Source organism: Sus scrofa, chromosome 4 (assembly GCF_000003025.6).
Source record: "Sus scrofa isolate TJ Tabasco breed Duroc chromosome 4, Sscrofa11.1, whole genome shotgun sequence".
Lineage (NCBI taxonomy): Eukaryota > Metazoa > Chordata > Mammalia > Artiodactyla > Suidae > Sus > Sus scrofa.
In genome coordinates this window covers 108,895,834-108,949,376 of record NC_010446.5, presented here as the reverse complement: position 1 = coordinate 108,949,376, position 53,543 = coordinate 108,895,834, and the positions used below count along the sequence as shown (strand labels likewise).

Sequence of the window (53,543 nt, the reverse complement as noted above, 5' to 3'; positions counted from 1 at the left end):
AAAATATTTTTATTTTTACACAATTTTAAAAATTTAATTTCCACTTACAGTTATTACCAAATATTGGCTATATTTCCCATGTTGCACAATACATCCTTGAGCCAATAGTTCGTTATCTCCACCCTTCTACCCTTATATTGCCCCCCACCCACACCACCGGTAACTGCTAGTTGTTCTCTGTATCTGCGAGTCTGCTTCTTGTTTGTTATATTCACTAGTTTGTTGTAATTTTTAGATTCCACAAGTCATATTATACAATATTTGTCCTTGTCTGACTTATTCCACTTAGCATAAAGCCCTCCAAGTCCACCCATGTTGCTGCAAATGGCAAAATTTTATCTGAGTAGTATTCCATTATGTACACGCACCACATCTTTTTTATCCATGCATCTGTTCATGGACACTTAGGTTGCTTCCCTATTTTGGCTACTGTAATCAATGCTCCTATGAACACTGGGGTGCCTGTATCTTTTCAAATTAATGTTTTTGTTTTCTTTGGCTATATATCTAGGAGTGGAATAGCTGGGTCCTATGGCAGTTCTGGTTTTAGACATTTGAAAAACTCCATACAGTTTTCCACGGTGGCTGCACCAATTTACATTCCCACCAACAGTTTTCTCCATATCTTCTTGTGGATATTTGTCATTTGCATTCTTTTAGGTGAGTCATTCTGACACCTGTGAGGTGATATCTCACTGCGGGTTTGATTTGCATTCCCCTGATGATTAGCCATGTTGAGCACCTTTTCATGTGCCTGCTGGCCATCTGCATTTCCTCTTTGGTATAATGTCTATTCAGTTCTGCTCATTTTTTAATCAGGGTGTTTGCTGTTCTGATGTTGAGTTACATGAACTGTTTAAATATGTTGGAAATTAACCCCTTATCTGTCATATCGTTTGCAAATATTTTCTCCCATTCAGGAGGCTTTCTTTTCATTTGTCAATGATTTCCTTTGCAGTGCAAGTCTTTAAGTTTAATTAGGTGCTATTTGTTTATCTTGCTTTTATTTTCTTTACTTTAGGAAACAGATCCAAAAAGATATTGCTGTGATGTATGTCAAAGAGTGTTTTGCCTATGTTTCCTCTAGGAGTTTTATTGTATCTGGTCCTATATTTAGGTCTTTAATCTCTTTTAGTTTATTTTTTTATATGGTAGTGAAGAATGTTCTAATTTCATTCTTTTACAGGTAGTTATCCTGTTTTTCTAGCCCCATTTACTGAAGAGACTACCTTTTCTCCATTGTATGTTCTTCCTCCTTTGTCATAGATTCATTGACCATAGTGCCTGGGTGTATTTCTGGGCTCTCTATCCTGTTCCATTAATCTATGTATTTTTGTACCAGAACCATACTGTTTTGATTACTGTATCTTTATAGTAGAGTCTTATAACCATGCAGAACCCTATGGAGGCTACCTGGGGCAGACCCTTTCCCCATATCCTCTGCTTTAACTTCTCTCTGAAGAACTAAGATAATAGTATCAGATACACATTTCCTGAGCTGTTTTATAAATGTGAAGATCCACCCCTCCACCATCACCAAATGAAAGATGTTAACTTCTTGATGACCATAAGCATATATCCCCAGGCCACCTGGAGCCTAAACATTGATAGTGATAATCCCCCAAACACTGTAAACCAGCTATAATGGAAAAAAATAAAAATCATTGAAAATAAAACTTTTTAAAAAAAGAGATAATGATAATCCCTGTGACATTGCCATGCTTGTGGCCCCTCCTTAACCCACTGAATGAAGCCAGGGGATTGAACCTACACCCTCATGGATACCAGTCAGGTTCTTAACCTGCTTAGCCACAATGGGAACTCCAGGAGACCGTACCTTTCTAAGAATTTGTCCTTTTCTTCTAGCTTGTCCATTTTATTGCTGTATAGTTGCTTGCAGTAGTCTCTTGTGATCCTTTGCACTTCTGTGGTGGCAGTCATAATTTCCCCTTTTTCATTTCTGATTTTATTGATTTGGGCTCACTCCCTCTTTTATGCTTGATGAGTCTGGCTAAAGGTTTATCAATTTTGTTTATCTTTTCAAAGAACCAATTCTTAGCTTCTTTGATCTTTTCTATTATTGTTTAGTCTCTATTTCATTTATTTCTGCTCTGATCTTTAATTTTTTATTAAAGTTTAGTTGATTTACAATGTTGTGCCAATTTCTGCTGTATAGCAAAGTGACCTAGTCAGCCACTTCGTCAAAATTATTGACCAAGCAATAATATATCAAGGACATTATAACTGGAAAATGTTAATATATGCACTATTCAGCATATTTTTTTGCTTTACACATTTTCCATCTTCATATACCTTGGTCCTGAATTTGAAATAGTTTTTTTTTCCTTTTAAAAAATGCCTATATGCCATGCTAAACCATTCTGGCTTTATTCCATACATGAAAAGGGGCCACTAAAATTTTTTTAATCTAGAGAATGACACACTTAATACTTTCTCCATATCATTTACATATAGTTTTTTAGATTGTAGTCTTTTAGAAGCATTTAGTAAAATACCAAAATACCAAAATGATTCCTTGGGAAAGTTGTAGCTTACAGAGGGAAGTTGCTGGAACTCTGTCATGAATCTACCCTGAAGCTTTTGACCTGTGCACAAACCCAAAGAGAATTCCAATTGCACTTAAATGATTTAATTTTTTATACAAGTAAATTCTTCAAGGGACACTCACGAGCTGCAGAAGATATGTTTATAGCAACAACTCCCACTTATTGAACACTGACTTTGCATCAGGCACCTATTTCCCTTAACCACTGTAACAATTTTATGTGGTCAATTTACCTTATCCATTATCACATAGTCAATAAAAGGCAGAGCTGGAATTTCAAGTCTGCTTTGTCTGAACTCAACCTCCATCTAACCACGGCCTTCTTCTCCTTGAAGCCTTCTGTGCATGAGCTCTCTTTGCTTCAGTGTGCATGGAAGTATCTAAAGATCATGACCTTATTTGATTTTTTTTTTCTTTTTACACCCCCACCATATGCATATGGAAGTTCCTGGGCTAGGGGTCAAATTGGAGCTGCAGCTGCAGCCTATACTACAGCCACGACAATATCTGTGACCTACATCACAGCTTGCAGCATCAACAGATCCTTAACAAACTAAGCAAGGCCAGGGATTAAACCTGCATCCTCACAGAATCAGGTCCTTAACCCCCTAAGCCACAGTGAGAACTCCTTGATTTGATTTGATTTTATAGAAAACTATTCTTTCTTTCTTTGTCATTTTAGGGATGCACCCTCAGCATATGGTGGTTCTCAGGCTAGGGGTCAAATCGGAGCTGTAGCTGCTTGCCTACACCACCACAGCCATGGCCAATGTCAGATCTGACCTACACCACAACTCATGGCAACTCATGGCGACTTACACCACAACTAATGGCGATGCCAGATCCTTAACCCACTGAGTGAGGGAAGGGATTAAGCCTGCATCCTCATGGATACTAGTCAGATTTGTTTTTCCTGAGCCACAACAGGAACTCTTAGAAAGGTATTCTAATTGCTTTTCTCATCTTTCCCATTTTTTACCTGCTGCTGTGAACACAACCCTGTGTGCTGCTGCCACCTGGTGGCACTGTTTCTAACTTACAAAGGAAGCTTTTTGAAATGTAGAAAGGAACTTTTTATGTGACTCTTCGAAATTTAAATTAGAAGATGACATTAGGCATGAAGGCCTTGGTGTACTGCCTATCTAAGTATTTGCTACCACTGAGTCCTTTAGTCTTTATACTGGTGCCATTTTTGAGGGACTGCAAACTGAACTATGCAAGGAAGATGCAAGGGAGAAGCTTTCATTTTGCCAACAATGAACTGACTGGATGATGATGAAACTTAGTCCCCTCAGAGTGGATAATTCAAGGATGATTCTAGGAGTTTGTGTACAATATAACTTTTTAGTTTTTAACTCATAAGCATCTACAATGACTATGGTCCAGTTATAAGTACGGAAGTTAATGAAGTACTTGCCAGCCGCTGATACTGGGCAGTGGGAAGTAAGGTCCAGATGGGCTGTAACCTTAGTACTCACTGCTAATCTGGCCACTTTTGATGTATTCTCTCATCCTGCCTGCAGAGATCAGTACAATCTCTTCTCCAAAGTCATAATCGCCATTCTCTAGAGATCAGAGTTTTCCTTCTAAAGATGTTAGCGAAAGAATCAGGAGTAGGTAGAAGCTATACTGCGGTGAAAATTTAAATGTGAGCATCAGAGGAAATCAGAATATAGTCCTCCCTATTTCCCACAAAGGGATCCCCAGTTGATGGTACTTAAGTCTAGGGACAAGAGAGTGCCACCTGCTGTCATTTTCAATAAACTCCCAGCTAAAGTCATGAATAAAAGTGTCCCAAGTTGAAGACCTGCTCTAAATTCAGGAGCCAAACTTACTGAGTTCAAATGGATGCTTGCTACACCCCAGGGGAAAATCTTCTGTTGGTCTGTGTTGTTGTAGGCACTGAGCCAGACCCCAGGGACGGGTGGGCAGAATTACGCTCTGGAGGATAGCATGCTTCCTCAGGATTCTAGAGATGGGGTCTGAATTCAGATACAACATTCTAATTATTCCTTCTCCCTGTTACCCTTTATTCTCAAGAAATGGCCCCCCCAAAAAAATCCATATTGCCAGCTGATTTTTTCTTTTCCTTTTTTTTTTTTTTTTTTTTTTTGTCCTTTTGCTATTTCTTTGGGCCACTCCTGCGGCACATGGAGGTTCCCAGGCTAGGGGTCGAATCGGAGCTGTAGCCCCCGGCCTAAGCCAGAGCCACAGCAATGCAGGATCTGAGCCGTGTCTGCAACCTACACCACAGCTCACGGCAACGCCGGATCATCAACCCACTGAGCAAGGGCAGGGACCGAACCCGCAGCCTCATGGTTCCTAGTCAGATTCGTTAACCGCTGCGCCATGACGGGAATTCCCCAGCTGATCTTAATAAGTCAGAAAGAGCAAAATACTGGGAGCTTTATAAACTATATTTCAACAAGGATTCACAACAATGCCATGAGTTATATTCGATTTTGCCAGCCCCAGTTCTTCCTTAGGTATTCACCATTCTCCCACTTTGCTTCTAGAGAGGCCAATCGTGTCGGTGCTCCCTCTCTCACTTCCAGCCTCAGTGATGGGTACATTATCTAAGGCCCAGAAAAATCTTGGATCCTCATTCCCTGGAAACAATGAATGGTACCAGGATTAGCACATGAGCCTCATGAGGCCACCAGAGTCTTTCTTGAGACTGACATAGAATTACGATGTGAGATAAGCATTCTTTCCACCAGGAAGATATTATCTGGGGGATTTCAGCAGCAGTTGGCTTGATCAGATGAAGAAGACTGTAGAATTAAAAGCAAGCAGAAATGTGTGTGTGTGTGTGTAAGAGAAAGAAAGGGATCCAGCCCAACTGACCACCCAGAGCAGGCACAGTGGGAAAAAAATAGAAAATGAAAATATTCTTGGGCTCTACTAATGCTCAGTCTGACAGTTACTAGCATCTTATATTAAATCTGGATTCTGTTTTTCTATCCCTGCCATGCTTGGTGAATTTGTATTTACAAAGCTGTCTAGCTTAGCCTGAAAAGTCTGTCATTGTTCAAACCCCAGATAACTCCCTGCCCTAAAAACATGTACCATCAAGAAACAAACTACAGGATTTCCCACTGTGGCTCAGTGGGATTGGTGGCAGGACACAGGTTCAATCCCCAGCCCAGCACAATGGGTTAAGGATGCAGTGTTACCTTAGCTGCAGCATAGGTCAAAAGTGTGGCTTGGATCTGATCCCTGGCTCGGGAACTCCATAGGCTGCAGGGTGGCCAAAAAAAAAAAAAAGGAAAAAGAAATAAAGACACAAGCTACATGATGATGGATGGAAACTAACATTTGGGGTGGTAAGCACACTGTAGTATATACAGAAGTAGAAATATAACGCTGTTCACATTTTTAAAAAAACAAGCTACAAAAACTACACAGCCCATTGAAAGTGCAGACTCTCCAATGCCTACATCAGATGTGGTTATGAAGGAAATGGGTAAGAGAAGGCTCTGAGAAAGCAGTTAGGAGTATGGGGTGCGTACCATGTGCCAAGCTCTCTCCTAAGTGTTTCAAGTATATTAACCAATACCTTTAGTCCTCCAATTTAGCCATAAGGAAACCGAAGCATAAAGAAGATAAGGAACCTGCCCAAGATCACACAAGATCCAAGAACAAATACAGTCTAGCTCTGGATACACATTAACCACATACTCTGCTTCCTCTCTAAAAGGGACAAGAGATGCCTCTCAGAGAGAACTAGGGGCTGGCAGGTGGACTAACCAAGAACTCACACCACTGCCAACCAGGCAGTCATTGGAATTCATAGCCAACAGGATATGATCATTGCACTCTTTCCCATTCTTTCATTTTTGCAAAGGGAATTTTTATTGGGAGAGATAAAAACAATTTGCCTTGTGTAGCTTATAGGTTATCCGGCCATGGGAAGGGTCGTATCCAGACCTAATGGTGAAGACTGTGAACCACCCAAAAACCCTGGTCTTTGAGCTGATGCAGTAACTGAACAGACTTTGGAGACGCTGTCCAGGAGGATAATAAGGGGGGGTCCAAAGATAACAGAAGGGTTTGCACAGGTATTTGAATGGTTAAAAGGGCAGATGTATGCAAAGAAAGCTATTTGCCTCCGATATCAGTCCTTGTTTTGTATTTCATGGTATAAGAATCCTAATACTTTCCTGGGTCCATGGCCCACCAGAATAAAACCTGTATTTCTTAGGTTTCATTGCACAATGAGCTCACTTTTGGAATAAGTTCACAAGAGTATGTGCCACCTCCACACCGAACTCTCCTCTTCCCCTTTTCTTGTGACAAATACAGGGTAGACCCTTGACTGCCCATTGATCTATGTTTTGTGATAGATGATGAAGTTACAAGTCCCAACCAATTTATAGCTAAAAGACAAGTTCTGGGAATCTTATGAGTTATGTATTTAAAATACAGAGATACAGAGAAACTGACAGGCACATTATCCTTGAATAAAGCACATGCAGAAAGGGGAGGAAAAAAAATCACAAAGTTTCATCAGAAATATTTATCATTCATATACAAGCTAGTGGGAAAAACTTCACCTCTAGTTCTTTTCAATACTCTAAAATGACCAATTAAATATATAATCCCAAACCTTAAAGGAGATGAAACCTTAAAGGTTTATATAACAAGTAGGCGAAGAAACCTAAGATAATCCAGAGTCCAGTGGAATGTCAACTCATCTCTATTCTACCAGAGCTTAATGCAAACATCAAAGGCATTGATCCAACTGCCTTAACAAAGCACCAACACACACATACACACACCTAATTCTGTCTTCTCTTAAACAGAGGAGCATTGAGCTTGGGTGGTACATTATTGCAATAATATCCTCCCCTTTTGTATGCCTCCCTGTCTCCACTTGGCTAATTTCCCTACCATCCTAACTCAAGGCTTGGTCATTTGACTTGCTTTGGCCAATGGAACAATAGTAAATATGATTCAGGCAGAGATTTTAAAATTAATTGCCTACTGGAGCTCTACTGCTTTCTAGTGACAATGTGACCAAATCTTGTGAACTAGCCAGTTTCTCATGAAAAAGAGACCTAAGCTAGCCCAGCTTGATGCCATGATAAACCAGCCACCCCAACCCAACCTACTAGCTAACTGTAGACACAAGCTATTCCAGCCCAAATCAGCCAAGACCAGTCTAGACCATAAAAACCAACTAGTTGAATACAACGTAAATGACTAAACTTTAGAATTATGGGCTAAAAAAATATCTGTTGTGTAATCAACTAAGTTTTGGAGTTGGTTTGTTTTGCAGGCTGAGTTGTGATTTATGCTGTGACAACCTGGTCCCAGGGCCATGTGCCCACAAGAGTGGATACACCCCTCACCTGCTTTAGTCATTTATGATAGATATGCAAGCTCCCACAAGTATTTTAATAGGAGACCCTTATCTTGAAGTCTTGGAGGCTGCACTTCTAAAAGAAAGGTAACCTTGGTGATAAATCTGACATCCACTAGTATCATTGTTTCCTAGAAGGGGAGGGCTAGAGATTGGTCCTGTGTCCTTATTGACTTGTGAGGGTCAACCAGGCCCAGGAAAATCCTCTGTATGTGGACTGCAGTGTGTTGTATGTGGGAATTGGTGTTTCTGGAGGAGGACTAAGAGAAGCACGCAGATAAGACACAGACACAAACCCTCTCTTTCCAAAAATAGTGGGAGGGGAAAGTGACCTTGAGAGGGAGAAGCTGACAATTGGCTCCCACAGTTCATTTCAAGAAAAGAACCTCATAGAACTCAGATGAATTGTTGTGCTTCCAGTTTATTCAACAGAAAAGAGATTAACTCACAGTGGCCTGGGGCCTGCTTTGCCCAAGAAAGATTTATGAAGGGCTGGGCAGAGGCAGCTTCTGTCAGGGAAGCCAGAAGAAAAGACCAGGACTTTCCCCAGCTTCTGCCACCCACGGAGCTCAGGATCCGGGATGCACAGTAGACTTCTCTGCGTTTTCACTGTTTAGGGGACTCATTGGAAGGGTTATCAAGTCGTCAGAGGGATGATTCCATTAACAGGAACAAAGAGGTGTCAAAAGCAAGAGGACTGTGTCTGGGGGAGATGACAGGACCAGAGGGCAGCGTCTAGTTTTCAGCTTCTGTCTGACGATGAAGTAACTCACCAGGGCGTCAGTGTCGACCTCAGAGGTCAAATTCTCCTCTTAGACTCAGTCTGACCTCTTCCCAGAGGGGAGAGTCATCTTCTCAGGGGCTACAGCCTGGCGTCTTGGGGGCGTGATCCTGTCCCCAGTCTGAATAGGCACAGGAGGCACAGACATATCACCAGGGGTCACAGACGGATGGCCCACAGGGGTCATGGCCTTCTCTCCAGGGCTCTCAGTCTTCCCTTCTGGAGCGACAGTGAGCTTCCCAAAGGACAGCGTTGGCCTTGTAGGGGCCACAAGCCCACCTCCAGGGGTCACGGTCATATTGTCAGACCTCCCATGGGTCTCAGTGGCCACAGCCTCTCCTCCTAGGGGCAAAATCCCCAAATCAGTGGTCAAATCCTTGGTCACAGCCAGGCTTTCAGGGCAAGTTCTTGAAGAATTCACAGTGGTTGAGAGCCCAAATCCCGGTGAAGGAGTTGAGCTAACCTCTAGAGAAAATCAGGAGAAAAGGATAAGATTCCCACCTCTTCCTTCCCATCCTATCACTTCCTGGAGGACTAGACCCGCTCCAGGGCTGAAGTGCCTGCTCCCAAAGCAGAATTGGAGGGTTTCCCTATGCACCCACGTGAGGACATATGTAAAACCCCACCACAGAGCAGCCCTGCTCCCTCACCTCATCATAGTAACATGATCCCAGGCACCCACAGGCCCTCAGTGACTCCTCTGCACGTCAGCTGAGTGACCGCGAGGAGAAGTCTGCTGGTCCTCCAGGCCCCACCTTCACTTGGACCTTTGCATCTTCAGCAAGACCTTGCCCCCAAGGCCCGTTCCTTACTTGGTGAATCCTCGAGGAGAACCCTTTGTGTCCCCCATTGTGGGGGGTGCCAGGAACAAGGCTGAGGGCAAGGAGGCTGCTCTAGGGCATGTTGTAAAGAACTGCGTTGGAGTCCCCTTTCCACCTCTGACCAGCTGTATTGTCTTTCCGAGCCCTAGTTTTCTCGCACAATGAAGATTGTCAATCATCTCCAAGAATATTTTAACTCTGGCATGCTGGATTCCATCTCCTAACTGCCAGGGCAGTCTCTGCTATCAAAGACATATTGAAAAGAAAACTAGGAGTTCCTGTCACGGCGCAGTGGAAACCCATCTGGCTAGGATCCATGAGGATGCAGGTTTGATCCCTGGCCTGGCCCAGTGGGTTAAGGATCCAGCATTGCTGTGAGCTGTGGTGTAGGTTGCAGATGTGGCTTGGATCCTACGTTGCTGTGGCTGTGGTGTAGACCAGCAGCTGTAGCTCCTATTTGCCCCCTAGCCTGGAAACATCCATATGCCACAGGTGCAGCCCTAAAAAGACAGAAAAAAAGAAAAAAGAAAAGAAAACTAATTTCCTTTTCTGGCTCTTGTCCCATGAAAGCAGGAAAAAGAAACAGAGAAATAAACTAACATATATTGAGCCAGCATATTTTTATTCCATAACTCATTTTGTTTGCATAATAACATGGTAAGTATAAGGATTATCCCCATTTCTTAGATGGGAAAACAAAGCTCAGAGAAATCTAGTGGAGCATGCGTCCAAACCAAGATTAGAAAGCAGGCCGGTCTGGCCTCAAAGCGCATCCTCTTCCTTCAGTGTCATGTTCCCTCACCAAAGCCTTTAGATCTAACAGAAGGGACCCAGCCAGTGTCTGGTGATGCAACTTCCAGCCCCAGCTTCCAGGTCAGAGCTACTCACCAGCCTTGAGCAAGAGATCATTCAGCATGTAGACAAGGGGGAAAGGGCCAGTGCCACAGAAAGTGCCCCTGACATCATCCAGGTCCAAAGTCCACACCATGGCTCCCCCAAAATGCTCCTTCTTTATGAAAAACGCCTGCAAAGCAGGAGTCAGTCAAAGTGCTGTCCTGGGCATCCTCCAGACTGGGTACAGTGGTAAAATCGGATGGACTCTCAGAAGGCAATATGGCAGGACAGTTAGGAATACAGCCTGGATTTGAATCGAGCCTCGACTGCTTATTAGCTATGGCATCTTAAAAGAGTTACAGAAACCCTAATATGTCTGTTACCTGGGGATGGAACTAAGAATGTCTACATTTATCAAGTCTCTTAGGTGATTCCAAGAGAAGGCAGGTAGGGAACCACTAGAACAAGTCATTCTGTTCTAATTTACTGTAAAAACCTGCCAGATTCACCTTCATAGGTGCCTGCTAAACTGGGGAGAGTAGCTGGTCACAATCAGAGCCTAAAGGCTTCAAACTCATAGGTCACAGACTTGTTCAGAAACCTGATTTTGCCTGAAAATGCACACGGGATAAAGCCAAACACCTTCACCGGCCTTCAAGTCCCTCCATAAACTCACCTGCATTTTACCGCCCTCTCTCACACTTTGCCCAAAATACTTGTCTTATCCTAAATTCTTCTTGAACAGGCTTTGAATGCGTTTTCTGTACACACTGAGCCTTTCCGCATGTCATCATCTCCTCCCGCTGCTCACCTCCCTCAGGAAGCCCTCCCTGACTTCCACACTCCCGCCACACAGCAGTGATATTCATGGCCTACTTAGCATGATCGACCTCACATGGGTATTTACCTGGTTGGAACTGAACAGATACAAACAGAAAAGAAGAGACTGTTGCCAAAAATCTGTGTACTGAGAAAAGATGCTTCTCCTCTCAAAACCAAGATTCCTTGCCTTCAAAATAAGAGGGTTGGGCCAGATGGGACTGGGAAACTCCAGTTATTCAGATCTGCCTGACACTCACCTGATGTGGTCATCCTCCCCGTTGCACCCTCCACCCAACACACACACACACACACACCACGCACGCGCACACACACATTTGTACAGAGCCCATAATCCAGAAGGAAACCCTATGCTGGAACAAGACAGGACCCAGGTCTCACCTTGTAACTGAAGCTGATGTCATCATCATAGCCGACCCACTCCTTCCCCCGGTAGGCGTATGGCACATACTGATGATCAATCCAGCGCTTCTTCGCTCTCTGGACAAAGGAGCAAACCTGCCAGGTGGATCAGAACAGAGGAGGGTTCTGCACGTGCCATGGAGAGAAGCACCAGCAGAAGCACCACTGTTCCTGGTCCAGGGGTAAAAAATCCAAGAATCCCTCACCGGGAGTGAGAAGAAGGGAGACCAGAGAGGGGGTGGAAAGGCACTCACAAAGGCCCCCATCTCTAGATTGGATAAGTTCCTACTATTGCACACTCCTGCCTCTAATGTCCCTGATGCATAAACAGGGAGGGGACCAAGGAGTGAGGAGACACCTTTAAGAAAGAAACCAGCGTTTGTTACATAATGTCAATACCAAATACTAAAGTAACAAATCTGACCTTGGACTAAGCCTGCATCTTTTTTCAAAGTGTTTACATGAACAAGTCTCTCCTCTGTTCATTAAAACCAACGTAAACCACACCACCTAGGTTGTTACCAAACTAACTTTTGAATCCATAATAAATTTTGAAAGTCTGGAAGGCAGGGAGAATCAGATTCTTACAATCAAGGATGCGCTGAGTGTAGACTGGGTGCCCAGCACTGTGCGCCCAGCACTGTGCTGGAGACCACATGCTGCCAAGACAGAGATGAGTTCATGTTGGGCTGCAGAAGTTAACATGTAAGTTGGGGTGTTTTTTTGGTTTTGTTTTGGTTGGTTGGTTGGTTGGTTGGTTTGTTAAAGGCTCAGTCTTTCAAAATCTCTTTGACCCACAGTGTCCTTCAGGAACACTATTTCAGAGTTCCCTTGTGGCACAGCAGGTTAAGGAGCCAGCCTTGTCACTGCAGTGGCTTGAGTCGCCACTATGGCACAAGTTGGATCCCTGACCCTAAAACCTCCCTATGCCAAAGGTGGGGCTAAAAAAAAAAAAAAAAAACAAACAAACAGCAAAAAAAAAAAAAAAAGCAAACCATTACTTCAGCTTTGTCATCACTCCTAACCACCCTTCATCGGATTAGCAGGAAAACAGCTCCAGGATCCAGCGCAGGGCAGAGACTGGAGAGACACGGCCACCTCCACGACTACAAAGGCTGTCCCTCTGCGCCCCTACACACCTGGTGTCGGTGGACCTGCTCTCCACTACCTGGGAGGTCCTTCCCAGCTTGTCATTCCTGGCCAGCAGGATTCGACCTGTGCTTCCGAGTTCTGCTCAAAATCCACCTGCTCCATAAGACCCTTCCAGGTCCCACAGCCACACACGCGGTGCCTCTTACTGTTTTCCCTTCTGTTTCACGTTCCTGTGGCTCCAAGCCTTTCCTCACCAATACCAAGCTTTGCTGAGATGGGAATTAAGGGGGTGGAACTGGTGTAGAGGAGGAAGAATCTGGGATGGAGGATGTTTTGGAATTGCTTCAAAATAAAATAATAATAATAATAATAATCTAGTATCAGAGGGAGTTAGTCCAGGAGCAGAGAAGAAACCAGCATGGCCATGAGCAGTCAACAACTGAAGCTGGGTGAAGGCTAAGCGGGAGCCAAGGAGAGTGAGAGGAGGTTATCCTATCCTTTTACTTTTACAAAAGTTTAAAGTTACATATATTGCAAATAATAATTATGTTTATTTAGGCTGTATAGTAAGTCAGGATTGACTTAAATATCATTTAATATTCTCCAGGGGTTGAAATATCTATCCCCCTCCATTCAGACTCCACCCAGCCCCTCATCCCTTACAAAGGACTGAAATAACTTCCCCTGAAGAAAAAGAGCCTACCCCAGAGAGTGGACCTCCCTCGGCTCAGCAAACCACCTCCTGTCCCTCGTCCTCGCCTTTGGCCCTGGTCCTTGCTCTGGCCCGGGCTAGGGTGAGGAAGGCCTAATAGACAGAGGTCCCATTCCTGTCACCTCATAATAAGCCAGGAAGCCAGCTTGCTTGGTGTACTTCCCTGGGGATGCTGGTCCCACAGCTTCTGCCCCCAGCTCATTCTTAGAGGCTTTGAGGAGGCGAAAAGTCCGTCCATATGTGGGAAAACCCATAAGGAGCTTCTCCGGGGGCGCCCCAAGCTTTCGCCAGTAATTCATGGTGTACGCCTGCAGGTGGGAACAAACCCTTCTTGTTACCAGGAGCCAACGGTCTGACCCGGGCAGATTTCTGGGCTGTCTGAGAACTTTCCTTTTCTTACCGAAGATTTGGGGTCATCAGACAGAGAGAATAGGGGGCTGTTGTGTCCCGTGACCTTCTCCCAGCTTCCATGTAAGTCATAAGACAAGACATTGATGAAATCCAGGAGTCTGCAGGGTGCAGGAAGAGGACATATGATGACTGTGCTAGCTAGATCTGCAAGTCAGATCAGCCCAGCACTAACTAGCCAACTAGCTGCTCACTGAGCAACGAACTCCTTGGCCATTTCTGCCTGAGGGAATGCCCGAGCCGTGCCTCCATGTGGGAGCAGGACGCACAGCTGGTTAGAGACAGCAGTGCCTTAGGATCCCCAGGGAGGGGCAGTACAGAGCAGAAAATAAATGCACTCAGGCCAGATCCAAGTGCAGCAGAGGCCTGCATAAACCGCCAGGCATAAGGGCTCTGACCTACAGCGTAAGGGAGATTGAGGAACCATGGAAACCCATCTTCCAGAAAGCTTTCCTTTTTTTTTTTTTTTTTTTTTCTTTTTACAGCACCCACAGCATATGGAAATTTCCAGGCTAGGGGTTGAATCAAGCCGCAGCTGCTGGCCTACACCACGGCCACAGCAATGCCATCCTAGCTGCATCTGCGCCACCTCTGCCACAGCTCATGGCAACACTGGATCCTTAACCCACTGAATGCAGCCAGGGATCAAACCCAAATCCTCAGGGACACTATGTCGGGTCTTTAACTGCTGAGCCACAGCAGGAACTCCAGAAAGCTTTCCTAATGATAAAGTGTGACTGAGTCTTACCAGCTTATAGGTGTAGAGGTTTACACAGATTATCTGGACTAAGTACCATCATTGTCTGCATTTTAAAAATGAAGAAATTGGAGTTACCGTCATGGCTCAGTGGAAAGAATCTGACTAGCATCCATGAGGATGTGGGTTTGATCCCTGGCCTTGCTCAGTGGGTTAAGGATCCGGCATTGCCGTGACTGTGGTGTAGGTCACAGACGCAGCTTGGATCCTGAGTTGCTGTGGCTGTGGTGTAGGCTGGCAGCTACAGCTCCGATTCGACCCCTAGCCTGGGAACTTCCATATCCGCAGGTGCGGCCCTAAAAAGACAACAAAAAAAAAAAAAAAAAAAAGAAGAAGAAGAAACTGAAACTCAGACAGCTGTCTAATTTGTCTAAGGTGACCAGCTCTGGGAAGGTGGATTCACTCAACCCTGCCTGGTTATAAGGCAACACTGGCAAACTCTGCCCAACTGGGTCTCTCACCGTTCCTGCCGCATTGAAACCACCCCTGAGTGTAATCCCCTCAGTGAAACACCCCATCACCTCTTGTGCTCTGCATCTGCCCCAGTTTTCCCATCTGTAAATACTTGATTCTTGACTTTTGAGAAAATGAGTCTAGAGCTGGCATGTCCAGACAGAGTTTGTGCTCTCTTTGGCTCTGTAACATTTGCATGAAGATCTGTGCCCTGAAAACTGAGCATGGCTGGGCCTTCCTACTGTTGTTTCCATGGCAGTAGTTGGTTATTCATCTGCTCTCTGATGCCAGCCATCCAGCACCCAGGGTGTGTCTACAGGGAACTCTGGGATGGCAGAGGGCAAGCCCATGGATTCTCTCCTTGAGACCCAGCAACAGGCTGTTCAGATCTCTACCCAAGAGGCTGCTGTAGAGCCACCTGCAGCTACATCACCTCCCTCTGGGCTTCTAAAGAAAGCCTGTATAATGGGATAAGCCTTGTCCCCACCTGATCAGCCCAGCTCCCAAACCTGCACTTCCGCAGGGGCGACCTCAGAAAGCTCAGGGCGTTGCTTGGGCACCTCTGGCTCCAAGCTTGACACGCCTCCTTCTTCCCAACGTTTATGGCACCAAGGCAGCCCCCACTCACCTTCCCAGAAGGCGCACATCATAGGCTTTTTGGATGACATGCGGATCCGCAGAGACAGCAGCAGAGAGCAGCAGCCTCGGACGCATGGTGAGCTGTGCCTCCCTCCTGAAGGCAAGCAGGAGCTCCTGCGGAGAGAGAGGCAGACACAGACATCCAGACAAAACAGAGTTGGGAAAAGAAAGAATCGTTCAGAAAACCTTTATTTAAGGAGATTTAAGGAGCCCCTGAGCCAGGAGAGTCAGACACAGGTCCTGCCCACAGGCTGGTGAGAAAGGTAGGCGTGAGCCAACGTGCTAAGTCACTGCATAGACAGCTGGCAGGCCGGCTCAGAGCACAGGGCTCAGACCGCTCACCCAAGGGAGCCCAGAGCGCTGCACAGAGATGCATTGCTCAGGCTGGAGGGCTGGAGCAAGACCCCAATGTGACAGCAAAAAAGAGCCACCCCAGGGAGCCTGCTCAGCAGTTTCACGTCCAAACCTGCAGGCGGATGGCAGTAGAGGCCCTTCTGTTACTGCTCTCCTGCCCTCGCCCTGGGCCTTAGGCCCCTCCTCGGCCACAGGCCCAGATATGGTAGGATCATGTCTGGATTCAGAAGCTGCCAGGCTGGCCTTACTTCAAGTAAGAAGAGAAAGTTCCAGCGGTCACGCCTGGGGCTGCCTCTGAGTCCAGGGTACAAGAAGAAGAGGTCCAGCCCGTCGAAGCCATGTGTCCTCAGGAGGCCTATGGCAGACCTGATGAACTTTTCCCGGTTGGTGAAGGTGGACAGCATCGTGGTGAACCTGCAGGGAGGCATAGGTGAGCCCAGGAATGCCTCTGCAGAGCCACGGCCTCCCACGAGGCCCCTTGGTCCACTGTGGAGGGCACAGAGGATAGGACTGGGGATCCGAAGGCAGGCCTTTGAAACCTTCAACCCAGCCTAAATGCCCCTCTCTGCAGTGGGATTTTAAGACTGAGATTTCAAGGGGGGAAAAAAAAAAAACGGATTCACAAACAACCGCCAGCCCCTGCCCCATGGAAACTGGCACACAGCCTGGGTGGAGAGACAGGGTTCGGGCAGCCTTGCCTCTGGAAACATACTCTGCCACCAGCCAGCCACTGTCCCGCTGCTGTCTCCTCATGGGTAACTGCTCAGTCTTGGCACCCTGTCTTGGCACTGACTTTTCCTGCCTACCTGGATGGAGGGGAAGGAACACGAGCCGAGGGCCAGCCTTTCCAGAAAGATCCCTCATCCAGTAGGCTCCTAACTTGGCACAGGAGGCCAGTAATCAACTGAGGGTTCCCGACCCTGCTCTTTTGTTCATTGGCTGTTTGTTTTCTAGGCTTTCTAGTGTTTTCTCTTCCATACAGAAGACACATTGCAAAGCTTCTAACCTACTGGAGTTGAATTTTAAACAATCCAGGGCTAGTCTTGGGTGCAATAATTAGAAAATTAACCAGATGCAGACTTAGGCAGAACTGAGGCCATTATCCAGCTGCCACCTCCTAGAGCGGTGATCTCTGGGGGAAACCGGGGGAGTCATGGCAAGTTCCTAACCTCTCCCTTTTGCATTTTGTCTACAAATTTCAAAACAAACAATCTCTTTGTCAGCCTCTCCTGAGTAATCCTGATAACACGTTAAAGTCCACGGCCGGGTCTGGACGCAGAGAATGATCCAGTGGTGGAAGTGGGGGGTGAGGCCTGGGGTCAGGTAGAGCCAGCCTGTCCCCAGCACCCCACACCCCCGCATTGCTCCCAGGTCCTGGGCTGGGCTCCTCCTCACACCCTGGGGACTCCAGGCATCCCTGTCCTGCAGCTCCCTCCTCTGAGGCCAGAAGGGAGCACGGCTCTAGCCTGGGCCTCAGCCATGAAATGGGGGAGATGTTTCTTCAGCAGCGTGAAGGCCATGTGTCACCTCCTGGTGCCTGGCAGAGCGTGTAAAACAGAGGGGAGCCCCAGGTACCGGCCGCGTGCTCTGCGCCGGGGCGCTCCGCTCACATCGCTTACCTCTTTCCTCCCATCCTCTGCAGCTGACACCACGGGCTCCGTTTATAAAGCAAGGAAACCCAGGCCCTTTGCGGTGTGGGGTTTATTCTTGTCACAAACAAGTCTCCTCCCCTCTCTCAGATAAACCCCCGCCTTTTAGGAAGGGTTGAGGGAACTCCTGTGAGCGCCCCACTTTGTTCCTCATCTCCCGAGCCCCTCTTTCACCCCCTGCTAGACGTGCGCTGCCTCCCCTCGCTTACCAGGGAGGAGAGGTCGGGGCCGTGGGCTCCAGGGGGGGTCAGGACTTGGAGGGGTGGTCTCCCTGCGCCCCGCTGGCTCCCCCACCCCCATCCTCGCCCTCGCCTCTGGCCTGTTCCCCCTCCCATCACATCACCCCCACCCCAGTGAGAGGTGGTGACAGCGCCGGCTCACCTGGATGTGCCAAAGTTCCACCCTCCGATGGATAGCAGTGTTTTCAGCTTCCCGTTCCTGTGACGCAGGACAGAGTCAGAATCACTCATTTGGGGACCAGGGACAAGTGGAGCCTGGTAGGAGGGGGAGTAAAAGGGGAGGCAGGTGGAGGAACCAAGGGAAGAGCCTGAGGGAGAAAGGAGCAGAGCCATGCCCAGGAAGGGGAGGAAGGAAAAGAGGGCCAACAACCAGCCCACACGGTCATCACAACCCAGGGACCCCAGACCATCAGCAAACTCCCCCATCCTTACAATGCGCCCACAAAAAAGGAAAAGAAAAAGCAGCCTGAAACATTTTCTCTCTCACTTTCTCAGTCAACAAACATTTATTGAGCAACTCCTCTGTGCTCCCGACTGGTGTGGGTGCTTGAGATACAGCAGTGACCAGATGCACAAGCTCCCTGCTCTCCTCTACAGGGCTTGTCATCTGGGGACGTGGATCTCCCCACCCTTCCACAGCCATCCATGCAGTGACAGATGCCCCTTGGACAGGAGGGACCCCAGGAGTGAGGGGCAGAGGGGCATCCAGCAGCTCTTACTGAGCTCAGCACTGTGCTGACCAGGTGCTGGCCTACGGAGGGCGCTCTGTCCCTTCCCCGAGGGACTCACAGCTCAGGGGATGCAGGTGACAAATGGTAACAGAAACACTCGCATTTGAGGAGCATCCGTGATGTGTGCCCCCCTCTGAAGCACCAGAGCAGCATGCAAACATGACTCGTCACCACTGGGCTGGAGGGGTGACTTGGGTGACACCAGAGAGAAGAGAGGGGAGGGCGTTCCAAGCAGGGGCGACAGCGAGCCCAAGGGTGAGGAGGCAGGAGGAGCTCAGACTGCTTATCACTGGGACCTCTCAAGGCAGGGACACTCTGAGCCCCCCTGCTCGGGAGGCTGGGGCACAGCAATCAGGGTAAAGGTGACAACTAACAGAAGATAAGGCTTCATTCTCTTCCATCTGTTAAAAACAAAACTAGAACCAAACAAGCAACAACAAAAAAACATATCCATAGTGAGCACACCTCTCCTTGAGCTGGTTGAACTCTGGGTAGAAGATGCTCTCATCCCGGGCATCCTTGGCCACAATCTGACTGTCGTTCATTGAGGCAAGGCGAAGACCAGATGGGTGCAGAGAAAGGGGTCCAGGTCCCGGGGCAGGATCGAAGCAGGGCCTGGCCGACTGAATGCCCAGTTGGCAAAATAACACACCAGCTTGTGGGCAGCACCTGGCAGGGGAGAGCAGGCATTTGCTGGCAGAGACCAAGGTGAGGATGGGGCTCAGAGCAGCATGTCACAGCCCAAGAGGCCAGGCCACTGTAACCCCCATACACGCCCTCCCCCGCCCCCGCCAAGCTACGCGGAGTCCTGTCCCTCCCCCATAGCTGGGGCCCCCGGGGCGGGTAGAAAGAATTTCGCCTTGTGAAACCCTGGTCAGACTGGATCCTCAAGTCAGGATCGTGGCCCAGAGTGACCCAAAGAGCAGGTGACGGACAGTCCTCTGCTGAACTGCCTCAGATCAGTGCTCCCCAACATGGGAGCCCGGGCCAGTGGGCTGCAGGGGACACTGCACATGGAGCACTTCTCAGCTGGAGACTCCCTGGCTCTGGCGAGGATGACCGGTTCCTTACCATTGTGGTGTTTCAGCACAAGAACCAGCCCTGCAGAGACAAAGAAGGAAGCACAGGGAGATCCCCTCACACACCCGGAGTGACAGCCCAGCACAGCCTGCGGCACCTACCAACCAGGGCCTGCGGCCAGAAGTGTGTAGACACAGCACGGACACACACACACCCTCCACCTGTCCCCTCTTCTCCACGTTGGGCGAGTGAAGCCAGATCTATCTAAGCTCCTTTCCACTCTAATAAACTCGTATACACACACATGCTTTGCACAGGGACAACCATGGCTTTTAGGAGCCCCAGCAAAAGCTCTAGGCTACTGGTTCTCAAGCCCAGCCGCAAATTTTAGGGTAGTGATATCCTCCCCGCAGAAACTGTGATGGAAGGGCGAAGCCAGGGCTAAAGTGTTTAATGTGCAACCAGGGTTAAAAACCACTGCTCTGATCATTCCTCCCTGGGCCCCCAGCCTGTCACCATGACCTGCCCCACCTCTACTAACCCAGGCCCCGGAGTTCCCAGAGATTCTGGGCACCAGAGACATAACAAGTTTATGAAGCCTTATACCACTGGACCCAGTGACACTGGGGGGCTAGGACCCACCACACTCACCGACCCACAGCAACAGCTTCCCCATCGCCATGGTCTGAGCACTGCAAGACTGGGGCAGGAGCCCCTTTATATGAGCTTCCCCAGGTACAAGCCTGGGACAGCACGGGGACTGCCCAGCTACACACACACAAAACCAGGGACACTGATTAATGGGCGGCTGCCCCAGAGTCACAGTGACCCCAGCACCTCCTGTCTGCCAGCCAGGAGAGCCGGAGCTCGGATCCAGCAGAGCAACAGCTCCCTCTGGCTCTGGCACGGAGTGGGAGGCCACCACGGCCACAGAGCGGGCAGGACGATGCTCAGCCCCTCTTCCTGGGTCTCAGCCCCACAGGGACTGAGCATGAGGAAGAAACAGGGAAGGGCAGCAGTAATTCTCTTGTTAGAAGCTTAATGGTTAGGAAAGCAGTGCCATGTAAAGTCAAAAGCCCCAGCTCTGGACTCAGGCAGGCCAGAGTCTGAATCTCAGTGACACCAATTAGACGTTTTATAATCTTGGGACAGTTACTTAGCTCTTTGAGCTTCAGCTTCCACACTTATAAAATAGAGATAACACTTGTGCTTACCTCATAGGGTTTCAGAGGAATTAAAGAGAAAATGTATGAAGATGTGTTAGTTCAGTGCTTTGCATGTAAAAAGGGCTCGGTGAATGGTAGTGGTTCTCAACCTCAAGGGCTGACAGACAGGTGATGTAAAAGTGTGAGGGGGACCAAATAAAATAGCTCACTCTCCACTTTACTGGAAGCATAACAGTTCAAGGTCAGTGATACACAGCAACTAACATGAAGCCTCTTGGTCAGGAGACAGCAGACAGGGGTATGGACCAGTAGCTACTTGTTTTTGCCTTGCAGGGAAATAGAGCCACTGTTTTTTGAGGATCCTTCACTTCCACAAGAGGAGACAAATATCTGAATTGTTGTACATTGTTCAAACCTGTGTTTGAGCCAGTGGTGACACTGTCGTGAGAGATGCCATAAACCTAAAGAATACAATGAATGCAATCCTGAACACCTGAGAGCTAACATTTAAAAACACAACAACAGGGAGTTCCCTCCGTGGCTCGACGGTTAACTAACCCGACTAAAATCCATGAGGCTGCCGGTTCGATCCCTGGCCTCCCTCAGTGGGTTAAGAATCTGGCATTGCCGTGAACTGCGGTGTGGGTTGCAGATGCAGCTTGGATCCTGTGTTGCTGTGGCTGTGTCAGAGGCTGACAGCTGTAGCTCCGATATGACCCCTAGCCTGGGAACTTCCGTATGCTGCAGGTGTGGCCCTAAAAAAAGCAAAAAGCAAAAAAAAAAAATACAACAATAATATGAAGGATAAACAAAATAGGTCTACAAGCCAATGTTTTCATGATCCTCTGGTTTCTTTTCTGCTACAGAGGCTCTCAGACCATGAGTAGGTCCCATATTTCAGGGTCTGAACTTCAATTACGGGGGACAAGAAATCAGCTGTTCTCAGTGTACCCACCGTGCCCAACCTCTCGGGTCTCATACGGCTCACTAAGTCCACATGACACTGAGGGACCAACCGGATGCCGACATAATAAATGATACTGGGAAATAACAATGACTAGTGGTTGAATTCACTTCATTTTCAGTAAGAAGAAACCAGGGAAGTTTAATTTGTACCAGCAGGTTGTTCTGACATCTAAAAACAACAAATGGTATAGAACATCTCAGGACCGAATAAAATAGCTCACTCTCCACTTTACTGGAAGCATAACAGTTCAAGGTCAGTGATACACAGCAACTAACATGAAGCCGCTTGGTTAGGAGACAGCAGACAGGGGTATGGACCAGTAGCTACTTGTTTTTGCCTTGCAGGGAAATAGAGCCACTGTTTTTGGAGGATTTCACTGAAACTTGGAAAAGCCCAACAGAACATCACTCCCAACAGACTGTGTCTCCATTTGCTCATCCCTCTTTACCTTCCATTACGTATCAGTGAGTATCCACTGAGCAGAGGCCAGGCCCTGATGGGCACACTAGATACAGGTGATCAAGACACAGTTTCTGCTCATGGAGCTTCCCGTTTAGTGAAAAGATTGATCACGTCCCCCAGGCTAGCGTGTATCTCTGTCTTAGAGAACCCGTGTTGCTCTCTTGCATCTCTTAGATGAATGCAGTGGGAAACTCATGAGCTTTTTGCCTTGAGATACAATTCCTGCTCTGCACTATCAGTGGAGCCCCCTCAGTCCCACCTGCTTGCTCAATGCCCCCTTCCATTCCTTGGGTTAATAGTCACTGAAGTAGGAGATGATTAAGGCCTCCAGAGAGCAATGCTGGATCGGGTTTGGCAACAACATGCACCACGAGTTCGATTACCCCTGGTGTGGTTTCTAACTCTAGTGACCGAGCTCTTACTTGTTTCCCAATCCCTAGCCTGTGGGCCCTGATTCTTGTTTTCGGGTCTCTGCTTTGATTTCTCTTCCTGGTTTATAAAGTGCAGGTACCACAGTTGGTTCCCAGGGTCTGGGTCCTCACTCATTCTTGCCAGGCTCCAGGGGCCTTACTGCCTATCTTTTAAGACCTCACTGGCATGAATGCCAGCCTCTCTCTGCTCCTGAGCTTCCCCTCACCCACCTCCTGCCTCACCCCCCACCCCGAGTCAACATCACTGAAATTTCCCACGAGGTTTCTGTCCTTCCACCCAGACTCCTGCCAAGGGCACTAGTGATTAATTCTGGACCCATCACAGAGCCAAATTTGCCTGCCAACTGAACCTCTTCCTTCTGCACCCAGTCAGTGTTCTGGGCTCCCAATCTGCCATGGTGGGCAAGGCTGGATCTCAGACCTAACTCTTCCTTACCTTTAAAGTGACTGATGATGCTGAGAAGAATGGCAAGATACAACAATGGAAGCCCAGAAGTAAACCCCTCCTCATTCTGGGATGATTGTGCCAAAGAGTTGACAACTATGACCCTGTGTGTAGCAGATGATGGACAGTAAAATGCGGAGTGAGGGTCATGTGGAAAATCAGTGTCACTCTGTTCCCTCTCAATCCTCCTCCTTGAGTTCTTGCTGTCAAAAAGACAACCACTGCTTTTTTTTTTTTTTTACACACCCACCCGGATACTTAGAAAACACTCCTCCGAGGGCTTAGCCTGTTCTCACGAAGTGAGAAAAGACACGTACAAATGAATTTAGTTGGCTTGCGGAAGAAATTCCCACAGCAGCACAACCTCTCCCATAAGTGACAACACTCAACTGATGAAGGCAAGATCACAGACTTGAAAGGGCTTTGGGTTTAACGAAGATTTTGAACAAAGTTTTCATGATTCTTATGGGAGTGAATTTTGACTTGAACAAAAGCAACTGGTTGAATAACATAAGACCAAAAGAGTGCTGACTACACGGGAGTTCCCGTTGTGGCTCAGCAGTAATGAACCCGACTAGTATCCTTGAGAGTTTGATCCCTGGCCCACTCAGTGGGTTAAGGATCTGGTATTGCTGTGAGCTGCAGCATAGACTGCGACTCAGCTTGGATCTGGCATTTCTGTGGCTGTGGTGTAGGCCAGCAGCTGCAGCTCTGATTCAACCCCTAGCCTGGGAACCTACATATGCTGTAGGTATGGCCCTAAAAAGCAAATAAAATAAAATAAAGGGGATAAACTGGAGCAGGGTTTCACAACATTTAATACAAATGATGATTTTTGATTGTGCAGTAGGATTTGTCTTAATTTTAATATTTATGCATTTATTTTAATGTGTATTAGAAAATATATATTATCTAAAGAGTCCATGATTTCATGGATATTTTTTAAGTTTAAAAATTGAGGTAATTCAAAAAAGAATATTTTAGCAAGGTAGCCAAGGTGGTAGGATTTATTCAAATTTCCTTAGAAGTCATTTTGAGGACATCACAATCCTAAGCACATCCGATGACCCAGCGACTCCACTTTCAGAAGTTTGCCGTGCAGATAGGTCTGCCCAAGTGCGCAAAGAAAGTATGTTCATTGAGGCTTATTTTTAACAGCAAGAAAACAAACAACACAAAAGGGAAGTCCTCACTGACCAATGGACCATTATTTGGAGACAGATAAATGTGTTCTTGCACATCCATATGATGGCCTCTTTCTTTGCCTTTTAAGCCAGTGCCTCTCAAATGAGCAATAATTTGCTCCCACAGACAGTTGGCAATGTCTCTGGACATTTTTGGTTGTTACAATGCAGGCAGCAGTGCTACCAGTACCTAGTAAGTAGAAGCCAGGGATGCTGCTAAACCTCCTACAGCGCACAAGAGAGCCCCCACAACGAAGAATTATCCAGAATTGATAACTGATATTCCCAAGGGTCATAAACCCCAGTTAGAGCAGATTTGCTTTTGATGCTATTCTTGTTTTTGTTCTTTCAATTTCATCACAAACCTGAGATCATGTATCTACTTACCCCTTACTACCTAAACGTTAAAAGGAAACAACTGGGAGTTTGCATAGTGGCTCAGCAGAAATCTGACTAGCACCCACGAGGAGACAGATTTGATCCCTGGCCTCGCTCAGTGGGTTAAGAATCTGGTGTTGCTGTGAGCTGTGGCATAGATTACAGACATGGCTTGGATCTGGCATTGCTGCGGCTGTGGTGTAGGCTGGCGGCTACAGCTCCGATTCGACCCCTAGCCTGGGAATCTCCATATGTCCCAGGTGCAGCCCTAAAAAGACAAAAAAAAAAAAAAAAAAAAAGTAAACGACTGTTTCATTGATTGCAAAGTGAGCTCTTTTAGAGGAGATACAAGATTGATTGATCACTGTAGCCCCAGAAGCAAGAATTAAGTGGTCTGCTTTTGGAATGAATGAGCTAAGAAAAAGTACAGCCAAGGAGCACACCTCTGGCTTAGAAACCGGCAACTGGCCTTGTGTCCACTTATAGAAATAGGGACTGTAACAGATCTATTTTGCACTATTTGTCTTATCTTCCCATTTCCCTCCTGTTACTTTATAGGAGGGCACAAATGATGGCTAATCACTTACATTTAAGGTGAACGTATGAACGAATGGACATTGTCCCATGACGATAAATAGCTGGTGGAACTCTGAGCCTCTCTTGTGCTATGGACATGAAATTTTACCTGCATTACGGACAAGAGAGGACACCAGGGGGCAAACAGGGAGGACTGTAACAGCTCTTTCCAGTTGTCCTCTACCTCCCCATCCTTCCCCCACCCCGCTCTCTGCCCCTGGAAGTTAGTCTGCTTGGACAACATCCAATAGCTCCTGGGCTCCGCCTGACAGAAGAGTAGAGGGAGAGAGCAGAGTGAGATCAGGGTTTACTCTGCAGTCGTCCCATCAAGATGACTACGTCCCCCCATCAAGGCTCACTGCTCCTCTCCAGGAAGATGGCTCTGCATGACTCTCTCATCTTCCAGTTCCAGGTAACCTCTCCCTGTAACAGCTCCCATGTTTCTGGCCCTACGTTCCTGCAGTAGCCCTGTGGTTCCCCATACCACGCCCAAAACTTTTAGTCTCTTTGTAAATAAACCCTCCTCGAATTATCTTAATTTGAGTATACCATCTGTTTTCCTTAGGACGCTGACTGATAGACCATATGGTCTTGGATCATGTAGCTTGATTTTTATCAGTCTATCTATAACATTAAAATAATAATAATTATCTTTCACAAAAGATAACCTACTGAATGGGAGAGATATTTGCAAGTCTGACATGGGTTTAAATGTCAAAATATACAGAGTTCGTATATCTCAATATCAAAAAACGAACAACCCAGGGAGTTCCCGTCATGGCTCAGTGGTTAACGAATCAGACTAGGAACCATGAGGTTGTGGGTTCAATCCCTGGCCTTGCTCAGTGGGTTATGGATCCAGTGTTAACATGAGCTGTGGTGTAGGTCGCAGACGTGGCTCAGATCTGGCATTGCTGTGGCTCTGGTGTAGGCCGGCGACTACAGCTCCAATTAGACCCCTAGCCTGGGAACCTCCATATGCCACAGGTGTGGCTCCAGAAAAGACAAAAAAAAAAAAAAAAAAAAAAAAAACCCAAACCACCCAATTTGGAAATGGGCAGAAGTCCTGAATAGACATTTTTCCAAAGACGATACACAGGTAGCCAATAGGCATGTAAAAAGATGTTCGACATCGCTAATCATCAAAGAAATGCAAATCAAAACCACACTATCACCTCACACCTGTCAGAGTGACTATCATCAAAAAGACAGTAATAAAAAAGGTTGACAAGGATATGGAGAAAAGGGAACCCATGTACACTGTTGGTGGGAATGTAAATTAGTATGGTCACCATGAAAAAACAGTACAGAGGTTCCTCACAAAATTAAAAATAGAATGACCGCATGATCCAGCAATTCCACTCTTGGGTGTACCCCAATGTTTATAGCAGCATTATTTACAATAGCCAAGATATAGAAGCAGTCTAAGTGTCCATCAACAGATGTGGGCAGTCTAGTGGTTAGAACTTGGTGCTTTCGCCACTGCAGCCCGGGTTCAATCCCTGGTCTGGGAACTGAGGTCCCACATCAGGCACTGCACACGGTGGCCAAAAACAAACAAACAAACAAAAACTCCAGATGAATTGATAAAAAAAGATGTGGAATATATATATAATAGGTATACACATATTCTCAGCCATAAGAAGCATGAAATATCATCTACAACAACATGTATGGACCTAGACGGTATTACACTTAGTGAAGTAAGGCAGACAAAGACAGGGAAATACTGTGTATTTTTACTTATATGTGGAATCTAAAAAAAAGAAAAAAGAATATAACAAAAATAGTCATAATTACCTTTCTGTGTGTCCAGATGATTAAAAGTATCACTTTACATAAAGTGTTTAAAGGATAAATACTCAAAACTATAATGCACTATTAACTATTTGCATTTGCTACATGCAGCAGAAAACTCAACTAGAAGCAATCTGACCAAAATGAAAACTTATTAACTCACATCAGAAGAAATCCCCAGAGGTGGCTTAATCAGCACTGCTTCACTCAGGGGTTTAGCACCATCATCCAAGATCCAAGTTCTTGATATGTTTCTTCTCTAGCCTAAAGGATCTGGCCACCTGTACCTGCACAAAATTAAAGTCCTGTTAGCAAAGATGAAAGAAGCAGGGAGAATAGTTATTAGACAACCAACTGCACCTGCTACACTATTATTAAAATATACAGTAACAAGCAGCTGTCCAGCTTCTCTGGTGGCACATCAAAGTGGACGGGTCCCCAGAAAGACTCTTGGGGAAGGAGGGTGGAGTCAGCAGAGCAGGATCAGAACAAGAAATCAAATACCCTTCATAGATACCAATGAAGAGAGGTTGTTATTCCCGAGGGCAGTGATGACCTCGCAGAAAGATTCTCCTAACTTTGACAACAGCTTCTACTTTACTTCTAGCCTCACAGAACATGCAGGATTTTCCCCACTGAGCAAGACAGTAATGGTGGAGTTGCAAACAACAGAAACCACCTATTGCTAAACCAATCAAACAAGAAAACGAATTTAAGAATCAATTATAGAATCAGTCTTTTCTAAATTGAGGTATAGTTGATTTACAATATTACATTAGTTTCATTCGATATTTTTATAGACTACACTCCATTTAAAGTTATAATAAAAACAGTCTATATTTCCCTGTGCTATAACTTCATTGCTCATTTATTTTATACATAGTAGTTTGTGTTAATCCCACACATACTCCATCTCACCCCTCCTTCCCTTCCTTCTCCCCACTGATAACCATTAGTTTGTTCTTTATATTTACGAGTCTTTTTCTGCTTTGTAATATACATTCATTTTATTTTTTTAGATTCCACATACAAATGATAACACAGAGTATTTCTCTGACTTATTTCACTAAGCGTAATGCTCTCTAGGTCCATCCACATTGCTACAAATGGCAGAATTTCATTTTACGGCTGAGTAATATTGCATTGCATGTATGTATACCACATCTTCTTTACGCACTCATCTGTTGATGGACACTTTGTGTCCATATCCTGGCTATTATAAATAATGCTGCCATGAATATTGGGGTGCAAATATCTTTTCAAATTAGTGGGGGGTTTTTTTGTTTGTTTTCTTCAGCTATGAACCCAGGAGTGGAATTGCTGGATCATATGGTAGTTCTATGTTTAGTTTATTGAGAAACCTGCATAGTTTTCCATAGTGGCCGTACCAATTCAAAATCCTGCCAACAGTGTACAAGCATTCCCTTTTCTTCCACATTCCCATCAATATTTTCTACTTGTAGACTTTTTGTTGATAGCCATTCTGACAAGTGTGAGTTTTAATTATGATTTTGATTTGCATTTCTCTGATGACTAGTGGTGCTGAGCAATTTTTCATGTGCCCCTTGGCTATCTGTATATCTTCTTCGGAAAAATGTCTATTCAAGTCTTCTGCTCACTCTTTTATTGGGTCCTTTGTAATAGTGAACTATGAGAAAGAGAAATTAAGGAAATAATCCCATTTACAATCACATCAAGAAGAATAAAATACCTAGGAATAAAATTAACTAAGGAAGTGAAAGACATATATTCTGAAAACTACAAAATATTGATGAAGGAATTTGGTAATGATACAAAGAAATGGAAAGATATCCCATGTTTTTGGATTAGAAGAATTAATATTGTTAAATTGTCTATGCTACCCAAAGCAAATTTAATGTAATACCTATCAAAATACCCATGACATTTTTTACAGGACTAGAAAAAACCTAAAATTTACATGGAACCACAAATGACTCTAAATTGCCAAAGCAATCAAGAAAAGAGAACTAGGCTGGAGGAATCATGCTACCAGACTTCAGACTGTACTACAAAGCTTTTTAGAGTAATGAAAACAGTATGGTATTGGCACAAAAACAGACACACCGACCAATGAAACAGGATAGAGAGCCCATAAATAAACCCATGCACTTATGGTCAATTAACCTCCAACAAAGGAGGCAAGAATATACAGTGGAGAACAGTCTCCTCAACAACTGGTGCTGGGAAAACTGGACAGCTACATGTAAAAGAATGAGACCCGGGAGTTCCCATCATGGCTCAGTGGTTAACGAATCCAACCAGGAACCATGAGGCTGCAAGTTCCATCCCTGGCCTCGCTCAGTGGGTTAAGGATCCGGCGTTGCCATGAGCGGTGGTGTAGGTTGCAGACGCAGCTTGGATCTGGTGTTGCTGTGGCTCTGGCGAAGGCCGGCAGCTACAGCTCCGATTAGACCCCTAGCCTGGGAACCTCCGTAGGCTGTGGGTGTGACCCTCAAAAAGACAGAAGACAAAAAATAATAATAAATAAAATAAAATAAAAGCTTTTGCACTGCAAAGGAAACCAGCAGCAAAATGAAAAGACAACCTACTGAATGGGAGAAAATATTTGCAAATGATGTGACCAATAAGGGGTTAATTTCCAAAATTTATAAACAGCTCATACAACTCAGTTTCAAGAATCAGTCTTAAAACACAGGCAGGATCCAAGAAAGACTATAAAGGACAGTGCCTGGGTCCTGTCACTGGAAGCCTGATTAGGAAGTTCCCTGTTGGGACTGGTAATGGTGCTGCTGCCACTGGGCTGTTAGTTGTCATTGCCAGATACCCATTCTTTGAATCTTTGCAGCATTCCCTCCAGATTTAACTCCTGGGTGGGAGTAGCCAAATGGCCAAGGCTAATCTAGTGGCTCAGATCAAATTAAAAAAAAAGAAAAAAACAAAACAAAACAAAAAACCAGTCCCCTTTAAGCATCCATAGTCTTCCCTCCAAAGCACAGCAATGGAATCCATTCCAAAAAGCACATGGAACATGTTACTTCTGAGGTACGTGTTACTTTTGAGATCCTTACTGAGGCTCACAGCATCCACCATGCAGCTGTCACTAGTCTCATCTCCTTTTAATAGTAGCTGCAGTGTCCTCCTTGTCCAGGAAGCTCAAAGCTCCTTCCACACAGCAACTTCCATCTGGAATGCCTCCCTAGCCCCAAACATCAGCCAACCCACATTCAACCCTGAGAGCTCCATTCAAATGTCACTTCGCCACTGCTTCATGACTGGTTATGATCCCTCTGTTTTCTACCAATCTATTTCTTTTGGCTAGCACTGAAACACTAATTTCATCCTCTCTCTCTCTCTTGACTAGGCTGCTGAAGCCTGGGCTGCCATCTTGCTCACTACCACAAACCACACTGCCTGAAAGCTTCTGATACACCACAGCTACTCACTCTTCAATGACTGGTGACTTCCCTGCCTGGTTCCTGAACCACCTAGAATTCTCAAAAGCTAATCGGAGCCAGTGCTTCACAAAATTTAACATGCAGGAGTGACTAGGGAAGTTGTGAAAATATAAATTCTGCCCTTCTAACAAGTTCCAGATGATGTCAATGCTGCTGGTCCATGGACCACGCTTTGAGGAGCAAGTCAACACCTTATAAAATCAACTGATAAACTAGACACAGAGGACAAACACTTCCACTCATAAGAGGCACCTAGACTCGTCACATTCATAGAGCTGAAAGTAGAATGGAGGTTGTCAGAGCCTGGGAGGAGGGAGTTATTGCTTAACCGGCATGAAGTTTCAATTTGGGATAATGGAGTGTGGAAATGATTACATTACAATGTGAGTATACTTAATGCCACTGAATCGTACACTTAAAATAGTTAAAATGGTAAGTTTAAATATTTTGTCATGCCTAAAAAAAAAAAAAAAAAACAGAAAGAGATAACTAAGGCTCAAGTTGATCCTGCCATGAGGAATCTGCCAATAGGAGCCCAGGGATGGCAGGTGCCAAGGTCAGGTAGTGTTAATATTAACTTCCAGGCAAGTTGATTTTGGATAATGATCAGGGGCCTGTACTGATCAGCCAGTTTCTAACCTACTCAGAGGGTTTCTATAAAAGACAAGTTGCTTGTTAAAAGATCTGGCAGAACTTGAAGCTGATTTAGCTTGTACATGTAAAAAACACTTTCTAATCCAAATAAGCTTCATTCCTTTCCACTGTGATCCCAGATGAGATTTATTATTGGAGTAAAAACTTTTAATTTGAAACTGAAGTTCCTATTGCTTATAACATGGTGCCTCCCAAAGTGAAATATTCCAGAATCTGACACCCAGCACCACAGTGATAATGAAATGTCTTTATTCACTGAGGGAACTTTCAACAAGTAGCACTGGCTAGGCTGCCACTATAAAGTTAAAAGGATGGTGTTTAGGGGTTAAACTCTTTATTTACTGATCTTTTGAATTTTGATGATTTATTATACTATACACTGAGGCAGCAGAACATTTACAAGACAAGGAGGGTTTCCAGAATAAGTAGAACTGCATTAAAACTTACCCAGATGATGAAAGATTTTAGGATCAATGATTATATCTTACGTGCCTCTATTACTTACAATGAGTTATTGCTTCCTCTCTTGATCTTTACATCTCCGTCACTCTCTGGATTGTACTAATCCTGTGACCCCGTGATGAGGAAGAAAAACTCCACAACTGCCCATTTTTTGATAGAGAACTCAATAAGAGACTGTTTTGGGTTTAAGATTGGTCTGCTTACTTTCCCAAAATCAAGCTATATAGAAAGCTGATGTTCTCGAAAATTTGAATTCCCTCACAACGCAAATTGTGAAACTAGACTAGAGCTTGCTTATCTTTTTTCCAAAAAAAATCTGTTTCCTGCACGAGTGATTCTTAAGTTCAGTGTGACCCAGAGATATGCAGCTAAGAAACTTGCTATGAACGGAGATCCAATAAGAATTCGCTCAGCTTCTTTCATGTATGCTGGCTTTTCTTTGATGTCCTAAAACTGCCCCGGAATACATAGAAACACTTGGTATATGCCTTAGTGAAAGAAATGCTCATATATTCTGGAACAAATCTTTTTTTCCCATTCTTCTAGTTTGTAGCTAGAGTTGAGTCAAGTGACCACTGAAACACAAAAAAAAATATGAAAGCACATCATTTGTGCTGTCCAAATGCAACAAGAATCTGCCTTTTAAAAGTCAGAGCCCTTTTCTTTTAGGTCTGGATGAGGTAATCACTCTGTAGCTGCGTGATTGAAAAATAAACTGCAGGGACCCTCCCACCTAAATCTTCCCAAGTTCCAGCCCTTTCTATCATGCAGCCTAGAACAAACATGGCTAGAAGCCCAGAGCACTCAGAGCTTGGGTGATTTTGCTGCCAATAGTGCGATTGTAAATCAGCAGGAAATGCTCACGTAGCTGGTAATTAATGACCAGCCTCCTACTGTTCTGCGGGGCAGGAGAGACCCTGGAGAAGCAGCCTGATGTCTGGAGCCACCTGCAACTGCACTTGAGCCAACCTCAGCCTTTGGTGTTCTGAGCACCTGAAATCAGCAGGGGAACATCATGGGTCTGGTTAATGGATTTTAGAGTAAGAACAATGAAGATAGGGAAATGGGTCTACTCCCTGGTGCTCAGACATTGGAACGAGTGAAACTAAATGGAGAATACACGCTTGTATGACTTCAAACAAACCAAAAAAAAAAAAAAAAAAAAAAAAAAGGAGCCCATTTCCACCCGTCACAGGGGAAGTCTGCTCACTCTACTGAAACTACTCTCAAATCAAGGGTCTGTGAATAATCCTACATGTGATGCTACATTTCTGATTATTTGGAGGTCGTCTTTTATCTTGAACCAGCTTTTTTCTCACAAGAGAGATATTTAACCAAAATTGTGATGGTCATTCCTACTGTGACTTCAATTAGTTTTACAAATGTCTTGGTGGCCATCACTAATCGATGTGAATTGCCTTCATCAGCCCAGATCTGAATCCAAACTAACATTTTTTAAATTAAGTAACGTGGTTCTTCAAAAACTTAGGTTTTCCTCCTTCGATGTCACTCTAAGCACCTTGACAGACTAGCACTGGTTTCCTTGAATTCGTCTCTTCTGAGTTTCTCTCCACCATTCTGAAGTCCATGAACAACAGGCCAATGCAGGTTTAATTCCTACTCACCTCACCCCCTACCTCCTTTCTGTAAATGACCACAAATTTTAAGCTTTTGCCTCTGGGAAGTGTTTCTACCAAAGCACCAATTCTTCCCAGGGAGTTAGAGTTAAGAACAGTGAAGCTTCCTTCCTACCTCCCCGCAAACCCAGTAGACAGATCCACTGACTACAAATTGCCCTGTTTTTACTAGAGGGTAACTGTGAGAATAGAGCTCGTGCTCAGCAAGGGTGGAACACAGAAGCTTTACTTACCAATACTTTGCCCATGAAACTGGGGCGGTTTCATGGGATTTTCACTAAATGAAACTTGGAAAGCACAAAAGTACATAGCTGATTGCATTTAGTTTCAATGCAATCAGTAATTGACCCATAACTTCTAAGCGGCAGTAGCCACCAACCAAATAACCAAACGTTTGCCTTAAGTTCCAACTACTCCGTGGGGCTGGGGAAGCACACACAAAAAATAACGGGCTATAGGACTGGTACCCAGATGACACATAAGTGACACAGGTCTAACTGCACATGAGACACACACCTCAAAAGACAGGCCAACAATGAATCAACTTTTTATTTCACTGACCAGTATTTCCGATTCTCTCTCTCTCTTGCTGCATTTAAAATCTTCAGAGTTCCCCAAAATAACATTCAGGCTTCCTAGATCCAGAGGCAGGGACCCAGAGGCAAAAAAGGTCAGGCCCCAGGCTGTTTTCAGGTGGGAAAGTGGCAGACATTCCTATGAAAGTCTGTGTCAGTTTTTAACTGAAGTGCCTTTAAGCTCTCCACCTTCCTGAAACTTTTTCCCATGGCATCTATGACAGAAATACACTCATCTCTCATATACACAACTTCACGGGGGGTGGGCATCACACACTTCTTACTCAGCCAGCAACTGGACTTCGGCTCAGTCTAATGGCAAAGAGATGTGCAAAACCATGTTAAGTGTCCTGGCTCTTCCTCAAGGTGAGCTGGGCCGGACTTCTGTGAATGGAAGCACTGCCCATGACAAAGGCGAATCAAGCTCTATTAAAAAAATAAAGGTGCTCCTATCTCTATGACGAGTCACGAGCTGCTTCCAAGAATCCAGCAATGCCCACAGCCCAGACCTTACCAAGACACAGTCAATTCCTCAAGCATAGCTACATGGGAGGCATAAAAACCTTCTGCCAACTTCTTGTGGGGGGAGGGGGGTTAGATCTTGGGGAAGATGCGGGATGCATTTTTTTTTATTCATCTCTGCTAAAAAAATTATGTTATCTACACATACACTCAGACACATACACACACGTCCATCTTCAAGGAAGTTTTTCTTCTCTGTGACTACAGGACCCCAGATCCAGCCTCCCCCAGGCTGAGAGACAATGCCTATTAACAGATCTGGTGTGTCAACACACTATATAAGGCTCCTGTGTTGTCTCACAAACTGAGTGGGCAGGGGCAGAGGGAGCAGATACTCATGGGGGATTTGCTTGTCTTAAATCCAGTCTACTCGGCAGCACTCTTAAGTCCAGGCTCTGGGAAAGGTTCTGTGGGCAAGATGTGGTGGACGACCTGATGGTCCCAGCCCACTGTCGTAAGAAGGGAGTGATTGAGCGGTGACCAGGTAGCATCTCTCACAAAGTCTCTGTGGGCTCGGCTTCTAAACCTACAAGAGAAAAAAGAAAAGTGTGGGCACGTAAGAGAGACAGGAGGGACCAAGAAACGGACCCGACACCCCAGGGCACGTCCTGTGGATGTGTTACAGTCCAATCCAGGGCCCGATTTTCATAGAAGAAATGAGAGCCAGAGTAAAGGTAATGACACAAGTCAGCATCAGACAGCGGACCACAGCAAAGAAGGAAGTGCAATTCCAATCTCTGCCTGGTGCCTTTCGCCCTACAGCACGCTGCACTGCCTGCGTGTAGCTCTTCACATGAGGAGGGTAGACTGCCCCTTTCTGGGAGACAGCTGGAAGGCCAGACTCGGAAATCCCAACCCCACCACCTTCCCCCACTGCCAGGGACAGAGCTGGTTGTGAGTCAGCCCCGAACAAGGGAGACAGTCAAGCCTGCTTCCATCACCCGGTCCCGTGGAAAGAGACAATACACTTTTCCAAAGAGAAAAAGGACCCAGCCAGCGGCTGCTCCCCGCCCTGCTTCCCGATCACAGGATTCCACGTCACACTTACACCTTGGAGAGGCCCGAGTCCAGCACGGCGAGGGAGCAGTCTTCACTCACAGAAGCCAGGAAGGGAGTGCTAGGAGACAAGGGGGTGGCGGGGGGAGGTAAAGCCCACAGGCCCCAATGCAAAACCTCACTGGCCCCCAGACCCCGACTCTAAAGTGATCGGAGCAGCTGGCCTAACCCCACTTAAGGCTAAGGTCTGGCTACACCTAAGTCTACAGTATACGTTTCAAAGACAGATGAGGAAAAGGGAGCAAAGCCAGGGCTGAGAAGCATCCCAGCAACTAACCTTCTCACTGGGTCCCTCCCCACAGCTTCATCAATAACCCAGAAACAACTTCCAACCACACAGCCCTAGAAGCCCACAATATTAGTCACTGTGGGTGTTGAGCAGGAACAACACCGAATTTCAGCCATTTGCAGTCAGAGACCATACAACCCCCAAAAGGACTGCAGTGTTAAGAGCCCCCTCACTGAGATTCCGAAAGCTCAGCTACAACAGTGCCTGCTTTAAGGAACTACCCAGTCGGCCAGTGCTCCGCCGACACAGGCATCTCCCCTCACTGTTCCCATTTACACCCGCCAGGCCCTCGACGACAAAGAACAGTACCTGTGTGGAGAGAACACCAGCCCGGTGACACTCTGGGAGTGCACAGTTGCGCTGAGGGCACAGCTTGCACTCTTGGTGTCCACAAGGGAGACGGTCCCATTCTCATCGCCTGAAGGAAAGAGGGGGGACATCACAGAGGTAAGAGCATGGGCTTTGGACTCAGCCAGGCCTGGATTTGGATGCTCGTTCCTCAATCTTGGACAAGTTCACCACTCTAAGCATCAATTTCCTCTTTGGTAAAGTAGAAATGATTAGTCATCTAGGGGTTGTGAAAATTAAATTAACAGGGTTAATTATAGTTATTAGGTTATTCGATGACATAGTTGTTAGGTTCCTACAAACTATGCACCTACAGGCACAGCCACGTCGGCACGTCAGCACCACCACCCCCTCCACACAACAGAATCCCCCTGTAACAATCCACTCGCTTTGTGGCCCCTGACTTCCAGCTATGCCAGAACACAAGAGCCACAGCAGACAATCAGGAGTCAAATCTACTAAGAAAAAAATCATCGTGTTCTCCAAAGCTAAACCAAAACCACTTTCGGATCATTCCGCCTCCCCGCCCCCATGAGCACAACTCATCTAGTGCCCAAGTGGGCAGAGTGGGCAGCCAGGGCTCTCTCGCTCATCCTCCCCTTCCCAGAGTCGTCCCACAGTTTCACACGCTGCCTTACCAAAGACAAAGACTTCACTCCGCTGAGGATGCCAAGCCAGCGAGGTAGGCAGGTAGCCAGAGGCCCTGTAGCCTGCAAAGGGGAGAAGAAGGGTCTGAGACAAAGCTGCTCGGGTGAAGTCACTCTAAATCCCGGCGGCACCCTATTCGGTATCGTGAGTCCTGCCAGGGCCGTCTGTTCTCCTCCTTGACCCTCACAACCTGCACCTCCCCATCAGCCTCCTGCCCCTGCCAGACATGAGTCACGGGCAAGTTTCAATGATAAAGCAGGAAGAGAACAACTCTGGCCCCTTCGTTCCCTCATCCAGGCAACATAAGGTACATCGCCCACCTAGGAACCAGCCCTTCCTTGTGGGACCCACGGCATCAACTGGCTCAACAGAGCTGCAGTGGGTAGGAGAGCAATTATGCCATTGGGTCAGTGACTGGGCCGCCTTCGCCCTTGACTCTGGCCCAGGAAAGCCTCTTCCAGGTGGGCTCCTGGGAGAACTCGGTCCTTGTTCACTCTCCCACCACCGGCTCTCAGACTCACCTATCTGTGACGCTGGCTTGGGACAGCGAGTATCCCAAAGTAAAATTCTATTGTCCTAGAAGAAAAAGGGACAGAAAAAGGGCTTCACGATCCAAGGAAGCAGCCGCTCGCCGGAAGCCCTCCACACCTGACTGAGGTCCACAGGGTCTGGGTGCGCTTAGGGGGCGGGAAGGGGAAAAGAGGCTTTAGCTCACCTCACTGCAGGAGAGAAACACGGAGTCTTTGTGGGGAGAGGCAGCAACACAGGTGACCTGCCCAGAGTGAGCTGCAGAGGAGAGAGAACAAGAAATACGACGGAGAAATGGAGGCAGTCCAGACACTATCAAGGGGTAGGAGGGAGGCTGTGAGAAACAAGCCTAGTCGTGTGATGCCATGTAACAAATTCCGTGAGCGTTTGGGATAAGACAAAACCTAAGAGGAAATGTTGATAGCATTATAAAACCTCAAAAGGCTTCGGGAAAAATGAATCACTACAGACATGAAAGATAAATTAAAGGCTGGGTAAAAACAGTAGGGGAACTTACAGCAAGGACCGTGGAAGAGCAGAGGCCTATGTGCCTCCAGGCGCATACGAAGACTTCTGAGGGAGCTCTGGACACCGAGAGTTTAGAGGGAATGGCTCCAAGGCTCTCTCTCCACATTGAACTGAGACACTATGTAGAGGCTGCCAGCACTGCTCACCTCTGCCCTCAGTCACCCGTCTCCCACCGTGCGAAGGAAACACGCACCTCTCACCCGCCCCAAGCCCACCATGCTACGATGCTCAGGAGTCTAGAAACCTAAGGTAGAAAACAAAAGGGGCTTGCCCGAAGAGCTGACCAAAAAAGAAAGGGCATCTGGGTAAAATTCGGTGGGGGAAGCTGGCCTTTCTCATCCCCATCACAAATCCTAGAGTGGTTCTGTGGCTTATCTCTTCTGTTTAATAATGAGAATTTTGAAAAATATGGCATGTGGTCACATAAAGACACCTAACAGGTCCATACGAATTTAAAAACGAAGTGTCAGATTTTTCAAGAAAAGTGCTCAAGTCTCACTTGGCCAACTTTAACACACAGTTGGTTTTTGGCAGTTAGGTTATTTGGTAGATTTTTTACATAAATCAAATGAGCTTAATCTGAAAATCCAAAATTCTGACAAACATATTTTGAAAAAGTGTACCGTAAATGGCACGGCTAGATACAACTTTCTTTGCGATGAGCTCAATTTAAACTAGAAACCACTTTAAAAACATGTGAAAGGGTACAGTTTTTCAAGACTCCCTTAGGGCTACAGGCTAAAAATGTTCAAGGTCAATGCTAAGTGTTAATTAAAGGCTGTGGAAACCACCTTCTCTAAAGCAACTAACCAGACTTTCTGAGATAGTCTGAATGTGGTTCCGCCCAGGTACGGAAGAGGGGGGCCTCAAACCATCCTCCAGAGAATCCATGCAAAAGCAACATGATGAAAAGCAACATACTGCTCCTTAAAAACAGCAAAGTTTTGGGACAAACGCAATGGGAAAGTACAAAGATGAAAAGATATGTGGTTCCTCTGCCCTGGAGGGATTTGGAATCAGCGCAAGAGAGTAAGAACAAACACAAAGAACTAAAGAAAAAGGCTAAAGGTGGCAGGCAATGAAAAAGTTCCTTAGCACTGACCAGGAAAACACGCTGTACATCTAGAAAACACAAAGTAAGTATGTCAGACTTTGAGCACTGACATTCGAACATTATTGTCTAAATATATGCTCTGAAGCTCCAAGAGACGGATGAGTTTGTGATTTTGCTCCCAACATATCTGAATCATGCACTTAGCAGTGAGAACTGGCAAAGAAAGGCACTTAGCCATTGAGGGAACCAGTGATCAATCACCCCATCTACATCACTTAGCCACACACACATTAATGCTCTAGATACTATCTTCAGTAGGAATTCCTGTCATGACTCAGCAGCAGTGAACCTGACTAGTAACCAGGAAGAAGCGGGTTCAACCCCTGGCCTCGCTCAGTGGGTTAAAGATCCGGCATTGCTTCAAGCCACAGCGTAGGTCACAGATGCAGCTCGGATCTGGCGTTGCTGATGATTCGACCCTGAGCCTGGGAACTTCCATACGCTGTGGGTGTGACCCTAAAAAGACCAAAAAAAAAAAAAAAAGATTTGGTATCTTCATGAAGATGGCTCTCAAAATAAAATCAACTGCCAGTGCTATTCATTAAGGTGAGCAGAAAAAGAAACATAAGGGATGGTTCTCACCAAAAAAAAAAAAAAAAAAAAAAAAGAGAGAGAGAAAGAGAGATTTTATGGAGGTGAATATTCAAAAGTTCAAGATTCACAAGCATCAGAGTTTATGCTTGGGGAATGTCAAAGATCTACTGTGACTGGGTTTAGCTAGCATGGTATGCTTGAAGGAGAGTCACAGTGAAAAAAAGCCCGAACACCATGACATAAACATAGGATTGTAATCTGTAAGTCGCAAGAAATCAATGAAAGACCAAAGATTACAGGTAGAGAGATGAGATAAATGCCACTGTCTGTGTGAAGCCTGTAAGTAAAAGGGGGCATAAGAAATGGAAAAGGTCATGGACCAAATGAAAAAAACACTCCAAAGGACCTGGGGACCAACTGATAGTGGGAAACAGGAGGAGTAGGAGAGGACTGGGAGTTTGAGCCACTGGTGGCCAAGAAGGTGGTGAGGCTGTCAATAAAAATAGAGAAATTAAGGGGCAAGGATCAACAGTGGGGCCTGACCACCATTTTGGAAGAAAACTACCAGGCAGGAAAGCAAAGAATTGATTTATTAACATCCAAGCAACGTTCAAAAAGCACAAAGGGAAGAATAAAAACAAAACGGCCAAGGCCAGGACTGAAAAGGAAAGAACATGCACTCACCTCGGTATGAATTCAGAACCATCTGCTGAGCAAGGTCCCAAACCTTGATGCTAAGAAGCAAAAGGAATCAGAGACTTAATTTTGACCTACACCACCTACATTAAAAAATTGCATTCAAATAAGAACTTCGAGGGAGTTCCTGCTGTGGTGCAACTGGTTAAGGACCTGACTGCAGCTCTCGGGAACTTCACTTAACTGACACATCCTATGTCTTCGCCTCCTGGATTTCTGTTATGGGTCTACGTTTACAGTGGACTGCAATATCTCTAATGCCATCATTAGTCACTAGGTCCTTATAATGAGTCTAAAATGTTGGTTAATGAAACGAACATGATACTAAAGACACACAAAGGAGGCCTAGGCACAGGAGTGATGAGATCAGGGACCCACCAGAAGTCTTTGCTACCACTGACAGCTTGTGTGCCAGAGCTCAGGACACTGACTGAAGACACGATGTCATCGTGCTCATACTTGCAGAACTTGCTGACAATGAGTGTCTCATTCTCATCCAGCTCCCACAATTCAACAGCACCTGTTGTGGGTGGGTGGGGGGGGGAAATAAGCTTGGATTACACCAAGACAGCAATTCACCTCTAGGATTCTAGTTCTCAGGAGATTAAGATGAATCTCCACAATGATCTGCAGCACACAGTCTAGTATGGTTAAATCTTTCCAGTTATTTGGACACTAATAAGTATTTGTTGAACAGTTTGAATAAATGTCTCGCAGAGCCATAAAAAAGCTGGTGAATAACATAAAAATATGTTACACAGTGATTGGGCAAGTACAGAAACCCCCCAAACAGTTGTCCTGAATATGTAGTGTTCAAGCTCAACTGCCAGGGGCTCAATCTTCAACGTCCTGCTTTTATGCTTCCATGCCAACATCTGCCAACACCCATATTCTGATTTTTTTTAACATCAAAGCCTCCATTGCTGAGTTTGACATTCAAGGCAAAACAAAGCAAAGCAAAATGAAGATATTTAAGAAGAAAATGGGAAGAAACGGAAAGAGACAGCACAGATCGGCTCAGCATCATCTTTAGGATCAAGATTATCCTTGGTTTGGGGTGCCAGATAGTGGGTGATACAGAGGGGTTACAAAGAATAAACATGGTTCCAATTCACTTCTTAATTTTGTTGTCTATTTTGCTAGAAATGCTCACCAATTTAGGATCTTGGGACAGGTGTTTTCCACTTATACATGAGTTCTCTTTCCGGGCCAACACCCTCAAGCTCCCCCAAGCACTGAGTACCAGACATTAAAAACTGACCCTAGCCTGACCTACACCGCTAGCTTCCATTCCACCTGTAAGGTTGAAGAGAAAGTGACTCACCTGAATCAGAAGCCACCAGGATACCTCTGTCCCCTACCCAAGTGAGGTCAGCCACTCCAGCCTCCGTTTGGACTCCAGCGGAGCAGAAGCCTTCGTTGGGGGCGGCGCAAGGGTCCTTGAAAAGCCAGAGGGAGCCAGCCCAGCAGCGGCCACTCAGGCTGGAAGCCCCGAGCAGAAGCGCCCCATCTAAGGGAAGTACAATCTGTCAGCGTGTGAGAAGTGGAAGGGCTCGTCTCCATGGTGACCGCCCAGAACTGCCAGCGGGCCAGGTCTGGATCAGAGCCCGGAAATGCGGGGCAAGTTGGGGACTGAGCTCAGCGACGCGAGGCAGGGATCAGGATGGCATGCGGAGCGGAGGCGGGATGGAAAGTTCAGTCCCAGGAAGGGTACCCGGGGCTGGGGTGAGGGAGCGCCCAGGCCCGGAACCCAGGCTCACCTGACCGGTACCGCGCAGCCTCCAACTGACGCTCCATACACGCGGGCGCATTGGGGGGAAGGTTCCACTCCCGGGCCGCCGGGGGCACTAGGGAGGGAGGGGTCTCCTTCCGCATCTCCACGGTTCCAACTCCAACTTCGACCTAAACTGGACGCCCGCCGGAGATTCAGCTCCACCAGCCCCCACGTGGTCCACCTCTGGGCCTCCGCCCCTCTGGACCGGCTACCGCCTCTCTACATCTCGCGAGAACTGCTTCAACGATTCCATTCCACTTATCAGTGGCCACCCACCTGTAAAGGGCTCTCTGGGCGCTGTACCTCTTATCGCGAGAAAAAAATTCAAACGGAAGTTGATGTAGGAGAGCAGGACTTCTCTTCTCGCGATACTTGCGAGCCTCCATCTTGCTTCTGCCCCCGACAGGTTCTCCTGTCCGGGTCACTGGGACGCCAAGACCGTTCTGTGGACGCCAGTTGACAATGCTGTCCCGGGTGGTACTTTCTGCCGCCGCCGCAGCAGGTGAGAGTTGCAGATCTTGGTCCGGGCTCTCAGGGTGATTGCAAACCAGCGCGTCTAGGCTTACTTGAAAAGGGTGGGAGGAAAGTGGGTGAAGAAAGGCGCTGCGAGACTTGGGCCTGAATGGAGAGTAACGCCTCTCGGAAGGTGAGTGTGGGGTCTCAGAGGATACGAGAAGGGGACGCATGGCCTTAGTGATTGTGCTTCGCGGGGAACGAGGAGGGGGCAAACCAGATTTCACCTTGACCTTGCTGACCTGCGCCTTTGTGTATTTGCAGCCCCCTCCCTGAAGAACGCAGCCCTCCTCGGTCCGGGGTGAGTGAGAGGGGTGTGATACTCCCCTTCATTCTTATTTCATCATCGCATTTTACTTTCGGGTAATCTGCTTCTGGTTTTCGGCCGGTAGTAACCATTGTTTAGTTTATTTCAGAAGGCTTAAAGCCTCATTCAAACACTTGTGCTCCTGTAACTGCCTGGAACACTGTCGTATTACCTAATAACAGAGGATAAGTGATTTGTGGTAACTAAACTAGAAACTGATTTTGGTGTCTCCTAAGCCCCGCCTCTCTCCCTTGTGACCTTCAGCTGGACAGAGCTGCCGCGGCCCGAATCGAGGTTACTAGACTGCATACCCAAGAACAAGTTTTGTTAAATAAAACAATGAAGTGTGTTGTTTTCAGTGTGTCTCCCAGATTCCAACTTGTGTTGTCAGATCAGAGAAATTATTCGTTGGTTGAGTAAATACTTAGCTTGCCATGTACATAACCAGAGCTCACACACAGTCTCCCAGAGGAGGCAACTATAGTACAGTAGTTAACAGTGAGGACCCCAAAGCTAGAGAGCAGTGCACCTGGCTCCTCCACTTACAAGCTGTGCGACCTTAATTTACCCCTTTGCATTGTAGAGATATAGTTCATTATAAATTTATTAGAAGTAAGGGGCTTAATTCCTGCAAAACTAAAAACAGTGCTTGGTTCCTAGTATGTGCTTAGTAAGTCTTAGAAGCTGTTATTGATATTATGTCATAAAACATGTCAGTTTTCTTCAGAAGTTCTCTTTTCACTTCCAAACTTTGTCCTAAATCTTGCAAAATTCGATAACTAGCCTGTGGCTTGAAAAAGTGGCTTCCGCTGCTCTGTAATTTTTGTATATGCCATAAAGTGAGGCTGTAACTGGCTGCTTCCAACTTCTCAGGGAAGAAAGATTTCATATAGTCAAGTAAACAATTGTAATACAGCTAATAAATACATAACAAGATGCAGGGAACATCCTTGACTTCTCTTCACGTTCCGTGTCTAATATATCAAAAAGGCTCTCTGCCTCCAGATTATATCCAGACTCTGACCACTTTCACTACCACTGCTCCTGGAGTGTGAACCACCATCATGTTTCATGTAACCTATGTCAACTGCCTCCTAACTAGTCTCCTTACATCTATATTCTTGTCCCAGAACAGCCCATTCTCGGAGTAGCCATACTGATATGTCACTTTACACCACCCATACCCAACTCCCCCCCACCCCCTGCAAAACCCTCCAGAGCTGCCTATCACACTTGAAATAAAATCTAAACTTACCATAACCCAGAGGACTCAGCATGAATGGACCCCATTCTACCTCTTGATTTATCTTCTTCTCTTTTTAGCTCATTCTCCAGCCATACTGGCCTTCTTGTTATACCTATAAAAAACTGCCAAGGTTACTGTTGCCTCAGGATTCTTGTACGTCTCTCTTTTCTGCAGGTCGCTGATTCAGATGTCACTTGATCTACCAAAAACCCTTTCCCCTCTTTCCCCATTTCTCCTTAGCCCCTTCCCTCCATTTTTCTTCATGGGACCTAACAGCTGCCTGAAATTGTGCATAGGTCTATACACTCACACTTTCCAGACCCCCACTAGAATGTTTTAGTCTGTTCTCTTTCCAGAGGGAAACTGCCTCAGCCCTCATCCCTATTCTTTCTATCTACAATTGCTCATATGTTGTGTTCTTGTTAAAGAATAGGCTTTAAATTTGTATAATTGCTACCTATAGGGTACTGCAGGCAACAAGGATCTTTCACACAGGGCAGCCAAGCCTTGCCCCTGTACCACCTCTTCCTGAACATGGAGGAAAAGTTCGTTTGGGGCTGATCCCTGAGGAATTCTTCCAGTTCCTTTATCCTAAAACTGGAGTGACAGGTGAGCATTTGCCCAGTGTTTGAGTATGTTTGGATGGTATGGTTTTTGTTAACCTGGACTTTTATTGGGTTCTTACTTTTTCCACATATACCAGAAAAATCAGGTCAGCTGGTTTTTTTGTTTTGTTTTTGGTTTTCGTTTTTTGTTTTTGGTCTTTTGTCTTTTTTTTTTTTTAGGGCCGCACCCGAGGCATATGGAGCTTCCCAGGCTAGGGGTCTAATTGGAGCTACAGCTGCCAGCCTACACCATAGCCATAGGGACACTGGATCCAAGCCGAGTCTGCACCCTACACCACAGCTCACGGCAACACCGGATTCTTAACCCACTGAGCTAGGCCAGGGATCGCACCCGCAACCTCACAGTTCCTAGTCAGATTCCTTTCTGCTGCTCCAGGATGGGAACTCCAAGTCAGCTGTTTATAAAAGTATAGGGTACAAGTGATTCAATGTAACAGTTGATTTGGTTGCTTTAACTTGTCTTCCAGATTGATTTGTAACATTGTCTCTGTTACATGATACAAATTTATTGAACGCCTTCTTTATACAAGGCACTGTCTTAGGCCTACAGTGGTGAACTAAAGCCCCTGCCATCATGGAACATACATTCTGTTGTAAGATAGATAATAAAAAAAAAAATGAGCAAGTGTGTAATACACTTTCAGGTAGTGATAGAGCTATGGATAAATGATAAAGCAAGGTAAGGCAGTAGAGATTATTAAATTGTATGTGTGATTATGACAAAGGACTGGGCCATATTGATCAGTTTTACTCCTTTTAAAAAGGCATAAACCATGCTGAAACCTTTCATTTTTATAATACAGTATGCTTTCACTTATTTTATTTACTGCACATAACAGTTCTGTGAAGACATTTTTGTTACCGAGAAGAACTAGAAAACAAAGAATTTGCTGAGGTTTATTCTCTCCTTAGTGACTGAGTTGGACTTGAACACAGGTTCTCCAGTTAAGTTTAGTGTTCTCTGTATTACACACACTGCCTCTCTTGCTACCCAGATACTGCCGTGACTGTGGAACGTGGGAAACCACGTGTTTGGGGTTTTTTAATCTCTCTAGGGAGTAGCCTAAAATATTAGCATCTACCCTAACTGAAATTGCAAGAAAGTAGTTTCCTCAGATCTCCATACGTGATAAAAATGCTGCACATGATTCACCTTTTTTATAAATTCACATTTAAGATTTAGACATTGAAGACTTTTTTAAAGTAAACTGTTGAAACTTTGGGAAACTCTGGGTAAGATATATTTGAGGTTGTAACCCTGTGATTCCCATAATACATCCTAACATCCTTTACCATCCTTTTGTATTGGTCGGAGACACTATAAACTGCTTCCCCAAAGACCTGCTTTGAACCTGCCTAGTGTCTTGTGAGGCACAGAGGAAAATCCTAAAGAAATGTACATCATGGTTTGTGTCCTTTCAGAATTCATGGCTTGTTTCAAAAAAAAAAAAAATAGCCATATTTGAAGCATTCCAGTAAGGTGCTATAGGAAATCTGAATCTTGTTATTTAGTTCTTTTACATACCTGCTATTCTATAGTTGTATTTGTTTTGGTTTTGTTTTTTGCAGCCATACCTGTGGCATGTGGAAGTTCCTGGGCTAGGGGTCCATCACAGCTGCAGCTGCTGGTCTGCACCACAGTCACAGCAACACTGGATACGAGCTGCATCTGTGACCTGTGCTGCAGCTTGTGCCAATGCCGGATCCTTAACCTACTGAGTGAGGCCAGGGCTTAAACCCACATCCTCATGGACCCTATGTCAGCTTCTTAACCCCGAAGCCACAACAGGAACTTCTGTTTGCTTATTTCTAACGTCAGGTTGCAATTCAGTAAATAGGCAAGAGTGGATTCAATAAATGGTATATTTTTCCGCATAAATTACTTTTGAAAGTAACCTGACATCTTGTAAAATACTTCCTGTTTGAGCAGTTGTACTAGATACTTTATATACATTATTTCTCAATTTCATCAACCTGATGAAGAAGGTACTGTTCCCATTTTACAGTTAAGGAAACTAAGCTCAAAGGTTTTCTCGATTGCTCAGTGTCTTATAAGTTGCAGAGTTAGATTTCCATGAGTCCAAATCCTTGTTCTCTCAGCTCTACCATACTACTTCTCATCCAGTGTTCCATCTTTGAATCTGATTATTTAAAATCATTATTAACTGCCTTCAGCTAGTCATGCAAAAGTGTCTCTCTTCCCCTTTTAGACATATCATATTCATTGTAATAACTTTTTCTATTTTTAGGACCCTATGTGCTTGGAACTGGGCTTATCTTATATTTACTTTCCAAAGAGATATATGTGATAACTGCAGAGACCTTCTCCGCCATATCAACAATAGGTGTACTTGTCTATATAGTTAAAAAATATGGTGCCTCTATTGGGGCATTTGCTGATAAACTCAATGAGGTAAGAACCATAAACCTTATTTCCCATTTTAGACTACACCAGAAGCATCAAAGCCATCAAGTGATCCTTTTGATATGAATGATAGGGACAGAGCCCATGGAAATTAATCTGATTATGATGATTTCAATTATAAGTCTTAATGTTATTTAGTAATTTGAGATAAATTTTTAAAAATCTACCAGACTTTCTCCAGTTTTTCCATAGTTTTGTTCATTCAGCAAGATATCACATAGCTTTTTTTGTGTGTGCTTTTTAGGGCCGCACCTGCAGCTATGGAGGTTCCCAGGCTAAGGGTCAAATCAGAGCTATAGCTGCCGTCCTGTGCCACAGCCACAGCAATGCAGGATCCAAGCTGCATCTGTGACCTACACCACAGCTCACAGCAACCCATTGAGCGAGGCCAGGGATTGAACCCGCAACCTCATGGTTCCTAGTCAGGTTCGTTTCCACTGTGCCACAACAGGAACTCCTGGGGGCAACTCTTTTTAAGGATTTGTGCAGTTCTCCCTCTGTGTGAGTGTTTTCACAAACAGGGATATAACTTAGAGGAAGCATGAAATGAATCTGTTTTTATTACCCTTTGTGTTGTCACTGACCTTTGTTGTAAATATCATAATTGCAGCAAAAAATTGCCCAACTGGAAGAAGTGAAACAGGCTTCCATCAAACAAATCCAGGATGCAATTGATCTGGAGAAATCACAGCAGGCACTGGTTCAAAAGCGCCATTACCTTTTTGATGTCCAGAGGGTAGGTTTCAGAACTTTCTAAGACAGGTAAAGTTACTCATTTGTGTGCATTTAAAACAAAAAAATTAGATCTTAGGAGGAATCGTTGGATTGACTGAGCGTATTTTATTTAGAAAAGAGAAGGTTTGGGTGGGGGTTGGTAGTTACAGCTCTGTAGCCATGTAAGGCCTAACAAGTAAATAAATAATTAGAATTGTTATTCTAAAGCTAGAAAGAATAAAAATTATAAAAGAACACATTTTGGATCCACACAGAAGGAGAATAGTCATTAAGTTATAGCTGATTAAATATGTGATATTCACAGTGAAATACAATAGGTGAAATACATGCTGTGCATTTCATACATGCTCTCTATAAGAAAATCTTACTTAACATACTTCCTGTAAGAAAATCTGATACCTTCTATTCCAAATTTACAAAGCAGATTCACATGGCAGTAGAGTTTTTTACCATGGTCAGAGCATAATTAGATAACTAAAATATTTTGTTTCTAAAAACAACTTGAACAAAACAGTATCTCCCTTTGTAAGGTCTTACTTTCTAGCCAGGGGTTGAGAGAAGGGCAGGGGAAAATTAAGCAGATGTGAATGTGTGAATATCAACTGGTGTGAGTATGTGAGTACATGTAGAATAATGAACTTATGTTAAAGGAAGAAAAATGTTAGAAGGAAAGAGTTGTTACTGTTGGATGTTCTAGAAAAGGCCTCTAGTGTGATCTTTGAGCAGAAACCTTGGAGAAGTGATGGTGCAGGCTGTGTGGATTCTGAGGAAATAATATTCCAGGCAGAGGGAAGATCAATTACAGGGGCCCTAATTCTGGAAGCTTTCCTGGTGTAGACAAGGAAAAGTAAGGAGGCCAGTATAGCCAAAGTGGAATGGGTAAGGAGGGAGGTAAAAGCAGGCAAGGTGAAGTGGCCAGGGGCTAGAGCATGTAGAATCTACACGCTTCTGTAGGACTTTGATTACTGTACTTGGTATGAGAAAGTCGTTGACTCCATCGGGCACAGGAGTGATATGGTCTCACTTGTGTTTTGAAGGGTTACTCTCACTGCCTTCACTCTGGTTTGCATTGATTTGAAATGCCTGTGAGTTAGCCAGATAGAGTTGTTAGGTAGACCATTAGATATATGAGTCTGAAATCACTGGGCAGAATTCCAGACTGGACATTTGGGAATCTTGAGCGTACAAATGGTACTTACAGCTATAAGACTAGAACATGAGGGAAAATAAATGGTGGAAACAAGGACTATTTTAATTTATAGTTGCCCTACTTATGGTCAAGTAATATAAAGGGCCTAAGAATTTGCCGTAGGACTTAGCAACACAGAGGTTCTTGTCTCCTTGGTAGAGGCTGTTTTAGTGAAGTGATTGGAATACGTGAAAGAAAAGAAATTGAAATCCGCATGTAGACCACTATCAAAATTGTGATTTTAGGAGTTCCCGTCATGGCTTAGTGGTTCAAGAACCCAGCTAGTATCCATGAGGACACAGGTTTGATCCCTGGCCTTGCTCAGTGGGTTAAGGATCCAGCCTTGCCATGAGCTGTGGCTGTGGCCAGCAGCAATAGCTCTCCTTTGACCCCTAGCCTGGGAACTTCCATGTACCACGGGTGAGGCCCTAAAAAGACAAAACAAACAAACAAACACCACAGGAACTTAGTATAAAATTATATGAAACTATAAGTAGCATGGTACACTATATGTGAGTATGGATAGAAAGTCAGGTTGGCACAATAGACGAGAGGATCTAGAGATAAAGCTAAACACATTTAGAGCTAAAGGCAATTTAGATAAGTGGCATTTTCATTTTAGGGGAGAAAAGACAAATGGGTATCTCTGTAGTTACAGAGTTGTTTTCCTAGTTTTTGCCTGGTACCAAAGCAAATTTAAAATAAATTTAAGATCTTCAGAAGATCTTTAAATAAGAAGTAAAACATAATCTAGTCCCCTTGGAGTGACAAGGCCTTTGTGATAAAGACAACAAAATCCAGAAACTTGTATCGTGACAGATGTTGACTTATCATGGTGATCATTTCTCAATATGTAGAAATATCAATCTTGTTATATGCCTGCAATTAATATACTGTTGTATGTCAGTTATATTTCAGTTTTTAAGAAATTCAGGAACTATAAGAAGAAAAATTGTTAGCTTGATCTCATAATTTAAGTTTAAATTTTACATATAGAAATTGCCATAAACGAAGTTAAGTGACATACTAGAAAGAATACATTTCATTCCATGTGACACAAAAGCGTAGTTACCGTAGGGTAGAATAACATCCCAGTAGAAAACTAGGCATAGAACATGAACAATTTTATAAAGATAGAGGCAAAAGTAAATGGCTTCTAAATATGTAAATTTTCTCCTGAGATAATGACAGAGTTGATATTCTGCTTATCAGAATAGCAGTGTGAGGGTTTGGAGTAACAAGCATAACATAACAGTGTCAGGGTTTGGAGTAACAAGCATTTGTTTTGCTGATGAGAGAATATAAAGTAGTACAACTTTTCTGTGCAATTTGACGGTGTTCAATCACAATTTAAAATGGAACTTTAAGAGCGTGGGCTTTGTAGCCCAACTTGTATTCAGGTCTTGGCAGCACAGTTTAGTAGCTCTGTGACTAAATTTAACCTTGGAGAAATTCCTTCACTTGGCCTCAATTTCCTCACTGTAGCTGGATATAATAATGGTAACTCTCCCATGGTGTGATTGGAATTGGAAGCAGCCTGGTCTGTTAGTAGAGCTTGGTTAAATACATTATGGATTATGAGACATCAAAGAGTCTGCATGTGGTAATTAGTAAAAGTGATGTTTGTGTGTGTACTTAGACCTTTGCTTTGTTCATTAAATACTTCTGGGAGGGAATACAAGAAATATATGGGGGGGTGTGGCTGGAGGAAACTTATTTTTACTGTATATACTTTTAAATATATATTTTTACTGTATGCTGTTGGAATTTTTTTTACCACATGCATGTGTTCCCTATTCACATTAAACAAATGCGTTTTGCATAAAATTCAAGGCAGTGGTAGGTTTTCTAATTGACAGAATCCTCAAAATAGAAGCAGTCCTTTAACTGTGCAAACCGTTTTCATCACTTCTTAATTTTGCCTCAGAATAACATTGCTATGGCCTTGGAGGTTACTTACCGGGAACGGCTGCATAGAGTGTACAAGGAGATAAAGAATCGCCTGGACTATCACATCTCTGTACAGAATATGATGCGTCAGAAGGAACAAGAGCACATGATAAGATGGGTGGAGAAGCACGTGGTGCAGAGCATCTCTGCACAGCAGGTATGTGTGTTTTGAAGCTTCCGCGGTTGTGTAGACATCTGATAGGATAGGGATAGCTTGCAAGGAGTCTTTAGCCTAGAGACATAGCTCTGGCTTGTTTTTCTGGTGAGTGGTAACCGAGAAGATACTGCACAGCTGCCAGGTAGGTTTCCTCCTTTCTCTAAGTTTGCTTACCCCAGGTCAGAAAGAGCGGAAAGATTACTGAGAGCACTGCTTGTGGCACACTTGTGTATTTCTCAGTGAAACATGGAGACTGTGTCTATTTCTGAGCCTCTTCTGTTTTTTTTAGTTCCATGATTTCCATTCCATTTCCTCTTCTCGGCAACTTAACTCATTGTTCTTTTTTTTTTGTCTTTTTTGTCTTTTTGCCATTTCTTGGGCCGCTCCCACGGCATATGGAGGTTCCCAGGCTAGGGGTCCAATCAGAGCTGCGGCCGCCAGCCTACACCAGAGCCACAGCAGCACAGGATCCGAGCCGTGTCTGCAACCTGCACCACAGCTCACGGCAATGCCAGATCGTTAACCCACTGAGCAAGGGCAGGGACCGAACCCGCAACCTCATGGTTCCTAGTCGGATTCGTTAACCACTGCGCCACGACAGGAACTCCAATTCATTGTTCTTAAAAGAGGAATTTTTTCTATTATTTACCTAAACTTGATTTTCCTTTTTGAAATTTATGTATAATTTTTTTGTCTTTGTATATAAATTTCTTCTTTTTATATATAAATTCTTTTTTGTCTTTTTAGGGCCACACCCATGGCATATGGAGGTTCCCAGGCTAGGGGTTGATTTGGAGCTGTAGCTGCTGGCCTATACCACAGCAATGTGGGATCCAAGCCACATCTGCGAACTACACCACAGCTCACGGCAACGCCAGATCCCTAATCCACTGAGTGAGGTGAGGCCAGATCAAACCTGTGTCCTCATGGGTACTAGTCAGATTCATTTCCACTGAGCCACAATGGGAACTCCTAAAATTTATATTCTTTACTCAATTTCTTCTTTCCCAGAAATATAACATACTTCGGCATTTCTGGTCATTTTATACATAACCATGCAGGACTAGAAAAACAGGGTCCATCAGCTTTTAATGAATTGGAGTTTTAAAAATAAACAATCTTTTACGTAAAAGTAATATGCTTATTTCACAAACTTGTGAAACATAAAAGAGTATATAAAAGAGACAAAAGTTATTTGTGTTCTTTTTTTTTTTTTTTTTTTTTTTTTTTCTTTTTTTTTGCTATTTCTTGGGCCGCTCCCGCGGCATATGGAGGTTCCCAGGCTAGGGGTCCAATCGGAGCTGTAGCCACCGGCCTACGTCAGAGCCACAGCAACGCAGGATCCGAGCCGCGTCTGCAACCTACACCACAGCTCACGGCAACGCTGGATCCTTAACCCACTGAGCAAGGGCAGGGACCAAACCCACAACCTCATGGTTCCTAGTCGGATTCGTTAACCACTGTGCCACTACAGGAACTCCATGTGTTCTTTTTTAATTCTTTATTATCATTTTCTATTACTAGAGTTTGTTAGATTGATCTTTTCCAGCAGCCGTTAGCTGTGAAAGCTATAACCTCAGGGCCACATAGTTATGGGAGTATCTGGCTTCAATCTCTAGACAGGTTTCACTCATAAAAGCTTGGGCCAGGGAACGCTAACCAATAGCAGGAATTTACGTAAAATAAATTTCATCTCCGCTATTTTAAAAAATGAGACAATTTTTAGTAGTCTATCACATAAGCCATCATTCCACCTTGAGATTCTGTAGGAACCTCAGCATCTTATACGAGGTGTCCTCTAGAATTGCAGTGCTTATACCTTTCCATTATTTGAAAAGGTCTGACCGCCTTTCTCTTTCCTTATCACAGGAGAAGGAGACAATTGCCAAGTGCATTGCAGATCTAAAGCTGCTCGCAAAGAAGGCTCAAGCACAGCCAGTTCTGTAATTGCATCCAGCCCAGTTGAGATAGCTAGAAACATTTGACTGACTAAATGGAAACTAGTCTGTGAGACAAAATCTTTCTGTATTGCTATCTACTGAAGTTAAGTTTATCTTTCTAAAAGAAAAAAAATGAAGTTTTTGTTTCATATAATGAGAGAATTAAAACAGTCTATTGGCCAGTAAGATGTTTTTCTCATCCTTCTTGCTCTGCATTTTGAATTGTTCCATGAACACTTTTGAATAAGCAGTTTGCATTTAATACAATCTGGTACCTGGCTAAAGAGTTATCAGGATATAGTTTAAATTTGTAATTAATTCAACCATCTAACAATAAAGTGACAGTTAAAACAAGGTTTTTCAACATGCGTGATTTTCTTTTTTTTCCTGTTCTTTTTTTTTTTTTTAGGGCCATGCCTGTGGCATATGGAGGTTCCCAGGCTAGGGGTCTAATCGGAGCTGTAGCTGCTGGCCTACATCACAGCCACAGCAATGCCAGATCCAAGCCACGTCTGCAACCTACACTACAGCTCATGGCAACACCGGATCCTCAACCCACCGAACAAGGCTAGGGATAGAACCCG

At 45.1% G+C, this 53,543-nt stretch overlaps 3 protein-coding genes across 4 annotated transcripts; 1 reads left to right on the top strand and 2 right to left on the bottom strand.

Annotated features, from left to right (window-relative positions):
* On the bottom strand, window positions 8,337-20,343 carry OVGP1 (oviductal glycoprotein 1). Its single transcript, NM_214070.1, is given in 12 exon segments — window positions 8,337-9,177; window positions 10,422-10,557; window positions 11,589-11,705; window positions 13,536-13,721; window positions 13,814-13,922; window positions 15,660-15,784; window positions 16,273-16,438; window positions 18,055-18,111; window positions 19,109-19,194; window positions 19,197-19,312; window positions 19,715-19,744; window positions 20,315-20,343. Coding segments are annotated over 12 exon segments (1,581 nt in total). The 5' UTR covers window positions 20,340-20,343; the 3' UTR covers window positions 8,337-8,749.
* Window positions 33,783-42,185, bottom strand: WDR77 (WD repeat domain 77). Of its 2 annotated transcripts, XM_021090040.1 has the most exons (11): window positions 41,858-42,177; window positions 41,422-41,607; window positions 40,476-40,617; window positions 40,086-40,135; window positions 37,413-37,483; window positions 37,219-37,273; window positions 36,688-36,759; window positions 36,011-36,119; window positions 35,405-35,473; window positions 34,807-34,882; window positions 34,621-34,751 (listed from the first exon to the last, which is right to left on the bottom strand). In XM_021090040.1, exons 1-11 carry the CDS (start codon window positions 41,970-41,972, stop codon window positions 34,692-34,694), a joined length of 1,005 nt encoding a protein of 334 aa, XP_020945699.1. In that variant the 5' UTR covers window positions 41,973-42,177; the 3' UTR covers window positions 34,621-34,691. The 2 variants fall into 2 exon arrangements, with proteins under 2 accessions (XP_003355293.2, XP_020945699.1); XM_003355245.4 differs by having other exon boundaries at window positions 33,783-34,882; window positions 41,858-42,185.
* ATP5F1 (ATP synthase, H+ transporting, mitochondrial Fo complex subunit B1) lies at window positions 41,751-53,314 on the top strand. The gene is made up of 7 exons (XM_003355244.5): window positions 41,751-42,373; window positions 42,649-42,685; window positions 44,401-44,546; window positions 46,813-46,976; window positions 47,599-47,724; window positions 50,840-51,019; window positions 52,889-53,314. Exons 1-7 carry the CDS (start codon window positions 42,334-42,336, stop codon window positions 52,964-52,966), a joined length of 771 nt encoding a protein of 256 aa, XP_003355292.1. The 5' UTR covers window positions 41,751-42,333; the 3' UTR covers window positions 52,967-53,314.

Bases quoted from the DNA above. Each gene is read 5' to 3' on its own strand.
- ATP5F1 (XM_003355244.5), top strand. From the start codon at position 42,334: ATGCTGTCCCGGGTGGTACTTTCTGCCGCCGCCGCAGCAG. The intron at 42,374-42,648 runs GTGAGAGTTGCA...GTGTATTTGCAG, and splicing joins TTCTGCCGCCGCCGCAGCAG to CCCCCTCCCTGAAGAACGCA. The intron at 42,686-44,400 runs GTGAGTGAGAGG...TGCTACCTATAG, and splicing joins GCAGCCCTCCTCGGTCCGGG to GGTACTGCAGGCAACAAGGA.
- WDR77 (XM_003355245.4), bottom strand. From the start codon at position 41,972: ATGCGGAAGGAGACCCCTCCCTCCCTAGTGCCCCCGGCGGCCCGGGAG. The intron at 40,136-40,475 runs GTGGGTCCCTGA...TTTGCTTCTTAG, and splicing joins AGTGGTAGCAAAGACTTCTG to CATCAAGGTTTGGGACCTTG. The intron at 36,120-36,687 runs GTAAGGCAGCGT...TCTTTCCTTCAG, and splicing joins GAGTGAAGTCTTTGTCTTTG to GCGATGAGAATGGGACCGTC.